Source organism: Simochromis diagramma, unplaced genomic scaffold (assembly GCF_900408965.1).
Source record: "Simochromis diagramma unplaced genomic scaffold, fSimDia1.1 OVJJ01000361.1, whole genome shotgun sequence".
NCBI lineage: Eukaryota > Metazoa > Chordata > Actinopteri > Cichliformes > Cichlidae > Simochromis > Simochromis diagramma.
This window is the reverse complement of record NW_024386860.1, coordinates 9,080,609-9,146,038: the sequence shown is the minus strand read 5'-3', so window position 1 is coordinate 9,146,038 and position 65,430 is coordinate 9,080,609. Positions and strand designations below refer to the sequence as shown.

Genomic DNA, 65,430 nt, shown 5'->3' with positions numbered 1-65,430 from the left:
TGTGTAATCATGCACTGTTGTTCATCTGAAGTTGTATTTGCCTCATTTTAGAACCTTGTATCACCCAGACATTTTTTAATATGATACATATAACCTTATAAATTGAAAAACTTCTTCACAGCCCAGTGAGTGTTGCTGTAGAAGAGAGACCCCAAGGAGTATCAAATAACTGATTACTTGGGAAAAGAAACTGAGGATACCAGTGAAGCTCTGTTAAGGAACTAAAATATCAGCTTGTGTAACAAAAAAAAAAAAAAAAAAAACCCAAAACACGCTACCCAAATCTTTAAATGAATGTTTTGGGAAAGTGAGCAGGAATATTGCCATAATATAATTGTTGTTTATATAAGTATTGATTTGCATTTCTAGAATCAAGCTGTTATTTGACTGTCAGCATTGATACAATTTCCACTGAATAATAATACCTTCAATGGAATCTGGTTTTGGTTTTAACAGCTGTTTGCAGACTGAACTGTGCAACATACTTTGCAAACACAACAGTGGACACATTTTTGAAAGGGATTCATCTTTATCAAAGAGGGTTTCAAAACGAAATATTCCAGGAACAATCAAAAAAGAAAAATTAAAACAAAATTAAAAAATAAAAAGAGATCTGAATAATAGATGAAGTACATCTAAATACAGAGCTCCCACATGTATGTGAACTCACATCTCCTGGTTAAAAGTCTTGGGCCTACACCTCCAATTATGGACCGTAGCTGTGAAATGTGGAAAGTTTTTGAGGAAGTGCCTCTTTTTATGTGTACTCAACATTTGGACTTTGAACTCAAAATCAAAATAATCAGAATCCCTCTTTTTTAGCTTCTACTTTAACAAAAGTAGTCACAAGATCAACCTTTGAATGGCATGGCTTTATAGTCTAGATCAGGAATGTCAAAGTCATTTTACATTGTGGGTCATCTACAACTCACCCATACTACGAGACGAACCGGACCAACGCAAATGAGCCAATGCAACACAAAAATAATATGATGTTGACTGGATATCAAAAGCAGACCATACAGCTTTTCAGCTTTTTAATGAAGCTGAAAGAGGATTACAAGAAAATTAAAGACAGCAGCCAAAATAAATCTGAACTGATATGGGTTACTAGATGTGATCCTCTGCCACAGAGCAGCATGTCAATGAATAACTGATTCAACTTGAAGGAGTTTGAGGAGCTGGCATAAAAAAAGATTAATTTTCACACAGAGGACACCATGGAAATGGACAACCAGCTGAGTTTCTACAGATAAGTCAATACTTCTGTGCATTACATGTATAGTTGAATTGCTTCCAGAAATTGTAAAATCTCAAAAGAAGTTTTCAGCCTTGATCACTTATGCAAGGGATCCTTAAGTTAAGACTAATGCTAGACCTGCAAGCATTAATCATGCCAACTCCAGCCAGCCCGACTATTGTCATCTCTAGTTCCTCCAACATGCAGCCTGGAAGCCAGCCAGCTGTAGTTCTTGTGTCTCAGTGAGCTCAATGCCTAAAAAAGATTTTAAGCCAAACAGCTGCCAAATGGAAGACTAGGTAGTTAGGCTGAATGCTAGATGTTTATAGCATTCAGGCATTAGCCTTTGCTTTCTTGGCTCCAACCTGTTAGACTCAACCAATCACCTACACACCACTTCCTCACACCAACTTTTCATACAGTCTTTGGTCTGTTAGCATTTTACATTGCAGAAGTCTCTTTTCTGGGATACTTTTTACCTACAAATAAACCCTAACAAGAAAGTGTGGTTTCAGAAGATATTGTGGTTTCCTGTTCACAAGCTGCTTGTCTATCTTTCCCAGGAGCACTGAGTTTCTGTTGCTCAGAGCCATAATACTACTCAGTGCCCAAGCCAACATCCTGCCCGGGGTCAGCTAAAGACTCCTCAGGTCCACACTCTGTTCCGTAGTCTGCACCGACTGACATCTTCTGAGTTCTCTTTTATCTGAGAGTGACAGCTGTCCACTTCCTGATGAAGCTCTTTTCTTGAGCTTGCTGTCTCTTCTAGTCCTTCGTTAGTTGGATGAGTTAGATGAGTTAGCTGTCATCATATACTCAAATGTAAATGCGCCAACCTCACAACACATTGGCCTGTTTCCAAGTCAACTCTTCTAGCTAACCTCCTGCCAGATCACGAGTCACCCAAGCATCTTAGCAGTCCTATTTCCTGACACTTACTAAGTATGCAGCCGCCCTGGTTTCCAGTCTCTTGCCACTCACATCCTGCTCTGGTATCAGAGTAGTGTGAGGGGCTGAGACCTTAACACACCTACTTTTTAAACTGCTACTTTTAAAGAGGGATTGTAAGAGTTTTCTGTCTCTATTGATGGTTTATTTTACTGCTGGTTCTACCTGTAAGGCCTGCACTGAAGCCAGCCTTTTGTTTTTCCCAGTATTTAGGCCATCCTCCTGAGCTGTACCCTTATCTGTTCAGGCTTTAGGCCATCCACCCACCTAGGTGGTTCAGTAAGTCTAGTCAGTGTTTGGGATGGCTGCACCACCTGTCTGTTCTGCAACTGAGCTGACATATTGAATGATTACACATATCTGCCTTCCGTTTAGGCTACTTTTGCAAAGTTTCTTGTCCCCCAATTCTAAATCTGTGTAGTTATCTACCTGATTTTCATTAGTTCTCCTACTCCCAAGCCAATCAAGCCATTTGGCAGAGATGTCCTAGTTATGTTTTCTGTTCACTGACTGCAGTAATATAAATTGTAAGCCAACCAGGGACTTGGAAAGCCTTAAAATAATGTATGCATTAGAAAAGAACATTAAGAAGGACAAGCAGGGCAGAGAAAGGAGGCAAGGGATGACTTTTCCATGGGTTCTCCAGTTCCACATTCCTGTAGTGCGAGGAGGGTAGTTCACATATTTTGCCTGCTCAGTCTAAATTTGTTTCTGTTTTAAATAGTTCTTAATTTTTCACAGTTTCCAATCCATTTAGCTGATCTATTCCAGATGGTTTAAGCATAAGGTGAGTGAGCAAGCAAGGCATATACATACTTATATGCGCACAAACAAAAATGTGCTTTTCTATACTCATACTACATAAAAATATCTTTCTTCCACCCTGTCTCCTGATTTTCATTCAAAAAGATTTGCAGTGAATTCAAAGGGTCGCACACAAACAAGGGCAAAGATATGAGCTTCATGTCTAGTGTTTTTCTAAAATTCTGTGGGAATCATGGATTAACTTGTTAAGAAAAAAAAACAATACAATAAAAATCACAAAATTGAAAAATGATCCTCTCTGAAAATGACTAAATTCTACTGCTGGCCCAATCACTGTCAAGACAAATGCAGACATGCCACATCTTGATCAATCACAGAAAACTTCTTGGCCTTGTTGCTGCATGGTTCAAAAACATTTTGTTTCAATATGACCTGGAACCACTGACTATTGGCGTGATCAACTCCAAAGTACATAGAAGAGAGGAGCTCATGAGTACTTAGTAACAAACACAAATCGTAATGTTCTGACACACATGCAAAAGTTTTTGATGATTTTCACTACTAATAAGGTCTACTATAATATTTTTCAAAATGAATACCACATAATGGACTAGCGTGTTAAGTGTACACCATTATTCTTAAACTTGCCAGTCACATTTTGGAATTATGCCAAATATTTGAGACCGACTTCCCTGCTTCAAAGTTTTTGCGACTGCACAAATTAAAACCAGAGTTTGTTTAGAGGGTTGGAATGAATCAAATAATATTATTTATTGGCTAATTAGTTTAAACAAAAAATACAATGGAGTCTTGTTAATCTCCTTAGGGATATTTTCTAAATTCCAAGTTTGTACTCAGACATTTATTTAACCAGCAATCACTATAATAATCTCCCTCCTTTCAATAGAGCTCTCTCTCTCTGGCTTTCTCCCACAGTTCAAAAGGCATTCGTGTATGGGCAGAAATCTGTGCCATCAGAAACTGAATTTGAATAAGTTAAATTTGAATTTGAATTGCTCGGATTGAATCGGAATTGTAACTTGAATAAATGCTTTTAAAAACTGAATATGAATTAGCCTAGGGCTGTGCGATATGACCAAAATCTCATATCCCGATATAAGACATCTATCGTCCGATAACGATATAAATCACAAAAATTTTACATTTTCTGTAGTCGGGTGTTTTAACCGAAGCATGAAACTATACATTTTTATATATAAGTTGTAACGGCCGCCGTTTTCTTTGTAAGTATCTATTACACGGCGTGCTGCGGGGAAAAGCCTGTTCTAACGTTTGAGTCTAAGGTTTATTTTTTTAGCACCTGGCGGCTCTTTTTTGCTTCTCATCCGTAAGTACTCTGCATACTCTTTTACGTGATTAAGTTTATTTTGGAAAGTCTCAACAGGATCTTGAGCTTTATTGTGAAAGGTTTATGTGGAAGATAAACAAGAGGACACGCGATGGTTTTACCATCATTGTTGCTAACGACAATGCATAAAAACTGTGGCTTGTCCGTCCATAGTGTGGTTAAATTAAATATAAGAGAAAGAGAGAACTTTAAGAAATTAATATAGCCACTACAGTGACCATCAAAACGATGAAAAAAATATTGCCGTAAACAGTTTATTTTGCGACACCACGAAACAAACGATAGCGTAAAATGAAACGATAGACATTTTTATATCGTTATCCGATATATATCGTTATATCGAACAGCCCTAAATTAGCCTAATTTGAAATTCAATTTATTGGTTTGAAAATGATCATCACTAAATTGAAATTGAATTTCATAGTTTGAAAATGAATCCATTTGCTTTGAAACCGTATTTTATCCTTTAAAAATTTAGCTCTCGAATAATTGTAGATTCACTTCTCACCATTCAGTTTCAGTTCTACAATTCAATATCAGTTCCAAAATTCAGTTTTTTGGGACTTACATCCGGTTCAAGAGTAATCGAGCGCAGATTAATAGAACTACGTTTTAGTAGTGGACCGAAAGTGTTACTGACGGGAATCTACAGCGTCTTGAGCTGATTTAAGACTTCAGAAGTCATTCGTCATGCCGAATGACCAGCGGATAAACTCTCAGGTTGGTTATAAATGTATTACATGTATAAGAACAAGCGTCATGTTAACAAATGATAGCCGTACAGTAGTTTTTATGCTTATTGTAGCTGTTAGCTAAAAACGCTAATTTAGCGTAGTTTGTGTTGGATTCAGCTTTGACAAACAAATATGATCGACTGTTTCTAGTAGAATTCCAAAGTTGTCATCTTGTACCCTCTCAGTGCCCTGTATGCTTGCAGAGACCCCTACAGTAGGGAAACATGCAAAACAGTGTCCAAACCTTTGTATTTTAGCTTTATTTATGTCTTACACAGCATCCAAACTCTTTAGCTAACTTAATAACTTTAGCTAAAGTGAATACTTAGTGTAATTCATTAGTGCATTACTGGATCACCTCTGTTTGAAGTGATATGTGACTATCACTGTGTTTAACTACCATAATAATTCTTAGGGTACTGAGTGCATGCTTAATTAGTTTTTTTTTTTTTTTAACATACTGCTCAATTGCTATGTTTGACAGGCTGAAGTTGTCGGGTCACCTCCTAAATCAACCATCTTTTACAGGTGTTTTGCGCCAGAAATGGAGTGTCCACTGAAGACTGAAGATACTGAATCTCTACGCCTTGCTATTGATCGTTCTTGAGCCTTCATCTAGACAAGAGACATTAACTTAACCACTCTCACATGCTACTGTAGGGGTCTGTGATAGACTGGTGGGCTGCGCACGGTATACCTTGTTTTTTTCCCCTCCTGTAACTGCTGGGATAGACCTTGAATTGGATAAGCAGAAGAAAATGAATGGATAGAGAAGAATTTGTCTCATAAATGGCACATATAGGCCTGAGATATGCCAAGTGTCAAAATTGCATCCAAGATTAGAAGACCTGGAAGAGTCATCCAAGGAATCTCACATCCATTTACACCAGATTTAATGGTGCACAAATGAAGGAATGTTTTTGAAAGTAGCTGAGGCATGAAAGGGCCCATAAATAGGCTACCAGGCTCAGGACTTTGGAAGGGTTCAATGCAACACTATTCCAGTGCAAAACAACATAGCAGCAAGCAATGTCTTCATCTCCCCTCATCCTCCAGATGTACTGAGTGAGCGGAAAGGCAAATTGACCTGAGTTACACCAAAATACGCCACAATATTTATGGGACCCTGCACAGTGAGACAGTCTGGATGATGCCAAATCTTCTGTTTTTCTTTGCCAGGATAAAAACACCATTTGCATCTGTCAATTCATCAAAAAACGGGAGTCTGAGTCATGTAATAAATGGACATGAATCTTCAAACAGCAAAAACTAATTTTCCCAGTTCAGTGGACCCAGGGAGTAAAGTCAAATACAAAGACGAGTGTGGAGAAGGAAGAGGGTGGGCTACAGGGCATAAGGACTACATAGGAACAAATAATCCCTTTACAATGGTCTACGAGACTGGTTTCTGATCTGCACCAGAGAATCTCTCTGTGGTCTGGAACATTCCTACAGACTCAGGTTTAGTTCCTCCTGGAGACTTTTATTCTAACTCCCCTTTCAAAGCCAGTATTTCAGGTCTCATATAGTACATGGCAGGGGGCCGACTTATCATTTCAGAGCAATTTTTGACCGCTGTTATAAGGACTTCTGCATGAAAAGGTCAATTAAAATTCAAGAAAAGCTTTATCCCCATGTATGAGTTAAAATAAATCTACACACAAGGGTATAAAAAGTTATGTTTGGCCTCGTGTCAGAGGGCATTGGCTGTATGTCATTGTTTTTGAATATTTATGGACAGCACTCTGAGCTCCAGCCATGAATGTCAAGATGTTGTTTATGAGCTTTTAGATTGCATGTCAGCCATGGTTTATTCTCTTAAAAAACAGATGAGTTGTGGCATCTGACAATTATACCAAATAAAAAAGTTCAAAGAAGCCTGCAAATCTGATGCCACTTAACACTTATACACAAAATATCAAGGTTAGCAACATGTTACTAAAAACCTCCACCAATCTTTCTTTGGACTGTGTTCGTTCCTGGATATAGCCTTCAGTTTTCACACCCCTTTTCTATAGAACCAGCTCCCAGTTTGGATTTAGGAGACAGGCACCCTCTCTACTTTTAAGATTAGGCTTAAAACTTCCCTTTTTGATAAAGCTGTTAGGGCTGGATCAGGTGACCCTGAACCTCCCTTAGTTATGCTGAAATAGGTCTAGGCTGCTGGGGCATTCCCACTGAGTGTTTCTTTTTCACAGACCTTATTCACTCACCATGTATTTATACTCAATTGCTGAGTATAAATGCATTTAATACCTACTACCTTGAGTACATGCACAATGTATACAGCTTAGAGAATGACACAGCATCTTTGTATCTTTTTGAATTTTTGTCTTGTTGAAATGTAGTCTTGGCTTGTAGTCAAGCTTGCCAGAAAGTGTATTTTATGAGAATACCTTTGCCAATGCTGGAGTGAAGATATATCCTTCTTAAATGAATCTTAATTATTTGATCAGCTGGAAGAAAAGAAGGGTCACTAGAGTGACATTTATGGAGAAAAGGAATTATGTTTGTAGAAAAATTGTTCCAGGCTTGAAAAATGACCCTGTTTCAACAACAAAAAGCTACACAAGACCATGATACAGCTTTCCTAAACATGGTTTAGAGCTTTATAACATGATCGAAACCTTCCTGTTTTATTTGTTCTGTTTTGTTGATGCATTTGTGTTGGAGATGTGGAACGAAAACTTAACCTAGTTCTGTCTAGGCTGATTTATTTTTTAAAGGTAGGATTTGAACCACAGAAACACTGCAAAGGTCATATTTTTTGTGAAACAATTCCATCTCACAAAAACAGACAACGCAGATTTAAAAAATGCATGGTATGGTAGAAACTTTCATTCACTTTATTTTTTCCAATGGTAACTCATGAGGATATTAAGCATTTACTTACCACTGCTGTTCCGCGATACAAACCTAGTTCAATATCTCGCGATACAAACCTAGTTCAATATCTACTACAGCATAAATTGATGAACTTGCCACAAGTATTTTAGAGAATGTTTAGCACGAATGTCAAGCCACAATACAATGTAGCCCACATATTATTGTCAGTCATATGACCTTAATAGACAACACAAAATGTTGTGAACATGTAAAGACTCTGTATACCATTTTCATATGAACAAATACTGCTAGTATGAATGTAGTATTAGTATATTACGTGCTGAAGTTACATTTACTTTTGTGTGTTATAATTGCAATTTTTTTGAATGAATATGATTTTATATGCTCTTATTATGTTTTCCATTAATGTTAAATCTCATAAAATTCAAGTCATAAAATTCTTATTTTTTTTAACTTTTTATTTTAAATGTGTATTCAGTTGCCATATGTTATGTAGTTATTTTATTTTATCTTAATAATTATATTATATATTTGCTAACCCACTGTTTGATATGCATTAGTTACCATGTACTTGTTTAACTAACACAATCTAATAGAATATCAATTCTAAGCATGTTAAAACCAGTTAGGCCATAAACAAAAGCATACTTCTATCTGTAATTTGTCAATAGTTAGAAAACTGAACTTTAATTTAACACAAAAACCAGGTGAGACAAAGAACTTACTTCTTTGAAATGTTATATAACACAGCACTGAAGTACATACTGCTGGACTTCTAATGCCAACCAAAATCCTTGAGGTATCTTTATGTCAAAAATCAGCTTAGGATTTTGTGATTTTAATATCCATTGTGAAGATACTATGCTGTGGCAAAAGGATTTGAAATTAGTAAAATATCTCATAGTGAAGTAGTAAAGCATGACTTGGCCTGCTCAGTCTTTAATGTTTTCTTTGAAAGTTTGTTGCCTTTGAAAGTTTGTTGCAGCTCAAAGACCAGCTGGACAACAGCTGTAGTCCCTCAAAGGTATCCTTGAACTTGGAAGAGTACTCTAAGGGACAAAGTAAGTGTGCAGCAGTCTAAATAACACAGCAGTAGCTACTACAGAGTTATCTGACTCTTGTAAGACCAAAGGACAATCCTAATGTCCTCTGGTTTGTAACAGGCATTTGTTTGTGGGATGTACAATATTCTGTGAGTTCTTTGTGTGTGAAAGGATCTCACAGTGGATCCTTGAATGTGAAAAAAGTGGATCCTTGAATGTGAAGATAGTAAAATGTCATAACTATGTATTAGAGGTTTCAGCTGTGCACCAAATGAAAACTATGATGGCATCAAGACTCTAGCTAGAGTCAACTAGCAAGTGAATGGTAGAGTAAGGTGTTCTATAAACTATATATCAGGCTTAGAATATTATTCATAATTAAACCAATTTTTGTTAAAATAGCTTTTAACTCTCTAGAAATTCACAGAAAAATATAAAACATGTAATATTCAAGAGCCCAGTATAGAACCACTACATAGAACCACTATATAGCACCTAAAGCAAACTAGAAGCCTTTCTAGATGGACTTCAAGACCTGTCACCAGGGTAAATATGAAATCTTATATAAGAAAGAAACACAAGAAATAACAAGTTATACTAAATACCAACGGTAAAACTGACTATAAGTAAAGTCACTGTATTTTTATTTTAATGAACTTGTTTTTGTTTTAAACTGTTATTACAGATCCGCCAGTGTTACTGTGTGTAACTTCTGGAAGATGTAGGTTCGGTCGTGTAATAAGTAAACAATTTCCTTTGGTGAGAATGTGAGAAATAATGTTACCAACACATAGCCTCTAATACTATTTACTATTCAACAAAATGAAAGGAAAGCCAGGTCTTTAAGATGTCTCACTAGCTCCATATCATGGCATTTTTGGCTAGCATGGCGCTAATGCAGCCCTTTTCCCTCCAAAACACCTTTCCAGAGGGCGGAGCTTCTGGAGAAAGCATAATGACTTTCTTTCAGTTCGACATGATTAACTCTAAAAGACTTAACATGCTTCAAGAATATGTGAAAAGCACAAGACTAAATTGTATTTAGATGAGTAATTTAAATGTTGCAACTGCCTGATTGCCTTTTTCTTTCTTTTAGTGTGGGATAAATATTTTATTTTTTCTTCTTTTCTTTTTAACTGGTTTGTAAAGAGTTTGTGCCATTTAGACCCACCCTACAACTCAGCACCAAATGTGTCTTGCAGGACACATGCATATGTTTGTCATGGGTAGAAAGAGGGGTAATGTGTTGGCCAAACCACATTACTGGCCCACAGATAGGAATTTAGGAGTTAATTGTTCCAGCATTTTACTTACTCTTGTTACATCCCTCTGTGATGTTCCATATTTCTTATTTTACAGAGAATTAAATGAACTTTAGGGAAACTGCAATATACAACAGTTAATGAAGACAGATTAAGAAACCACCATATATGTAATAGGTACAGAATTATTGCTGCATAACATATACATTTTTTTTAATTCAGTGAGTGCAGAGCATGGATATAACATATAACATTTAGGTATGCATTTTCTTTGAATTCCCAGTGGCCTTTCTATGCCTTTCTAATAGTTTCATTCAGCTTTCATGGTGAAGGAAGACTTACCACAATGCCAAGGCCAAAGAGATCAACTGCTTAATTGTGGTGGCCCACCTAATTTATTACTAGTCTACTTAGGTTGTGCAAGAGTAAGGCAGTGAATTAGTGAAGCAAGGATTTACATGCTGAGTTCTCCGATTTATCTTTGAACTGAGGCTTCTTTTCCCCAATCACTCATCTTCATAGATTTAAATGTGACACTGAAAGCTTAGAGAAAACACATTGGAAGTAAGGGAGGATCCTTACTCAAAGAGCCAGTGTTCTCACGAAGATCAGGATGGGAATGAGAGGCACAGTGCTTCTGCTCCTTTTCCCAGAGCGTCTCCTTCCCCTACAAACCAGGTCTACTGCCAAAAGAAGTTCAAGGTGGTCTGCAGCCTGCCTTTGATCTTCACCATCCAGGGTCCTTTGGACAGATCAGTCAGCGTAATCACTTGTGTTTCAAAGTGCTTAGGGGAAACAGTAGTGCTCCATTTTCCTTTCATAGCATGACCTCAGCAGTGGCAACCATATCCATGTGGTGACATAGACCTCAGTCCAAATAGCCTCCTCTGTTGTCCCTATCTAACTGAAAAGGCAGCAGATAAACGCAAGAGACAAGCTGCTGGGTAAACCACACACAAACAATCAGTGAAAAGAGAGAGGCTTGGTGGTGCCCACCTCCAGTGAACACTATTTCAATTCAAGTGGGGAAGACTGTTGGCAAGTAGCATTATGGCATAGGACCCATGCAAACCTTGCCAAGCAACATGTATTTTGAACTGACCCTTCAAGTTTATATCATAGAAAACCCCTGGTTTCACTGCTGAAACTGTGTAGTAAACGTAAAACCCGCGTTTGCATGAATGGTCAAGTTTCTGCTAATCGGACGTAAAGTCTTAGTGCTTCATGACGGCTCTTCTTTGCTCTTTGGAGTGAGAAATTCATGTTTGACTTGGAAAAACTTGTGATGGATTTATAGCCAGCTTCTATGAACAAGTGCTGAGGCAACAACCAGAGAGATTTGGTTCATCAGGATTGCAGGACGGGAAGCATTCTTGCCTTTTACTTAAGATTAGCATTACATTTCTGAGAAACTCTCGACACATTTTTTTCTTATCACAAGGTAACAATTTTATTGTTCCGTTAAACAGCATGGGATAACTTGCATTCTTAGCTTTTTTGGCACACTTTATGTGTCATGCAAGACTGTATTTAGCCACCAGGGAAGACAGATAGGCTTGATTTATCTTTTCTTTCTTAAGACTGTTTCAAGAGCTCCTCTCTAATCCTCAGTTTCCATGTAATATGTTAAGACACAATCCTGTCTCTGTTAGATCAGTCATGTGATATGGTTTACCCTTAGTTTTGTTCCATTAAAATCCTTTAAAATTGTGGTTATTTAGACCTCTTAGGCCATTTTCCCTGTAATAGTTGCCACATGTGTTGCAAGAGATATCAATCTCATAGGGCAAAATGCTAACCAAAAGTGATTAAGAAGCAGTTTTAAATAACAAAATTACTTCTTGTAAAACTTCATTTTTCCATAAACCACATTCAGTTAGTAACTTCACCTGGAGGCCTGGCAGTAAAGTAGTCAAGGTCTTTTTCCTTTTTCACAGGCATCAGAAATGATTCAGGGTTGAGTGTCAATGATGAAGTGATTATGTATGAACTGCCAGTTAAAACCTGTAAATGTTTTCTAATTATGTGGATTTTCTTCAACATAAAAAAAAACCTAAACTTGTAACAAACAAAAAAAGAAAATTTTCCTTGTATTTATACTATAACTCAAACTGAAGGTCAGACTGACAGCGTACAGCCTGCGTGGAATACACTGAAAAAAATGTATTCATCTTATTGTGGCTTATCTCTAGCAAAAATGGTAGTTTACATGCCACAGATTAGCACTCATAAACACTATTCATTAGAGGGCTCCGCAAGAGACTCCCAAAGACTTTTGCCAACAGATTATGCGATGATTTATTTGGTGTGAAACAACTGTGAAAATGTGGCCATGACAAGCTGTTAACAAAATAAGTGGAAGATTTAGATTTGGTGCAAATAAACAGAGAGAGATTATTATGCATTAGTGAAGCATATTCTTTTATAAAGCAGCATATTCCATCACTTCATCACCAGCTGGGATTTTCCAACACTAGCTTTTCATTTGTCTTTTAATTCATGGTTCTCACGTTTCGTTTCTGATTGAAATCTTTTTAAACTGGCGACTTTGTAAGTCTTCAGTAGTATTATCTAAAAACAAAAGTAAATTGCTGATAAGAGTCAGAAATGAATACCTGAATCTCAAAATTTCAAAATGTCTTATCTACCCTATTTTGATAGAGATGATTAATATTCGGGAAATTATTCTGGAATAACATCAACTAAATGATCCTGTGTTCAATACACAAGCAAACTTTAGTAATAGATATGGTAGCTTTCTATACCAAACACTCTCAACGTCAAAACTATAAGAAGAAGTGCCCTTTAGGCCTTCCCTTTTCACGTTTTTGCTTAGTTAGGCCCACTAAAGTCTGTACTCTGTCATCTAACTGCTGTTCCAAATTTTGACTCAGAGCAGGGACTCAGAAAGTGAGCCAGGCTGAAATATTATCCACAAATGCACGCATTCACATGAACAGTTATGGAGCGCTTCAGTGCACTGCTGCTGATTTGTGAAACAGCATCTGTCACACTAACACTATTTTACTGATTCCTGTCTTACTGTGTAGATTTTTACATTACAAAAAGAGTAACCTGAGTGACTTTCTCCACTATGAATCTTGTACATCTGGTGTTTCTCAGCAAGTGGTGTGGGGATGCAAAGGGATTTAAAGGAAATTACAGCACATTACAGCCTCAGTGAGAAACACTGAAGAAATAATAGCTTAATTGTACTGTTTATGATAAAACAACCTGGTAGTTTTTGGGTGGCACTGATTTACAAGTACCTGTAAATTTGTTACTGTTGTGAGCTTGTTAGTTTTTCACAGTTTTCCAACAAAAACATCGCTTTAAAACAAAGTTTACTGCTTTCTGAGGGGTGTTTTTTGCATTTTATTCTCTGCTCTGCTTTTTTTACTAGTATGCTTTTATTTAAACTGCACATGATCAAAGCAACATATTTTTAGGAGTAATGTGTGTGCCCTCTTAATATGTGTGCCCTCTTAAGGAAGATCATTTAATAAATCCAAAAAGATTCAGGCAGCTGTTACTCATGTCTATTCTCTGTTTTGGACTTAAATCATCTCCTCTTCTTTTGATGCTTTTTGCACAATTAATCACTTTGAAAGGATAGGTCATTTTTTTCAGTGGACATCTCATCATTTACTTTTTAGCTGAAAATATCAAATCTGTAAAACACATGCTGGGACTGAGATATCATTCTGTGCAAAGTTCGGTCCTAACCTTATTAAACACAGGTGCTCTAATGCTATCCGCTGATGCCCATCTCCCCACGACTCTATTGTTCTTGGTTATAAACTACAGAGATGGATGAGCTGATTAAATATCTGCCTTAAAGACAAATGCTGTTACTTTAACAGTTGGCTCTCAATATCTTTACAATGTAATAGGCAAACCGTCTCTGCCACGAAACACAGCAAGAAGATCAACATGTTGCGTCACATAAGAGAAATTTTCAAATCATGTGTCAAGTGTTCTCACTCCAGATACTCACGCCATAATTTCAACATTTCTTATTTTTTATGGGTCTATAAAAATGTGTGTGTGCTGTAATATAAACATCTCTCTGAATCAGAATCCCTTAAGTAAAATGTTTAGAGCTACTTTTATGTATTTTGTGCCTGCATGAGAAAAGAACAAAGGAAGTAACTGTTAATGTAATAAACATAGGTGGTAAAGAAGTAATAAGTGGTTGATATAACGTTAATAAAATTACTGGATGTTCTACTTTCTGGTAAGCAATTTTTTTCTGTTTTAAGCTGCACATGTATCCTGTCAGGGGGTTTTATTGGTTTAAAATTGCTTGTAAGCCTTCCAAGCCTGTGGATTTTCCTGCTGCTCATAAATTGTGGTCCATCTATCATATATGGTAAATGGATGGTCGGTGCTTTTCTGGTTGAATGCAAAGTCTGAATAATGTTTTTCCAATCAATTCTTTGTGCTGGTTGTGTCTAACCGAAACTTTTCATGCAAATAACACAAAGAAGTTAGCAAGTTCAGCCAACTTAGTTTAGCAGCAATCAAATGTAGCAATAAAGTTTTCAGCCACTGTAGACAAATGTGAGGACATACTGAATATATCCTACAGTCATTCTGAGGACAGAAAGACAGAATATATCCCACAATCATTGAAAAGGAGCACAAGGTGCAGAGAAAGGCAAAGAGACTGTTACCATACATGCAGAAATGGTCTTATATTTTAACACAGTGCCTTTCAAGGCACAGCAAATGTTAATACCACTTTAATGCTTTGAAAGGTTTGCAAAATAAAAAGGTTATATTTAGTCAAAAGACCAAAATGTTTAAGACATCTGTAGTTACAGACAAAATATCTGTCTGTAACTGCAACAGCTGGAATTTAAATTAAATGAAGAGTTTAGCTATATCTGTTCTTCCCAGTTTGAAGAAACTATGTAAGACGGAGAAGATTATTTTTTCCTTCGATTTTTGGCTTAGATTTTAAACTTAAAGAAGAAAGAAAATTCCAATTTCCAAAAATCATTTATAGCATTCAGTCAGTTCCAATTTCATGTGTATGAAAATGAACAGAGAACATTCCTCAGTCTCCCGGCTGTATAAACTGAATACTGAATGGCGCCTCTCCAGACCAAAGTCTCTATGAAATACCCTACCTTGGAACTGAGCCACACTTGTGTAATGTACCATAAACACTGTGAAGGCACCATCATCACAACCACGTAAAACTTGCCCTTCATACATGCTAGTATCAAATAGTTCTTGCGAAAGCTGGCATCAGTTCTGTTTGCTGCTGGTAAAAAAAAGTCCAGCGTTCTGGTATTTATTTATTTTTCTTATGCACATTGCTTCCAGATCTATTTGAAATTGATATAGAACATTATTAAAATTTGTGTGGTGTGTGAGTGTGCATGTGTGTGTATTTGAAATCTGACTATATTTGCACTTAACAAGTAGGTCCACAGCCACCACTGAGATAAGTTTCTCTGGTCACAAAGTATGAAAACTTTAACCTACTAGAATCGAATTTCTTGAAGTGTAAAGAAAGCTTTGAATCAACATTTTGATCTTTATGAAAAAAAAATCCAGAAAATACCTGATTTCACGTTTAATTGAACTAATAAGATATGGATGTAATAAAAATTAAAAACAAAAAGACTTATGTAAAGTTGGACCTTGGTACGTTTAAACGCCTGACTACTGATACATGGTTTGAGCTTTATTAGTCATTTTACGTTGCAGACAGTAGTCACTTAAAGGGCTAGTTGGCATGTGGCCATAGATAGGGCACGTGACAATGTCCTAATGCAAATTGCATTGCACCCTCTTCTGGATTAAATCGGGTATAGCAACATAGCATTAACACGAATAGACATGAGGCATATAGTTTTCACTTCTTCATTACTATCCATGAATAATTTTAACAACAAATTTTATTTTTATTGTAATAGGTTCAGCACTTTCAAGCCACAAAAACTGCTAATGAAGTGTTTACATAACACCTCAGTAGGGATGCGAATTGATAAGGATTTAGCGATTCGGATGATATTATCAATGTGATTCCTTATCGATCATCTTATCGATTCTTATTTGGTTCTCATTGGTTCCATTTTGAGAGTCTTCACCAATGCTAACCAGCATATAAAAGACATCACATTCGTGCAAATTAATTATGTGTTGTGTGATCAAATGTTTGCACACATTGGAGGTATTTCCCCTTTTTGTTGTGATTGGTGTTGGGGCCATTACTCAAAAAAGTAATTGTTACACATAGTACACTACTTGTTACATCACTTTCTCCATAAAATGACCTGGAACTCATTGTCTCATAATTACCATTGAACAATATTAACCTATAGGCTAAAGTCCCACACACCAATGAAAATCCCGATTCCAATGAGGACCCACATACGGTGCTTCTCTTAGTATTAAGGTATGAACCCAATGCTGAAAGCACAAAGCAAAGATGAAAACCAGCACAAAGAGATCTTAAAAACCTTAAAGTGATTCTACTTTAGAAACATGAACAGGTGGATGGATGAACAGAGGCCGCAGCCTGACTGTTTATCCATCTGTTACCTGTTGAAGTTCAGGGTCTGGCTGCTGGGCTGAGGTCGGCATTCACTCAAGCTTTATTACCACTCTGGGTTTTTGGCTAGCTTAACATCAATAGTCAGTACTTGTATTATCATGAACAAGGCGAATGGACATCTGTAAAGAGTGGACCTTAGCAAGCACGCGGACACTGAAATGCTTAGTTAATCATCTCAGGAGTATGCCCATTTGCATGTCCTGCCCTACAGAAAACCTACGTTACCTGTTGGAAGTTAAAGGTCTGGCTACTGTGGTCTCCATTAATCAGCTTTGTCATTACTCTGGGATCCGTGGTAGCTTTTTGTAGCATCCTGTCTGTGCAGATGCTTGCAAAGAGCTGAAGTTTTTCTAGCAATATAAAGCAGAATTTATGGTAGAGCAGAGAGAGTGCATTCGTTGTCCGCTCTCCGTATGCATGCAGTGAGCTCTGTTGTCAGATGGAGACAGTGTACAAAGTATGTGACCAGTCTTTGGGCCAATCTTGCTGGTGTTACTACTGGTCCATGAGCATTGAAAACACTGAAAAGTGTCCCTGCAACCACTGTCTGTGTTTTTCATTATTTAATTTTTGATCTTTGAAGATTTTTTTCTTTTGAGTGTGTGTGTGTGTGTGTGTGTGTGTGTGTGTGTGTGTGTGTGTGTGGTTCTCAACCAATCAACATTGGGCAGTCGAACACCTGCCCTCTCCCAACAAACTACGATAAATCCCGCTTAATGCGGCTGCTTCTGCCCTGGATGCAGTTTGCGCTTTACCATTGCTAACCATTGCTACCATTGCTAATTACTGATTACTTCCCCAAAAAAGTAATCCCGTTACTTTACTGATTACTTATTTTCAAAAGTAATTAATTACTTAGTTACTTAGTTACTTTTTAAAAACACGATTTACAACCTGAATAGGTGATAAAGCGATAGATCTTTCAGCCCAATTCTACTTTTTCTACATAATCCATCATACAAAATGTAATCAAATGGAAAAGTCTCTTTTTTTAACTTGTTTTATCAGTTTTAATCTTTTAACTTTATGCATCAAGCAAAAATTTAATTATATGCAACATTCTCTGACTTGAATAAATTAGTTTAACATTTAAACCTATTTTCTACACATTCCAGCACATAAAATAAAATATTTTTTGTGTTTACACTCACTCTTTCAAATAGATGCAAGTAAAACACAGCAGAAAATAAATAAAGTCAAAGACTCAGCGGTCCTGGTGCTCTATTTTCACCTGTAAAGCAGGAGTTGGGTAGGCGGAGGTTTACCCTGGTGCAGGTGTGCCGCGGTCAGTTGAAGAATCCGCGAGTTTCTCTGTGAATTTCCCATTATGTCGTTGCACACTCGGTGCTTGCTTGGAAGTTTAGGGGTTTTTTTCTCTGTAAAAAGAAGTTTTCTTCCCACGCACGATGGACACTAATGTTTTTGTCACTTTTTATGGAATCAAACTCAAAGTAAGGTCAGTACTTCCATGCTTTAAACGCTGCACGCTCATACTCTCTCCCACAATCCATATATTATCCATTGTTGATCTGCAGACAGCTGTTGTCACTAACAGCGCACTTGCTTATGTCACTGTCCTGAGACATTCTCGCAAAAAAAATTACGGTTTTAGTAACACAGTAACGCAGCGTTCCTACGGGAAAGTAATCTAATTACCGTTTTTGCAATAGTAATCCCTTACTTTACTCGTTACTTGAAAAAAGTAATCAGAAAACGCGTTACTGCCCATCTCTGCTCGAGGCTTTACTTACAGCCAATGGCTGTGTCCCAATTCAGGGTCTGCACGCTTGAAGTACGCATTTTAAGTGTGATTACGTCACCGCCACGCGACGACGGCTGTCCCAATTCGAAGTGTACTTCAAATGCATACTCCAAATGCGCTGTCGATTTCCCCAAATATCAAGCGTGGTCCGGTGCACGCTTCGTGGTCCCATATATCCCACAATTCATAGCGCGGCGGTGGGTGAGGATAATTTTGCAAAATACGGCAGAAGGGAGCGGCCGAAGAGTGAACTGTCAATAGTAAGTACTCAATATGACATCACTTATTTATGTGCGAATGTTTAATAACGAAGAACATTAAAACACTGCTGTTGGCCACATGTAGGCAAAGTTGTGTGACATTAGTGATGTTTGTACTTTCAGCCTCTATATATATATATATATCATAATAATCTGACAATACTATAATATTGGCCATATTATATTTACATTACCACAGTGAGATGACTTTAGTCTCATGAACAACAAGAGCTAATTGTTATTTACTAACTACTCTTGAACTGACTGTTCAGTACAGAAATGAAGCCCAACAATCATGTTTTACAGTCCCGTGGTCTCAGCCTCAGATACTCAACTAATCAAAGTTATGTCATGACAAAAATGAATGACCAACAAAACATTTTTTCTCCTTCATTTATGTCATACTATCTCGCGTTTCTTGCGGTTAGTATCATGGTTGCTAGGCAACCTGAATAGCGCGACGAAGGCCAGACCGTCCCATTTCACAAGCCTCTCACTTCCGCACTTCTCGTACTTATAGTACGCACCGTACGTAGTACGCGTAGTGCGCGTACTTCAAGCGTGCAGACCCTGAATTGGGACACAGCCTAAGTACGCACGCAGGAGCTTTCTGATTGGTTCTCACCTCCGTCGCTCTATTGATGATGTCCTTCCTGTTCACCCTAAGAACACGTGTAGGGTGTACATTTTCGAGCTGAGGGGAATAACGGCAACAAAACATCGCCGTTCAGACACCTTCGTATTTTTTTCTGTGGAAGGCTTTACCGAGTAAGAGGGCAACATGGTGAAGACACGGTACAAGGGGAAAAGCTCAATAAACCCCTCAACATCCAGCAGCAACCCCGGTGAGCTAACTCTCCCATTAGCCAAACTGCTTGTTTACAGCTAATGCTAATTGTTGCTAGTCATTGTCAGAGAAAGTCATTTTTGCGTTATTTTAGATAATAATAGCGTTGCGTATCAAAATAAGACTTCACAGCGGTGTGATGAATCTAAAACTTAAACTTGCACTGTTACGTACACTGTAGGAAGATATAGCCTTTTAAGTTTTGTCGTGTCAAACACCTGTTTTATGAAAGTTAAACATATTTACGGTAAAATCTGAGCTACAATCTTGGGGTGGAAAATGATGCTCCTTTAAAAATGAACGTGTACGGTGTGTCTGGTTAGTAGTCATAACTAGCAATGCAGTATATCTTGATAGGAATTATAAAGTTACGTGTTTGTATAAGCTGTTAACAGCACTATACCGGCACCTTACACTGAAACCCAGTCATTTGTTCAGCACATTTAAAACTGTTTAAGGTAATAAAACATGAATGTTGTTGCACGGTCCTTAAAAAAAAAAAATCAGAGGCATTAGTTGATTATAAATATGGTATTTCCCTTGTAATAAATTGACTAACAAGTAAGTGCATTGTAATAACATGTGGGTTTCGTTAATGAGCCATTAAAGTAAACATAAATTTATTCGACAGATCGAGCCAAAGGTGCTGGTGGAAACAACATGAGGGACCGAGCCACTATCAAGCGCCTGAATATGTACAGACAAAAACAAAGATGGTAAGCAAATATTTTTCTTTTTCTTTTCTTTTTTCTTTTTCTTTTCTTTTTTATTGATATAGTTTACTGTTACAATGTAACATAAGTGATATGTCAAGAATTAAAGAGATCTTTTGTCCACAGTGATAGCCGTGGAAAAGTCGTCAAACCTTTACAGTACCAGTCCACAGTAGCTCCGGGAACTGTTGCCAGAGTTGAACCTAACATCAAATGGTTTGGTGAGAAATGTCTTTACTGTTGTGTATGTTATAGTGTATACTGTAAATTAATTAAATTGGAGGCAATACCATTTGCTCATATGTTGCTCTTGTTTGAAATATTGTCAGTTGAATTTGTAAAAATAAAATGTTCACTACAATAATACCATATCATTTTTATTCTTATTATATGACTATCCCATATTTCTATACTCTGTATTTAAGCAAATACCCGTGTGATCAAGCAGTCATCCCTCCAGAAATTCCAGGAGGAGATGGAGGCAGTAAAGAAGGATCCATATCGTGTGGTGATGAGACAAAGCAAATTGCCTATGTCCCTTTTGCACGATAGAGTCAAAGCCCATGTGAGTATAAAGGCTTTAAAGCTTATTCTTGTAAGATTTTTATTATATATGTATTGTTATGAACAGTCACCACCAACACACTGAAATTAAAATGAAGCAGTTGAGATGTGTTTGAAGTGCAGAGGTGACATCTTAATTCAAGGAGTTTAACAAAAAAATATTGAATTTGTTGTTTAGGAATTACATGTATTTTTATCCATAGTCTTCCATTTTCAGAGGCTCAGAAAAAATAAATAATAATAACTGGATGTGAAACGCTGTCAGGTATAGACCTAACTGTATAATTAAAATGCAAACCTTGGGATCTAAACATGATAACAAAATAATAGCAAAACAACAAATTGTGTCAACAAGGGTAAAAAACAAAAACAAGAGATTTAAAAGAGGACACACAGTTTGCTTGCCTGAGATGTCTAACCATGGCATTACTGGGCATAGGGATCCAGACAACTAAGGCCAACTACTGCAGTAAGAAAACACAAGTAAGCCTTCCATGATCTCTAACAGCAGCACATGGGGAGTTAGCTGGTTCCAGCTATGGTGTGGAGGCGAGTCTTTATCGGCTACCTCAGAATTTTAATAAAGGTCAGCAAGGATTGATGTAATATATCACTTTTCCAAGTATGTGTTAATAGCCTGGCAAAATAAAGTGCATTGCATTGATAACAGTATAATGGCAGCATTTATTAAGCTTGCTTTCTCAGAGTTTTACAGGCAACTTCTTAATTGCCTCTTTGGGATCAATAAAGTCTTCTGATTCTGATTCTGAAACTGCAGATGCCAGGGAGTGTACTTCATCTGACACTGCTTTCTATTTCCGTGTGGATGGAGTGTACCTGAAAGTCGGCACAGAGCCTGTGACAAAATTAATGTTTAAAGAACAAGGCCGCAGAAGAAAGGAATAACTTAATATTAGATAGCTGTCTCTGCAAGTAAAGCTGTTTGGTCAGCTGAGAATGTAAGGAGTCTAAAAATAACTTAGACATTGCATTATTTCAAACATTAATAAGCAACGCACCCTCAATAAAAGAGAAACTAATAATGTGGTTCGTGCTGAGGCTAAAAGGATAAGTTTCCATGGATTTGAAGTAAATCAGCTGCAGGGTATTTTGGGGTATCCTATTTTTATTTCAGCGAAGCAGGCAGACATCAAAGGTAAAGGGCTACATGTGGGGGGGAAAAAATCAACCGAAACAGTTCTAGCAAACACACTTCTTCACGTTACTTTATAAGATGTTGTGGTCTGGTGTATCGTCTGATACAGTAGCTGAGCTCAGTTCAAGGAAAACTGAAATTGCAGCCAACCCAAGTCTGAGATTCGTGACTGGGGCAGTCGTAGTGATGCATAGTAAAAACGGGATTTAACAACCCCCCCCCCCCCCCCAAAAAAAATAAAAAATAAAATAAAATCAAAGATTATGTTATTAATAAATAAAGTATTTGATTTAAAGTGTTCTGTAAGCTTAAATATAAATAGCTCTTTGCACATGGGTCTAAACTTGCTTACGACAGTGGGATTAAGAGAGTGATTCTTTTAAAGGGGTTACCAAGTGGCATGTTTAAAATTTGAGTAGGAAATAACCAGTAAGTGGAATGCGTTTAATAATGACTAAAGTAAGTAATGCAGATAAAGATCATAGCTATTTTCGTCTGTGTGAGTAAACTCTTTCTTGAGGCTTCATGAGGTGAGACGAATATGAGGACTCACTTTAATCCTCATACAATTTTTCCTCTGCCCTACTGTGAACCTGAATGTACTGGCTTACGCTAGGCATGAGAGAGCTGCCTTCATCCAGACTTGGATGTTTTTTTTCCCTTCAACATAACCAACACAGTTCTAAATAAAATCCAGTTCTTGTTCTTGTTCTTGTGCCATGTGCTATAGTCCCTCATGAAGTTGAGGCATTTCTTAGAGTGTGAAAGAGTTCAAAATAATCTCTTAATTCATCACCGGGTTACCAGAAGATGACCTTTTATTATTTTTATTAATATTACAATTATGTAACTAAATGGCACAGAAGTGCTAGTAAAGTATGAAAGTGCTCTGTAATCTTAATGTATGATCACTGAATGACCGGTGGAATGATATTGCTCCAAAAGGCAGACAAATTAAGCAAGAGCCAGTGGTTCAGTCAGAAAAATGTGTTTTCAAACAACCAGAGTGCTTTGTAGGACCTCTTGGCAGATAGTTGAGGTGACCTGAGGCTGTAAACAGTGTTGTTTCTGACTAACCTGCTCCTCCACCCCTCGTGGCAGTTTTGCAATAGAGGTATGGCGTGTGTTTTAAGATCGCTGGAACACTTAATCAGCACTGGCATAGTCTTTGCTGTTTCACTGGCTTTGTCGCATATTTGGGGTTTCTGTTTAATATATTCATTTATTGTGTGTTTCTGACTGAAACTGTTGGAGAGCTGTTTGTGACTGTATCACAAACTGTGTTTTAACATTGAAAAAAAAGAGCTTTATGTTTCCTCTCTGCTTAAATACAGCATGATAATGTTAAATTTAAATGGATTTTGCAGTCCAGCTTCAACATCTGGATCCTTTAAGTGTGTTGTTCATGCTGGAAAGAACAAAGTCCAAACTTAATAAAACCACAGTCATAATTCTATCTGATTTTGTAAATAAATAATATAAGGTCCTGCTGTAAGTATATTGCTGGCAGAGCTATTCACTGTTAATATAAAAACTTTTTTTTTTAATCACAAAATGTTCTATCTTTCTATAATTGCAGAACTCTAAGGTTCACATTTTAGACACGGAGGGTTTTGAGAACACTTTTGGACCTAAGGCTCAAAGGAAGAGGCCCAGTCTTGTTGTGGGCGATGTCAAGGACCTTGTAGAGCAAGCTGAGGCCTCAGCCCTAAGTTATAATGCAGAAAATGACAAAGACCTGGTTACCGAGGACACAGGGGTCCGGTAAGAATTTTCTTTTTGTTTCTTTGTTTCTTTGTTTTTTTAAATGCATTTTTTTCACATTTAAAGTGTCGTTAAATCCCTGCTACTTTTTTATTCACTAAAGGGCGGAAGCACGTGAGGAGATTTTCAAAAAGGGTCAGTCCAAGAGAATCTGGGGAGAACTTTACAAGGTATCGTCTCCACCTTGTGTAGTATGTTAGTGCAGTAAAGTGTTGTGTGGTCATTCTCCAGTCCTCTTTTATTTTTACAGGTGATTGACTCATCTGATGTCATCATCCAAGTGCTGGATGCCCGAGATCCTATGGGAACACGGTCTAAGAGCATTGAAACGTATCTAAAGAAAGAGAAATCCTGGAAACATCTGATCTTTGTTCTAAACAAGTGTGACCTTGTGCCCACCTGGGTCACGGTAAGATATTTACAGCACACCCCCCTGGTTTCCTGTATGACTGGTTGTAGTTGCCTTTTCTTAGTATTAAACTTGGTCTCTGCTCATTGTTAAACCAGAAACGTTGGGTGGCTGTTCTGTCTCAAGAATATCCCACTTTGGCTTTCCATGCCAGCCTCACAAACTCATTTGGTAAGGGCTCTCTCATCCAGCTGCTCAGGCAGTTTGGCAAGGTAAGCAAATGCTTTTTGTTCGAAATGCAAAAACTTTCACAAATAAAATATTTGAGTTGTTTTATTATATAGAGTTTTTAAAAAAATACATTTATCATCATGTTGTTGTGCAAGATAATAGATTTGTCAACTGGTAGTAATTTGTAACAACTTAATGTGTATATAGCTGTGAACACAATATCTGATGCTTAATTAGGTTAGCTGGGACACTGTAGGCATTTAATGAGCAGTATTTAATGTGTTAATGTTAGAATCACAAACATTGGAATAAACATATCTGTTTGATGACAAGCTACATTGGTTTGTCAATTGTGCATTATTATTGTTTTGCATCATATTTCCTTTAGATTTTTAAACACTTTACTAAACTGTAAAATATGCTTTTAGGTCTTTAAGTAGTTTACATTGACACAATATATTAATTTAGCTGCAGTAAACCACCACAGTGGAGTTTCAATCAAGCTGTAACTGAAGATTGACAGGCTGTCTGCTTTAAATCAAGGGGTTTACCAAAAGTATTGCATTAACTTTTTAGAAATCCCATCCATATACAGTCCCCCATTTTCAGAGGCTCAAATGTAATTGTCTAATTGACTGAAAGGTAGTTTCATGGTTAGGTGAGTCCCGTTCCTTTGTTATTCCATGACAAATTAAACAGATAACTTATTCGGATCGTTTACAACAAGGTACAAACCACTGGTTGCAAACATTAAAAGGGCAGGTTAGACCATATCAGAGGACATGTGAAAGAGTCTCCGCAGTTCTGGAAAACAAATCACTGAAAACCGAGATGAACTTTTATCAGAGTAATGGATAGAGAAAAGTATAGAGAAGGAGAGAAACAGCTCATGAGCTGATTAATCCCACATTATATTTCAAACATAGTAGAAGCAATGTCATAACATAGACATGTATGGCTGCCAGTGGACATGGACCACTTGTGTTTACTGATGATGTGACTGCTGATATAAGTAGCAAAATGAATTTGCACTTCACTGCGCAAATGGATAATGATCCAAAACATACTGCAAAAGAAACCCAAGAGATTCTCAAGGCAAATAAATGGAATATTCTTCACTGGCCAAGACAGTCACCTGATCTCAACCCAACATGAACATGCTTTTGAGTTACAGAAGACAAAACTGAAGCTGTTTTTCAAAAGGGCAGCAGCTGAAGACAGCTGCAGTAAAGGCCTGGTACACCATGTGAAAGAAGGACATGCAGCATCTGGTGATGTCCATTAGTTCTAGACTTCAGGCTGTCTTTCTGAGGTTACTTTTCAGCTTCTGAAAATGGGGAACTGTGTACAAAAATGGCAGTAATTCCTGAACATTTAACTGGGTGCATTTTTGTTAAACCACTTGAATTAAAGCTGAAATGAAGCACATTTTTTTTATCCACTGTGGTGGTCTACAGAGGCTAAAAGAATGCTTCGTTGTCCCAAAACTGTGCTGTGTTCCACACAGTTACAACCATAACATTAGATTATGTATTGCCCTGACTGCCCTGGCAGCATACTTGAGAAAAGCTTGAAAGAGACAACAGAGGAATTACATCCCTTCAAAGAGGACAGACAAAGACTTCCTGACTTTATTTTTCCCTCACGCAGCTCCACACAGACAAAAAACAAATAAGTGTGGGTTTCATCGGATATCCAAATGTTGGAAAAAGCTCGATCATCAACACTCTGAGGTCAAAGAAGGTTTGCAATGTTGCACCCCTCGCTGGAGAAACGAAGGTAAAATCAATGTATCGTATTAACTATACAGTAGTTAGGTTCACATGATTATATTTTGGATTTAGTCAAAGTCCCGTTGCTGCTTAATGTTGATGGCTTCAGTAACAGAAGCAGTCTACCCTCTGTTTTTAAAAATATAACTGAAAAACTAAGTGGAGAGTAAAAGAGTAAAAACAACCATTTTTTTATCCTTCATTTCCTCTCTCTTCATCTGTTTATCCTTTTTGGAAACAAATGAAGGGTTGAAACCTTGGCGTACAAAGACCGGTCAAGGGGAAAGTCAGGGAAAAATAGCTTTACCTTTAGAGCCAAAATTGTAAGCTTGGACTATAACCGAGCAGAGTTTTTCTGCACACCTATCCAGTGACTCTCGTAGGCCTGTGGCCAGCAGTGCTTTATTTCCCACCTTGTGTTTTATTCTCAGCACATACTCAGCAATTACGAAAGCCAAACGAGGTTATGATCCGTAGCACTTTCATAGATCACATACATTTTGCCTTCCCACTTATAATTCTTTCAGCAGTTTTTCCTTGTTTTAAGATTTTATATCAAATGATACCAACAAGGTAAAATGTGTTTCTCATCGTTTGTGAAACGGAATTTCATGGACCACACATACAGCGTTAACCTTTCTCTCTCTTTTGTTTAAGGTGTGGCAGTACATCACTTTGATGAGGCGCATCTTCCTCATTGACTGTCCTGGTGTTGTCTACCCCTCAGAAGACAGTGAATCTGATATTGTTTTGAAAGGAGTAGTAAGTCTGTTTTTTTAAAGTTTATTCCAATTTTTTTTTTTTTTTTTAATCAATTAATTTGAGTTTTTTTAATGTCTGCCACTGCAGTATAATAAGAAGGGTGAATTTATTTGGACTTCCCATAAAACTGGGAAAAACAATAACATCTGAAAATCTAAGCACAGATCCGAGAAATGGTGTCCTGGTAACTTAGTATAATCCACCGAACTGTTAATGTTGTATTTTTAACAGTCCCGAGGATTCGGGGAATAACCAACTGAGACTTTAAAGTGGTTTGGGCTTCATAATGCTAATACCCAACTGTTTTTAAAAATGTCTTTATCTGCTCTATTTCTGATCCTCGGGATCCTTGTGGGGCATCCGAGGTTCAGCATTTCACCCTTAAAGTCAGCGTAACTGAAAGGTTGCACGTTCACGTCTTAAAGTACTCATCTTTTTCTTTCCCCTTTTTGCAAAGGTTCAAGTGGAAAAGATCAAGAACCCAGAGGAGCACATCGGTGCAGTACTGGAGCGGGCCAAACCAGAATACATTCAGAAGACCTACCGCATCCCTACTTGGAACTGTGCTGATGACTTTCTTGAGAAACTGGCGTTTCGCACAGGGAAACTTTTGAAGGTTCATTTTCTTATTTAGAGGCTATACTTGAAAACTGCTTTGTATATTTTTCCAAACATTTGCTTTATAAGTTCTGATGATATAAAAAATATATAATTTTATAGCTACAATGGAGCATTTTAACTCATTGTATGTGTAAGAGGTAATGGTTAAGGTTTATTTTTCAGCTTGGGTATTTATTGTGCTGTTTGTCTAGAAACAAGTGTTTTAATACCTCTGTGTAGTTTTGTGGGGAAGTTAATGACTGCTGACTTTGCTGCAAAAGCAGGTTTTACAAACATTTTTCCCCTTAAAGTTGTGTTCCTACCAACTTCATTGTTGCACATTTCTCCCATGTATTTGAATTTAGGACTCTCCTTGAGCCTTATTTCTCTCTAAAAATGCTGTACTGTCTTGACATTTTCTCTGAAATATGGCATAGGCAGAAATCTAGAGAAGGCAGGACTGAAACATAAACAGCCCCCCCCCCCAGAAGAGCTTGGGTCTTATGTATGTGCTGTGTATGCATTTAAAAAAGTTACATTCACTTCATTCTCCACATAGAATGAAGGACGATGAATGAACGATGAGCTCTTATTTACCAGATGGAAACTCTCTGCTTAACTGATTGTACCGCCAAACTTTCTTTCTGCTTGGACTCTCTCCTTTCACTGCCAAATGTTTAAGTCTGAAAATAGAGTCCAGAAGAGCTGCAGGGCTACAGCTGCCTCTGAAACACTAGATATATATATATATTTTTTAAATGTATTTATTTATTGCTGCCTACTTCAGCTTTAAATCACTAAGTCTTAAGATGTCTTAGCAATCTCTTCTTGTTTTTGTACAGGGCGGTGAGCCAGATCTCGCCACAGTCTCTAAAATGGTATTGAATGACTGGCAGAGAGGACGTATCCCCTTCTTTGTGAAACCCCCTGGACCTGAAGGAGATCAAGAGGTAAGATTACACTGAATTTCTCTCTAGGGCTTTTTAAGCGCACCAAACTGTGCCCTCAGTGTAAACCTGTTTTTATTGCTGTGTTTTCGCTAGGATGAGAAGCCACTGCCAGTTGCAGGACCGTCGGAGGTAGTAGAGCATGTGCAGAAGGAACAACCAGACAATCCGGACGCCATCTCAGAGGGACGTGAGGAAGAACAGCAGAGACAGAAGGAACAGGTCCAGAAGATTCTGGCTAATGTCAGACAAAACTTTGGCAAAATCAGTGTGGCTCCAGAGTTCAGCAAGGAAGACTTAGTTCCCATGGACATGCCTGATCTGGACATGTCAGATTTTTCTGGCTCTGATGGTGAGGAAGATGAGGGCACAGAGGAAAATGAAGGCAAAGAGGAAGATGCGACAAGCGTTGAACCAGCTGATGAAGTGACTGACATCTCTGAGCCCACAACCTCTCAGACTGAAAAGACAAACGGCAGCAAGAGTTCACGGGAGGTCATACGTGAGCTGGATGTGAAAATCGCCAAGTACAAGCAGTTTCTGGACCGAGCCAAATCCAATCGCTTCTCTGCAATCCGGTCAGTCTGCTCAAGCCCAAACCTCACTCGCATATTTTCTTTGTCTTGTGTACTGCCACCATTGTGTTTCGTCCAGTAACGTAATGTGAAGTTGTCAGACATAGAGATGCCACGCATTTTAGGTGGTCCATGTTAACCAGCCTTGAAGCTGCTGATGACTAGCAGTGATCATTTTGATGCCATAACGTTTGTGTCTTTTGTGTTCTTTAATGCTTGTGTTGAATTTCAACACACACTGAAGAACAAAGTCAAGTAACCGCTGTATAGTTAATCTGAGCCTAATTTAATTACTGTTCATTTCAGCTGACCCCAACAGGGATAAACTGTTTGCCTTGTTTTGTAATGATTTACTTTTTTCCATTTCTTTGGACAGGATACCTAAGGCGCTTTCTGACAAAGTGTTCACAGACATCAAGACTAAACAGTCAGCAGCGACTAAGCAAGCACAGAAGAAAGGTAGTCAGTCAGCTTGTTTGTTATGACTTTGTATGGTTCTGGATGTAAAAATAATTTGGGAAAGGCTTTATCAGATGTGGTTAAGGTCCAATAAACCTTCTGCAGTTCCAACAGAATAATCAATTACTGATATTTATCAACTTGATATTTTACACAAACTTTAGATTTGAATGGGTACGTCAAGTTAACATTCAGGCAGTGACATCAGATCTGTTCATCTTTCTTTGAATTCAGCTCCAAACCAGAGGGGTAAAAAGAGGAAAGCTGAGGAGGGTGAGGACCTGGCCCAGCCGAACAGACTCACGTCTAAACAGGTATGCGGTGTTTGTTCTCTCTGATGTCAAACAGGCCAGATTTCTCTGGTGAATGTTCTTCTTACTGATGTAACATTGGAAATGAAAAGCTCTGGTCTTTTTTAGAAGAAGATTTCACTTTTTTTCCTCTTCTGTTTCTCTTTTATCCTTCTCTACAGAGAAGAGCAATGGATCGTGCTCAGAGGACGAAGAAAGTTGGCGTACGTTATTATGAAACTCACAATGTGAAGAACAAGAACAAGAACAAAAAAATCCCAGCATCAGGCACAGAAGGTCAAAATACCAAGAAATCGAAGCACTAGACTGAAGTTGAATAAAATAAAATAAAACACACATGTAAGAAATCTGTATCTAAATTAGCCTGAAGCTATTTTTATTGGGATAAAAAAGGTTGGCAGAAGGTGGAACACTAAGGTGGTCTTAATCAACTTGATGCCTTATCTTCATGACTGTTGTAACTTTGTCCCCTCAGTGCAGAACTGTATTTGAATGACATTTCATTCATCATTTACAAGTGTACTGCTCTCTTGACGTTCAAGAGCAATGTGCAGTAGTTGTTTGAAGTGTACTTGTTATGCCAGAACAATAAAACATTTGTAAATTACACTAAGTTTTTACTTTAATGTATCATTAAGCAATAAGATGAATTGCAAATGAACACAATCTTGTACAGAGAAATGCCAGCTAAGTGTTTGTTTGTTTGTTTTTTTACTTCTTTGGTGCAATTATCTCTTCCAGTTGAGCCTGAAAAGAAAAAAGGGGTGGTTAAGAAATCTTTAGACAACACAATCTACAAGAATTATTCTCTGATATGTAATTGAAAAAGTCACCTTAAGCTGTTGGTTGGTTCTCTTTAGGAACTGGATCTCGTCATCGTGCCTCTTTTCCTCTAGCTGTCGCTTTTCAGCTTCTATCTTCTCAACTGTTTCACATTTAGCCTTCTCTTCATTCAGCGCCTTCTTCAGTTCTTGTTTCTCGTTCTCTAGCTCCAAAATCTGCCCGTATAACAACGCATACGTGTGAGTTTGTTATTGATGCAGGGTCAATCCTGTAAAAAGCACTGCAGCCACTGTCATTGTACAGGAACTGTAAAATAGAGAAATTGTGCTCTCTGCTGGACTCCTAGCTAAATGACAGCTGAACTAAGTCGAGTGGCGAAGTAAATTTCCCAGCATCTATAAATTGCTTAGTATTAAAAATATATATTGTGACCCTGTATTTGTAACTCATAAGGAACCTGATATCCTTACTCTGTTTTTCATATCAGCTTCGCCCTTCTTAGCCTGCAGTGCCTTTCTCATGCCGTAAGCTATGCTGCTTTCATACACGGTCTGGTAGGCAGCAATGGTCATCTGAATCTCATCTCTGACCAGCCACAATAGCATACCCCTCTCAGCGCAGTTGATGGTTACCTGTCTGAGTAATTCATCTCAAAAGAAAAAGAATGACAAAAAAACTTATGTGATTTATTGTATTTATGTGTATTGATTCTACCTTCTATAATCAGCAACATCTCAGCTTCTTCCTTACCAAAACACTGGGAATAGAGCTCCCTGCGGACAGGGCAGATTCCTGTTTCTTTGGCCTGTCTTTGCTGCAGTTTTGTGTTTAGGAGTTCTTCTAGGTGCAACACATCTGCTCTCGTACAAGGTGTACTGGATACTTTCTGCACCCACAGTTGGTTTCCCTCCATCCACTCCCTGTAAGAGGAAAATTTGAAAAGTTCTGAACTTGCTGAAGAACACGCTATGGATAGGTAAAACTGTACCTGGGTGGGAGGATTGAATTGAGGAGCTCCTCATTTTCCTGCTTAGTAACCTCAGTAGATGCTGATTTTGGTTTAGGAGGTGGTGGAACAGGTGTAGAGTCAATGGGCTGCTGAGGGCTTACTTTCAAAGGGCGTCCCTGTAGTGACAGATGTTTCATAAACTATCAGACAAACATATTATTACCCTGATTTGATTTTTTAAATGACTGATACATTTTCGTAAATCTATTATAAAATACACCTTACAGAACCACCTTGTAACTGTATGCATGCAAATATATTTGTGGATGTAAGTATAATTGCATTAAGCTTTAATCAGACTCTCGGGACCTTGGATGGCATAACTTTTACATTAATCTCAAATCTATCCCTGAGACTTGTGCCATAAATACGGCTGGCTCGATAAACTCACCTTTGGTGATTTTCTGTCTGTGCTTTTGTTGACCAGAACTGGATTGTCGTATTTCAGCAGCGTGTCAGCTGGAGGAATCATTGTCGTTTACAATAGAGGAATAGAATAAACTTATACAGTAAAACCTGAAACTTCTTGGTCTAGCGTTTAGTTACAGAAAGTTCACGCTCATTGTTTGGGTTGTCCTGGCAACAATGTCCGTTACGTTTTAATGTGTGCGAGCGGAATCAGCGCTTAGCTCCAGCGAGTACAGGCTAGTGACACTTTTTTTTAAAAAAAAATCCTTTTGAGATAAATGCATTTTTATCAGTATTTTAAAAAAATCTATTTAAAAGAGCCAAGTGGGATGTTTGTTTGTTTTTCTACTTTTACCACCTTGTGTAACTTTTACTTTTACTATGCCTTTTTTGTTTGTTTTGTGTTTACAGGCTGCATCAAGTAAAAGTAATGTGTGTTAAACGAATATGTAAATAATGAAAGAATCTTCCAGCTTTTTCAATACACTAAATATTTAGGCTGTACAGGAAATAAACTGGCCGGCATCTCATGTCGGAACCAACGTGAGACATGAACACATGCGGAGCTTAATTCTCGGTGAACCTCGGGAAGCGGAAGTGCGTGATCTCGGCGTAACGGGCGAAGTTTGTTACATGCCGAGGCTTTTGTTTTTTTGTACATACAGTGGTGTGGTTGAAAATGTATGCTTTTTAGGTTATACAACGGTCGATTTGAGAGAATTATTTTAAGCATGGCCAAAGAGAAGCGACACAGGAGAAGAGAAAGTCCGGAGCGTGAAGCCGAAGTAAAGATAAAGCAGGAGAAACTGAGCCCTGCTAGGCCACAGAGATCACGCCGCTCCAGGTCGAGATCCCCCGGCAACTCCAGTCCACAGAGAGGAGGAACGAGTCGGTGTGTGCACTAAAGTTATCATACCACCTTAATTTTGCCACATGTGTCATATTGATCAACTTGACAACCGTGACAGAGTCAGTTTTTTTGAGTATATCGCTGTAGTACTTGGGCTAGCTACAGCCACTAGTTGCATCTCAACGGTGGGAAATGTCGTGTGAACGGCCGCTTAATACTCTCTTGTGTTCTTCATTTAGGTCACCTGCAAGGACGAGGGACCGTTCACCAGGTAGAAGGGGAACCTCTCCCGCCAGAAGAAGCAGCAGATCTCCGAGAAAAAAGAGAAGCCGTAGTCCTCACCATGGGGATGTCAGAGTAAAGCGGGTGATTAGCTTCAAATTATTGGGAAACATTTTGCAATTCAGCAGCACCACTGGAGTGTAAAGTGATCTAGGTGGTATAAAGTACTCATCTGGAATTTACCACACAGAAGCTTGTGTAACCCAAGTGCTAGTCAGATAGTACTAACAGTCTGAGGCAGTCTGTTTTCTGTGTAGAGACCCAACATTGGTCTGCAGTTGTCCCATTTTTAATGTTTTTCAGAGGCATATGGCAGTAATGACAGTATATGTCAAACAAACTAGAGCCCACTATTCCATACTGAAGGGTAATGCAGTACAATATAATTAACTACTCAAAAATGTAACTGTGTAAGTATTCTCTAAATATATGTCACAGGAACGGGATGAGCATAGAGCTAGCGGCGACGAGAGAAGAAGAAGAAATGAGCAACCAGAGGACAGACGGAGTAGGTGGGAATCTGATAGGCCACGGGAGAGAGAGCGCGGTGGGGAGAGGCATAGGGAGCGAAATGCTCTTGCCTCTCAACAAGCTGAACGACAGCAGCAAGATGAGAGACGCAGGGAAAATCGCCAGCGACGTGAAGAAAACCAAGAGCGAGACTTGGGGAGGTCAGAAGAAGAGGGTGATGAGGCAAGCGCTGCTCCTGCTGTGAAAGAGAAGCCAAACTTCGAACTTTCAGGGGCACTCACAGAAGACACAAACACATTTCGGGGAGTGGTGATCAAGTACAACGAGCCGCCTGAGGCTCGGATTCCGAAGCGCCGATGGCGACTGTACCCTTTCAAGAATGATGAGGCTCTTCCAGTCATGTACATTCACAGACAGAGTGCCTATTTGTTGGGGCGACAGAGAAGAATTGCTGATATCCCGATTGATCACCCATCCTGCTCCAAGCAACATGCAGTATTCCAGTACAGGTAGGAAGAACAGTCATCAGCACATTTTTATTTATTTTTTTACTCTAGTTTTCGTTTTGTTTGAAAAGCATGCTCGATCTGTGGTGATTACTATTTACTATTGTTGTTGTCCAATATGTTGAATGACTCTTTAGTCGTGAACCCCATTTGCAAATAGATCATGTCCACCATTCTGTCTTCATTTCTGCAGACTGGTGGAGTTTACGCGGGCAGATGGCACCACGGGCCGGAGGGTAAAGCCTTACATTATTGACCTTGGCTCTGGCAATGGCACTTACCTGAACAACCAGCGTATCGAGCCCCAGCGGTACTATGAACTCAAAGAAAAAGATGTCATAAAATTTGGCTTCAGCAGCCGTGAATACGTGCTGCTTCATGAGTTCTCAGACACAACCGAGGTGGACGCCAAGCAGGAAGAGGAAGACGAGGGCCTTGATGAGTAAATCGTTCCAAAGTACCTGATTGCCGAAGTTCATTCAGGTTAGATAATATCATCATCAAAAACAACAACAGAAAAAGAACTGTTTCTGCAGGGAATGGAGCAATAAGTTTGAACTGGTAAAAGCAGGAACTGATTTAAATAATGGAACAGGATTTGTTGGTGTATATTGTGTAATTACTGATCTCTTGCTTGAACCTGCCACAGCTGTCTCAAAGAAGACTTTTTCTCAGGTTGTATAATGTCTATGTGATACGTGACGGATCTTACATCTCACATTGCTCGCATTACATTAAGATGTGCTCAGTGACAGATAAAGATATCTCACCAATCTATAGTTATATATTCTATATTTTTTTGCACCACAGCACTTAGTGCAAAGCATAGCTAATCATCTATGTCCATGCTATATGTGTCAGTGTACATTACATTATTGGAATGTGAACTCTAGATTCATGTTTAAAAAGCATTTTTATTGTCAGAGTAAACATTGCAGTATAAGATGTAAGGATATTTCCTTTTCCTTTTTTTGTCTTTGCTTGTAGTGCAGGAAAAATTATTAACGCTGTTGTGTTCCCTTGCACTACTGGAATCTGTATGCACCATTCTTATTTTTGCCCATTCATAGAAGTTCATAGTAAATTTTCATTTTTGTACTGTAAATAAATTTTTGAAGAGTTTTATTGGAGCAAACTGGTGTCCGTTTGTTTCATAAAATGTCCCGTTTTAAGGAGGACAATAGGCACCATAATTATTTAACAAGTGGGTAATACAATTTGTTTATTATAATTTAAGCCTTTTAATTACAGTACTCTCTAATAGTCATCATCATTTATTTATATAGCACTTTTAAAACACACCTGGTAGACCAAAGTGTTGTACAATACAAATATAAATATAGTAATAGCAAAAACCAGAAATAGCAATAAAATTAATTTAAAAAAATGTCAGTCACCCACAGACTTAAAAGCCAGGGAATAAAAATAGGCTTTTAATCTGGACTTAAAAACTGGCACTGATGTAGCTTGTCTAATATGGAGGGGAAGGCTATTCCAAAGCATTGGAGCCGCAACAGAGAACGCTCGGTCTCCTCTAAGTTTTAGCCGTGACTTTGGGACTGAAAGCAACAGTTGCTCAGCTGACCGAAGCAAACGAATGGGGACATGAGGCCTCAACAAATCAGACAAATAAACCTGTCCCTGTCCAACCCCTATTAAAAGAGAATTGCAATAATCCAAATGTGAAGTATCCCTTCATTTCTTTATATTGTGCTAGGAAAATGGGTGCAACAATTTACTGAAAGACATGCAAAAAAAAGTACAGTAAGGCAAAAACAGTTTGTACAGTTCTGTACTATTAAAAGTCGATACTTGATAGAACCGCCTTTATTCCTCAGCACAGCAAAATCTCTTGACACTTTAAGCAGTTTTCTAGGCTTCTTGAAAGACTTCCCTAATTTTTTCTTTGTATGTTGTCTGCTTTTTGTTTGACAACACTGAGGATCTGGCTCTGGGGAGGCCGATCCATGAGTTTGGGGGGGTCACAAGTATACTTGTGACATGTGCAATGACAATAAAGTTGAGTTCTATTCAATTCTATTCATTTTTTTTTTTTAAAAGTACAGCGTACTTACAATGTAAGATGTCGAAATGTTGTTTATTTTTCCGCTAAATAACCAGGAAATTACACTGTACTGCTTGTGCTTGTGCACTACATAGATTACAGTATATTTTTTCCTTGTTTCCAAGAAAAATTACTTGTTGCTCCCTTATTCTGCTATACCTATCTTTAAATATTTATTTATAATTACTTTCTAATTTCAAATAAAACACGCTGAAATTCCATTTAATCACGGGGAAATTACGCCCTTGGTAGTGTGCCGTATTATAAAGTGCTACCAAAATGACTGTAGATTTCAGAAATCCTTCTAAAATAAATAAAAGAATCTCATGAATCACTTTGTTCTGTTCTGTGTTTTTGTGCTAATAATACATAATATCTGTATTAAAAAAGAAGAAAAAAAGTACCACCTAAACTCACGTGTGCCATACAAATTGAAAGCTGCACACTCCGTCATCTGAAAAGTAAGTCCATGTGGTCTGTTGGTCAAACACCCACAACTGCGCCATCACCGAAGCGCCAAGGGTGCTCTGTTGACACTACATTGGGACTGCGAGAATTTTGTTTTACTTAGATGTCTCAGACTCGTGCTCCTCATAGAGGACAAGAAGGACTTGCTGGGTCCTACTGCAGAGGTCATGCGAGAGTATAGGTGAATATCCTCATAACACCAGCGGGCGGAGCAGGGCAGAGCCGACGTGGGCGGGTCAAATGGAGACGAGCTCTGGGAATGTATGTGGTAAGAGATCGGATCTACCTTGATCAGCGGCGCTGTTATGTTGCTATTGGAAGTCGTCCCTACTAAATGGCATGCTTTGAGCTTTAGCTGCGGAACAAACGCGAAGTAAATAATGTACACGACAGAGCGCAGGCGAATGAGCCTGCGAGACTCAAAGAGGAAGGATCCAGTACGGGTGTCCGCTGGAAGTTTGTGGCAGGACTCTTTGGCGTTAGAGCTGAGCGCCAGCAACGGCTCGGGTAAACAGATCGTTTCTCCGCGGAGTCGAACCAGAGCGGTGTCAGTGGCATACATTGTCAACGAGGACGCGTCAGTGCCGCACACCGAAGAAAACTTATCACTAAAGTGTCTGAAAGAAGCCTGCGCGGACGCACACGCTCTTCTCAAAACGATTTCATTTGACAGAATTTCCCAAGGCACGACAGACATTCTGGATAGTTTCTACAATGCAGGCAAGTGACGGCATGCAGACTGTAGGGTAATGTAGCGGATATATGAGCACAGAATTATACCAAATTACGCAAGTTTACTTTTATAATCCCCCCTTACAGACGTTGCAGTGGTGGAAATAAGCGACTCCTTTTGCCAGCCTTCCCTTTTCTACCATCTTGGAGTGAGGGAAAGTTTCAGCATGACTAATAACATCATTCTGTATTGTTCTAAGCAAGATAGTGATCTGCAAGCTCATAAGGTAACACATGCTCCCATTTATTGTTACATATTGTTTATTGTATACAGTCTCATGTGCTGGAAATGGAAAATAGTTCAACAGGCTTTGCTTTATTACTGCAACTACGGTGGGATATTTTCCTGAAGGGCTAAAATATTGTTGTATCTACATTTGATTTAGAGATGGAGCTTATTTAACAGCAAAACACCAGTTAGGGTTAAAACTTTAATTTGTGCATTGCACTTAATGTGAGTGAGAGAGATGGACCCAAAAATAAAAAGCTATAGCAATTGTTATGCAATGTAAAGCAAGCTATGGCTGCCATTAATTCATATTTTCATTACTGAATAAGTGTACATATTACCTTGTTAAAATAATTTCAGTGCATTCATAACAAAGCTTTAGCCTTGAAGTCATTTGTGCAACACGCCTGTGACTGCTTTGCCTAGTGTCAAATGATGCTGCGGTTCCATTGTGGTCATGCAAGCTGTCCCCAGCATGATATTTGATGCATCTATTGTTGTCCTGCAGGAGCAGTGTGGAAGTGACACCTTCATCCCATATGTAGTGTCACCTCAGGGCAAAGTGTTTGCCTGTGACGTTGCCATGATGACTTGTATCAAAGACCTGATGCAACCTAGTTTCCAGCTGGAGCCGCTGCTCATCCCCCTGGTTGAGAAACTGGTGCACCTGCTGAACAATGTGCACATTCAGTCCAGGTCAGACATAAACTTTAGCAGGGTGTGGTTAAACATTATTACTTATTTAAACATTATTATACAGTGAATGCATGTTCTTGAGCTTCCCACGTATGCAATGTCACTTAGCGTGTTTACAAAGAATTGTGGAATGTAACACCAACACTGGACTATCTGCTGACAGTGAGTACTTCCGGGAGTCAATTAGGCATGAGATTCGCATGGCACGGGAGCGGTTCAGCGGCAGAGCCTTGAGCGAGGAGTTAAACCACATCCAGCAACGCCTGGATAGTGTAGATCTGCTTTCTCCGGATATTGTAATGAACCTATTGTTGTCCTACAGGGACGTTCAGGTATGCATTTCTAAATCTGTGTGTCTAAACTAGTGATTATTTATAACATATTATTTTATGTTATTGAATTAAACAAAACAGTTGTCAGAACTCAAACAGTTTTAACATTATTATTATCATATGATTGCATATCTGTTTAGCCATATTTCATTATAAAAGAGCTACTGTTCAATCTGGGAGCCTTCACAAGTATTTGTATCAACAAAGAAGATCAGATTGTGTGTTTAGTGAGCATATGAGCATTAACAAAAATAGCTATGGGGGGTGAAATTATTCACAATTGTTTGTAAATAGTAATATTTTTTATATAATAAACTTCAATGTGAATTATTAAAATTGTCAGGTGTGATTCAAGCATGATAATCATTATATTTCACTCTCTTCCACTTTTTCTCAGGATTACGATGCCATGATAAAACTGGTGGAGACTCTGGACAACCTGCCTATGTGTCAGGTGGCGAAGCATCAGAATATCAAGTTTCACTATATATTTGCTCTAAACAGGTACCAACATGACTGCTATTGTATCTTGAGCTTGTCAGTATAGTTCTGTTGACATCTTTGGTTCACGCTAGGTGATTTTGTGTCATTGTCAGTTTGCAGAGATCTTTTAGAAAATTCATATTCACCCAAGATATGAAGTTCTTTATCATCACAGTGGTCTGTTATGACATATACCCATCCTAGGAGGAATCAGCCCGGAGATCGTGAAAAGGCTTTGAAAGAAATCCTGCCAATTGTGGAGTCAGGGAACAAGGTGGCATCAGACGTCTACTGCCTGTGTGGACGCATCTACAAGGACATGTTTATGAGCTCAGCGTTCACTGATGAGTCCAGCAGAGACCAGGCCTGCTATTGGTACGCCAAGTTTGGCCATACAAAGTTTTCCACATTTGAGAAAAGTGGCATTTATGTCATGTTTTCCAGACTGTTTCTTTTATATAAACTTGCCAGGTATGGGAAAGCCTTTGAGACAGAGCCAACTCTTCACTCGGGCATCAACAATGTGGTCCTCCTAATAGCAGCTGGCCATGAATTTGAGACATCTATAGAGTTGCGCAAACTAGGTGCTTTCTATTTTTTACCTTTCCATCAGAGAAAACTTAATGTCTGTGGATTTATTGTGTCATGCATTGAATTTGATCCTTGAAATTCATTTTTTTGATGTTTTGAATGTCTGAGATGATGTGCAGTGCCAGAAAATAAATTATTAGGATTCATCATAAGCTCAGTCAAAATTTGATTAATACTAAACAGTTATTAGTTGTGTTTTAAAATGTATTTCCTGTTACAAAAACTTTGAAAAATAGGCCATGTCATTAGTGCAATAAATATTCAACTGAGCTACAGGATATGAGTCACGTAATTGTAATACTCATTAATCCCAGTCAGTGAACACTGCACCTTTATGAATGGGGAGATTGTCATCCTGGAAGAGAGCACATCCTGGAAGAGAGGATAGAAATGTTTGCTTTTATTCTTGTCTCCAACTTGTCAAATATACCCCAAACTGTCCCAGTAAAATGCCACAGCTCACAGAGCCACCAGAGCCTATCACTGAAGGGAGTAAAACTTAAGTTGTTTTTTCCCTGTAATTTCTCACTCATTATGCTGTACACATCATATCATGTTGTTTTCAGTTGTTGGCCAATCATGTTTTGACAGTGCATAGTATTATAAAGGCATATTACATTGTATTCAATTATTTATTTTGTTCTTAGTCCATAAATGAGGTTGTAACTGTGGTCAGGGTCATCCTCTGTTGATTTGTTAGTAACCTCTTTTGTTTTGTTTTATGATGTCAATGTCTAGGTGTGACTTTAAGCACCCTGCTGGGTAGAAAGGGTAGTCTGGAGAAGATGAAGGACTACTGGGATGTAGGTTTCTACCTTGGAGCAAACATTCTTGCAGGTGAATACAGGAAAGTCATTGAGGCCTCTGAGAAGCTCTACAGACTCAAGGCCCCTGTTTGGTGAGACTTAATCATCCATTGTTGATGAGCAGTATCAAGGTGTTTAATCAGTTACTAAGCCACATGTATTTTTATATGATTGTTTTTATTAAAAGTGTGAAAAGCAAATAACAAATAACTGCCGAGTTCAATTTCTGTTAGGTATGTGGCATCTATTATGGAGACATACATCCTGTACCGCCGGTTTGCCAAGTTACCTGAAGTGAGATCTCCTAAACAAGATACAGTGGACTTCTGGATGGAGCTGCTTTTGCAGACCTGTAAACCCACTGCCTCATCAAACTGTTGTCCAGTAAGACCAAACACCTTACTGTAGCTGTAAATAATAAACAGGACACTCATCTTCTCATGGAGTAACTATCAATCAGGATTCAGTTCTGCTCATTTGGATTGTAAAGTTAACATGTAACAAAGCAGGAGATTCCCTGCCATTAGAAATGCATTAAACAGCCATGTAGATATTTAAAACAGATAGTACTGGAACTGGTGTTTTTCAGGTGCTCATTCTGGAGCCCAGTAAACTCTTCCAACCAGCTATTGTGTCTGTGAACGAGGAGGACCAAAGTCGCACTGTCCAGCTAAAACACGCCACACGCTTAAAGGTATGTAAACTGTCTGGGCCCCCACTCTTTGAGCCACTCTCTGATTGGAATACATTTGACTCTTTGCATGTTCTTTTAGAGCCACTGTGCATTTAAAACATCAATATTTGTTCCTTTTATTCTTGCATATGTATTTATTAGTATGTAAAAATGGTTTACTGTGTGTGACAAACTCTGTATTAGCTGTAAAACACTCGTTTAACCTGTGTCTAAATTTGTATTTAATTCTCCAGAAGGGCTTAAACCAGTGGACTTTCCAAGCATCTGAAATTCGGGGAGTGAGGTAAAATAGTGCAGAGCATGTGACCTTTTTGTTGATTCCTCTGTGTCTGCAGGTCAGTGTTACTGTGTACTTCAGCTGTGTCCCGTCTACCAGACAAATATTCCAGAAAAAGTCATCTGCTGGGTGACTTAACAATAAATCGTTTTATCAGGTTGTGGTATCATAGGGGGGATGATGAAAAACACATTTTCTATTAGAGCCTAGTGGGGCCTTGCTCTTTATCACTAATACTTAGTACATTTGATTTACTTTTATTTACCTATAGCTCCCACTGAATTAGAAACAATAGCTATCTCCTTCAATAGAACAAATAAGGATTAAGAGATACAGCCATGATGTCGTCTGTGCCAGTTTTATGTTCAACATATTCAAACATAAAGGTTTGCCTGTTTGAATGATTAAAACCTGTTTACGTCTTTCTCATTGCAGTGCTTCAAAGATTGATGAGCGGAGCTGCTTTCTGTATGTCCACTACAACTCGGATGATTTCCAGCTCTGCTTCCCATCTGAGATTCACTGTAAGGGGTGAGTGATTAACACTTGTGTGAGATCATGTGAATGACATCCTCGCAGATCAACTGATTTGCTAGATAAGATCTAACAGGTTGTGTGTACAGGGTGCAGAAAAACAGTCGGCATGCAAATGAAAGTAGTCAATGACTGGATGTTATTACTTGGTATGAGTCATATTTCCTGTACTGTCCTTACTTGCTTTTCAGAAACCTCTTGACATAATTTAGAAAAAAAAAAACATCCCAGCTGAAGTAATATTCTGTAATTCACACAAGGTGAGAAATATACATATAGGCTCATATACACATTCACGCACTTAAATCTTTTATCAAGTTGCGCCGAAGGTCTTTTAAATTGACAAGAACAAGGTCTTAACTTCTTGTTAGTGATCATGATTGACTATAACTAGTAGTTTCTCTTTGGTAGTAAGAATTTATTTGACAGCATTCACTGGATTGACCAATACTCAGAACAACAGGAAAATCTTAGGAGCTCAGTGACGACCTAATAAGGAGAGTTTTAGATTTAACCAATTTGAGGAGGTCTTCTGGAGCCATTTCAAAAAAACTGCAGATTCAGACAATTGTATCTAAGTAAAGCTTATTTGCATAGGCTTATTTAGATGGTCCCGAAGCAGACTCAAGCTGTCACCCTCAAATGAGAGGAAATTATTTAGGCTGTTTAGGAACAGATAAGGAACTACTAAACACTTTCCAAAATAAATGCAGTTTTACTTCACCATGAACTCAGTGGGTTCCAACCAAGAAAAAGTCCCTTCCCCAGACTAAATACCTTCAAGATTTGCTGAAATTTGCAGCTGCAAACATGGACAAGCCAAATGCCTTCTGCAGAAGGATTTTTACACTTAGATGGCCACAATGACAAGAGGTATGTTTGTAGGAGTATAGGTGAGGGACACTGTACCAGCTCTCATGGTACAGTGTCACGGTAGTGGTAGCATCATGCTCTAAGGCTGTTTTGCTACCAGTGGTACCAGTACATTGAAAAAAGTGGATGGAATCCTTCCTTAACTTCACCATATTTGGGTGTCCCAGCAAGACAATTATCCCAAACACACAAAGCTGGTTTTAGAAGGGATAAAGCAGGCTGACAAAACTTTTGAATGGCCTTCCCAAAGTACTGGCTTTAACCGTAATGAAAAGTTATGGCTTAAAAACCAGGTTCATACCAGGAAACCAACCAATTCAAATGAACTCTAGCACTCCTGCCAGGAAGAGTGGTCATATATCCAGCCAGAATTATGCCAGAAGCTTGTGCCAAAAGTGTCTGGTAAACAAAATATCAGTGGGGGGTGTACAGTATGTGTAGCCTGTATGTTTAATTTTCACTCTGTTTGGATGAGAAAAACCCCCAAATGAATTCAAAACTTCTGCACCCACTTATTGCTTTTTAAAGTTATGCATGCTGTGCAATCATTCCACCCTGGAAAACAGAATAGTTTAATGAAATCGATAAAAGCCCAATATGATCAAACATCCATGCCCATTATGAGTGTAAATGAATTTCTGACCACAGCTGCATATAATAGAGTTTGTTTGTTTTTTTCCTATTAACACACTGCCAAATATAACATCCTGCTTTTCCTGTTTTCACTGGTATGTTTTCTTTCAAACAAATTAAGTTAAAATGAAACAAACTGTGATAAATAGAACTAATGAGGGATTACTTGTAAGCAAAATATCCACATTTTCTAATTTCAGTCTCACATCAACCTTTTCTATCACTTGTTTTTTTTAATTACCAGAGACAATATCAGGCTTCTCATTCACATCTATTCAAATTTGATCAGCCATTGAAAATAAATATGAATTTTATTGTAGCTACTTGCAGTTGTGTATTTTGGTGTGTGTGAACCAGTGTGGCTAACAGCCAAAAACCTATCAATCTGTTTATAAGCAAATCCCTCAGCAGAAATCTACAGGGACCTCTTCACTTGAGCTGATGTTTACTGAAAGTATATTTAAATTTATGCTGCAGTGAGAAATATTTTATGTATGTCTCTTCTCTACCTAGTTTCTGTGAGTTGGTAAACTCCCTTCTCCAGGAGGCTGAAAACCATGTTCAAGATATAGAACATACACTCGGAGAAATACTAGAGGTCAGTTACAGTTCCTTCTATATCCGGATGCAATATGTGTTCTATTTTAGGCCTGTGTTAAAAAAAGTGAATGCCATTTTATTTAGAACTGAGCTACTCTTGCAGACGTGGTTTTACATGTGTTTCACTCTCATAAAACCATGTTTAAAGTTAAAATTTGAAAAGCCAGTGTTATTTATAAAGAATATATCAAATGACAAAGCAAAGTGCTGGAAACATTTCTCTGATATTTTGCTCCATATTGACATGATAGTGTCACATGGCTGCTGGAGATTTGTCGATTGCACATCCACAATGCAAACATCCTATTTCACAACATCCCAAAGGTGCTCTAGTGCATTGAGATATGTTAAAACAATATTAAATCACTTCCACCAGCTTGAATCACTGGTGCAAGGCGAGATGCATCCTTGCCTTTTGCATTCAAAAGAAACTCATATGTTTCTTGTAGTAAGTAGTACTAGTGAGAGAGTAACTGGGTAAACTAGAAAAACATTGGTGGGAAGAAATGCTCAAAATGCTGTTTTGATTCATTTAAGGTGGGGACCCCATGCAAAGTGTAGCCCAACTTTCCGGTTCTTAGTTTCCTGTTTTAGTGAGTTTTTATTTGAGTTACTGTTGCCTTAGTATCAGCTCAGAGCAGTGTAGACAGTCTCCTCTGACAACTGGCGTTAACAAGCCATTTCTGTCCAGAGAACTACTGCTCACTCGATATTTTCTCTTTTTTGGACCATTCTGTGCAAACTAGACATGGTTGTTCAGGAAAATCCCCATAGATCAGCAGTTTCTGAAATACTCAGACAAGGCTGGTCTAAATATGAATCATACTGACTTCAAAATCATTTATATGACATATATTCCCCAGTCCGATGCTTGGTTTGAATTTCAGCAGGTAGTCATTTCCATCTCTGCAAATCCCGCCATCCTCTGCTGAACTCTGGCATCAACAAGGCGTTTTATCCAGAGAACAGACACTCACTGGATATTTTCTTTTTTCAGATCCTTCTTTGTAAGCCTTAAAGAGGAAAATCTTAGTGCGTCACCAGTTTGTGGAAAACTCAGACCAGCCTTTCTGGCACCAACGCCCATGCTCTTTTTAAAGTCACTTAAATTTCTCCACATTCTGGTGTTCATTTCCTACTACATCATGTCGTTTTCACCATGCTTGCGTAATAAAATGCAATGAGCTGCTGCCATGTTATTGACAGATGACATATTTGCATTAAATATTGATCAGGTATTTGTGAGTTCATGAGTATAGTAAAACCTTTAGCAGATGTCGCATTTTGCCTTATTTAAACCTCTGAATGAAGGTCTCCTTAAGTTCCTAAAATTCTGTTTCCATTCACTCTATACTGATTCTTACTGATTCTCATTCTACAGTATATCTATGAGACCAATGAGAATGGTGACAAGGTAATACTTGGTAAAGGAACTTATGGTGTAGTGTATGCTGGAAGGGACCTGAGCAACCAAGTACGCATCGCCATCAAAGAGATCCCCGAGAAGGACAGCACGTAAGAAAACACATATGTTACCCTTCTGATGTTGTCACTTTCAGATTACGCTGTAGTCAACAAAATCTGCTCAGTTACAGTAATAATATGATAGCGTTTAGGTAGTGTTAACCACATGAAAAGAAAAATACACTGTTGACTCTAGACAGACGTGAAAAAAAACCTTCTATATGTAGCAAAATACTTATTGCTTTTGCAAACTTTTAAGGCAAAGGTTTAAGCGATTAAGTCCCCTTAAATAGTTTGTTTATACATCCAAAATCCAAACCTAGTTGTGGTATATTGTTTATAACTCCTTTTTAATGATGGAAATGAAAAGAGGCCTAAATTAGACAATGCAAATCACTTGTACAAACACAACAATCTCACAGCAGCACCTTTATTCTTTTGTGTTGATTAGGTATTCTCAGCCCCTGCATGAGGAGATTGCTCTGCACAAGAGGCTTAAACACAGGAATATTGTCCAGTACCTGGGCTCTGTCAGTCAGGATGGTTTCATCAAGATCTTCATGGAAGAAGTACCTGGGGGTAAAAAGATGACATTTGATCTTTTAACACTCCTAGCAATAAGAGTGCCTGTCATTACTAAATCGTTACTGTAATATAAATCAAAGCTTCAAAAAAGTTTTTCTTTGATTTTTTTTTAATTTCACATCTGTTTGTGGAAAGAGCTGTTATCACAAATGTAAATGTGTAATTAATCAGTTTGCTCATATGTAATCAACAAGCAAATAATTATCCTCTGACGTAATGAAATTAGGTCACGGGGTGGAGCGATGTGGTTTGGGAAATCGGAGACATGGCGTCAAGCACAGGTTCCTGAGAAATTCTTAAACACACACAAGCCTTGATGTTCCCAATAAGTCTGTTTCCTTGCTTTCTGTGTGCTATTTGTCATGGGCTTCAGGGAAATCATGTGACCAGAATTGTAATGCATGTGTGATTATGTAACATCTACTGGAAGCCAGTTTTAAAGAAGTGGGTGGTTCTGAAGACATCCTGTTCAGTGGAGGAAAATGTTTGCAGAAAATGGTGTGATTGTGTGAAAAACATCTTGAACCTCTGATTAGAAACGTGCACAGTCCTAATCCATTGCTTTGTTTGATTGTGCCAAATGTAATGGAGAAACAGTTTTTTTTTAGTTGTGCATGTGATATCATTATTGCATCTTTTTTAAAACTAATAACCTTGTCAGGCGCTGGTTTAGTTTAGTGCGTGAGCGGGTGACCGTATGGGACGTAGCTCGAAATCAGTGGCGTGGGTCACCTCGTGAAATTATACATTTCCTCTTACAGGTAGCTTGTCTTCTCTTTTGCGCTCGAAATGGGGTCCTCTGAAAGACAACGAGCCCACCATCATTTTCTACACCAAGCAGATACTTGAGGGTCTAAAGTACCTTCATGAGAATCAGATAGTCCACAGAGACATCAAGGTGAGCAGATCACCTTTGGCTTCGTGGCAAATAGTTTTCTGGTCTACTGTGTCTTAAAGTTTAGCTTTGTGGTATTCATTGGTTTTGTTCCTTATGCAGGGTGACAATGTACTGATCAACACTTATAGTGGAGTTTTGAAGATATCTGATTTTGGAACCTCCAAACAGTTAGCAGGGATTAACCCCTGTGCTGAAACATTTACTGGTAAGTTGACATTTATGACATTATTAAAAGATTGTTATTATTAAAACATTTTTACACGTGAACTCCTCACAGTAGTCGAACTTTCACTTTTCTGGTGGATTTTCAATAGGAACTCTGCAGTACATGGCCCCTGAGATTATAGACCAAGGACCTCGGGGTTATGGGAAGCCGGCAGATATCTGGTCTTTAGGGTGCACTATCATAGAAATGGCAACAGGCAAAACACCCTTTCATGAGCTGGGAAGTCCACAGGCAGCCATGTTCAAGGTAAAAAAAAAGGAGTTGTGTTTTCTACGTAAGTTAAAAATGCTCACAGTGGACTTTACACATAAGGAAATTTGGCAGATTGCGGCATTGTGGAATGCCTGGAATTATATTTCATGGAACATTCGGGAGACTTTTCCTTTGGAGACTTTTACATTTCATGATCATTGTTTATTTAGTTTTTACAAGTACCAGGTGGATATTAGATTGATTAGATATACAAAGTTTTAAATTCAGTTACACTTTAGGTGCATAATTATTTGCACAACACAATTCTGTGTAGTTTTGCCTCTGTACAGCCTGACAGTGGTGCACATTTTTATATAGTCCCCCCACTATCAGACCAAGTGATTACACAAAATAACATAACTTAAGTATACAAACTCCTTTTTAACACTTGGATGAAAATCATTTGCAGTCACTGACACACAATAACATCTTACACAATAACATGGTCCAGAAGCAGAATGACAAAAATTGTGTAATTTTCTCAAAACTCATCCTCCTAATACGTATGAACCCAGACAAAGAGAGCTATCAGCACAGCGTAAGAGCTAGCACAGCACAAGAATCTCAAAGCAGAATGTTTCAATGAACCTTTAAAAATTCCCAACTAGGTTGGCATGTTTAAGATCCACCCCAAGGTCCCAGAGTGCATGTCAGATGAGGCCAAAGGTTTCATCATGAACTGTTTCGTGCCAAATCCAGATGAAAGAGCCACAGCAGCAGAACTGCTTAAGGACCATTTCCTAAAGTCGTCTACGAAGAAAAAAGCTAAAGCTGTTCAGGAATCCCTGTCTATAAGTGAGAAATACACTTAAAATACACACATTTCACCTCTTACCCATTTTTGCTTTCTATAGCAATGATGCAGAGTATCTAAACCCTATTTCTTACAGCTGACTATCAGCGCAGTATGTCTGTGCCTATCTCCATCCTTGTGGAGGATACTGATTCTTACTCTGACTTGATTGACCTGTCTTGTTCTCTGGACCTGACGAGGTCGCAGTCCTCTCTCAGAGCAGAAGAAATCTCAGAGAGCCCACCGAGCACCAACAGCTTCCTGTTGTGAGTAAGATTATTCCTCAAAAGAAACTCAAAACCTTTTCATTTGTGCGCAAACTATGATTGTATTGGATCTTACTTTACTGGTAAACCACACTGAGGTTCGTTCTTCACAGTCCTATAACTTGTGAAAAAAGGCTGTAATGCAAAATTCCCCATGCCATTATTAAATAATACATCTGATGTGTTACTGATAGCCATATCTACATTTTTCTATCATACAATGGTTATTGCAGCATGTTCGTGGCTTATTTGTGCCATTTATGTTTGTTTGCATTCAATTTTTCCAGAATACCAGATGACTCCACATCAGACATGAGCAGTCCATCCTCAACAGAGGAGAGTACTGGCCTTTTTATGCTGAGAAAGGACAGTGAGAGGAGAGCCACGCTGCACAAAGTTCTCACTGACTACATAAGCCATGTTGTGTCTAGTATACAACAGTCTGTGCCTCAGGTGGGTAAAGAAAAGTTACCGCACTGTCAAATTCTGTTATAGAATTGCTCTTCAATTCTGAGACTGAGATGGATTTTAGTTCTCTAATAATGAATAGCTCTTTATAATAGAGTATTTGAAAGCTTATCAATATCTGCATGTTTAAACTATTAGGTACACGTTGACAGTACGGGGTTGTGGGACTCTGTGATACTAGTCCCCTCCGAAGGTGCTCTATTTGATTAATATCTGGCCGACACTGACACATTCTTTCATGTTGTTTCCATCAAATTCTGACCTTAAAATCCAAATATCAAAGCAGAAAAATTACTGTGAACTGCAGCCTCAGTTTCCTGTTCTTAGCCGACAGAAGTGGTACCTGTCTTTTGCTGTTGTGGCTATCTGGTCAATCTCTAATTTCTGGCATCACCAAAAAATTTCTGCCCAATTTCTGTCTCGTGTTACACATATTTTCTTTTTATCTGACCATTCTCTGGAAACCCTAGAAATGGTAGTGTAATGGTAGATCCCAGTAGATCAGCAGTTTCTGAAATACTCACACCAGCGTGTCTGGCACCAACATTTAAAAACATTCAAAGTCAATGAAATCACCTTTCTTCTCCATTCTGGTGCACGGTTTGAACTTCAGCAGGTCATCTTGATTATTTCTGTGTGCCTTAGTTCATTGAATTGGTGACATGTGTTTGGCTGATTAGATAGTTGAGTAAATGAGCAGTAGCAAACATACTTAGTAAAGTACCTGGTGAGTGTATAGGCCATACCAAATGAACCGATTCCTTTGTAATCTACTATTAACATATTGGCTTACACGTATTGCGCCACCGACATTGCAAACTAGAGAAATAGGAATGTAAAGCCAAAGAATGTACAAGCTAAGGTTACCTGTTTAGCTAAAACCTGTGGGAGTTTCCCTCATGAGGGTTTTGGTCCTTAAATGCTCTTAGATTATTATCTTATGTTTGATAAGATGTTTCTTGAGGATAAATAAAGTTTCTATGTTTCTTTTTCCTTTCTTTCCATCTACTTCGTTCCAGTTATGTACTGTTCCTCTATAAAAAGCTTCAGATTTTTCTTTGCATCACAATTTTTAACCATACTTTTACAATAAGAGTTAATAAAAGATGTTAGTGTATCTCGTTTTATGCATTTAGGTTAGAATTTGTTTTAAGCAGAGCATTTTTTTTCTTATAATCCTGAAATTTTTGTCATTACTAAAGGAGAAATGACCATTAATAGGAACATTGTTATCAATAACAGATCACAGTGAAAAAGACCATTACTCTCCAGCTGAAAAGAACTACAGAGAGATGAAGTAGATGGGTTTATATACTTTGAAAACGAGAACTGCAGAATGTATCCTGATTTTAAAGTCTCCCTTTCTCTGTTAAAAGTATGGTGATGGCTCCTCGATCACTCCAGACCACATCACCAAACTCGTTATTTGTTTGCGTGACAACATCCATTCCCCGGACAGGAAGCAGCTTACCAGCGGCTTGCTGGAGCTTCGAGCTATGCTCGTAGCTGCCTCAGTACCTCTGAACAGCCTACAGGTGGTGCTATTTAACTTCCAAGATGCAGTAAGTTACTTCGGAGCCCAAAGCCAGATTTTGCTGGTGATTGCACTTCACTTTCAAAATGTCAAGATTTTTTTATTTAGCAATTACATCACAATTGAGAATAAGCCTCCTTATATTCATACAAAACCTTCTGACCATAGGTGAAAAAAGTGTTGAAGCAACAAAAGGTGAAACCTCATTGGATGTTTGCTCTGGACAATCTGCTGAGACAGGCAGTACAGGATGCCATAACTGTATTACTGCCAGGTAAAGTAGGCATGTGCTTCATTCCATGATCTGTTTAACATTTTTTGTTGAGTAGAAAGAAACAACAACAAAGTGGTAAGAGTGTTTGCCAGAGGAACATTGTCAAGCAGATCTTCAGTTGATATTTCATAGTTTATTTACATTTAAATGTATTTATTTTCTTGCCTGTTGATTTTTTTTAATTTATTCATTTATATTTCTTACTTATCTGTTTTTCTGATACTAATTTACCCTTTTGCCTTTCAGAACTCAAACTCCATCTGCAGTCCTCATTCGAGAGTGAGGACAACACCTCTGAGGAGCTGTTTGCCGATCCAGACACTCCTGTAGCTCTAGTCCCTGACCAGCTGGTGGCACCAGCATACACACAGCAGCCAGATCCAGCAAATGACGTGCTGCCTAGAGCCAATCCCTAAACCTGCAGACTTCAACCTTAACACCAACTGGCCACTCAGCGAGAACCTGAGAGATCTGCGACTGGAGACCAGAAGGTTTATTTCGCCTGTCACCTTTATCGTTCAGAGAATCTACAGGTTTATTAGATTCTCTGAACAAACTACATACATACATAAAATACATTTTTATTTTTTGTTTTCTCAGCTTTCTTTTCATATCCCCCTCATATTTCCTGTAAAATAGAATAATCGTGACTAACATTCCTATTAGGTGTACACAGTGATTCATTTAATTTTGGGTTGCAGGGCTTTCTGCTGCGTGTTAAGGCTATTTGTGTTGTGTTTCAGACTGCTGAATCATCTAAGCGAGAAGGAGACAGAGTATCAGGAGCTACTGAGGAACTCTCTCTGGAGAAAACAACAGCAAATAGATGCACTGAGGAAAGAATCAGTCAATGAGGGTAATGTTGTTTTAATGCCAAAACTTGTTACATCTTACGAAATACTAGCACAGTAACTGCTGTGTTACAGTAAACACTTCTTTCCCCACTCACCTCTTTTCACTCCCCACTCCCGCGTGTCATTTTTTTGTCATCTCTCTCTCATAATGTGTATTTTTTCCTGTCTATCCCTGCTCCCTTCTCTTTCTCCTCACCCTCCAGCTGGTCATGGCAGATGGGTGCCCCTCCCTGAGCCTGGTTCTGCTGAAGGTTTTTTCCTGTTAAAAGGCAGTTTTTCCTTCCCACTGTTGTAAAGGGCCCACTCATGGGGGACTGCTTGATTGTTGGGGTTTTCGCCAATACTATGGGTTTTACCTTACAGTACACAGGGAATTGAGGTGACTGTTATTGTGGATTTGTGGTTTATAAAGAAGCTTGAACTGAACTGAATTGTGTCTGTGATCGTGCGTTTTTCTGCAAGCTGAGTTGTGCCAAATAAAGGCAGCCTGCTTTATTTTCCTGATTTGAAATATTTACAAAAGGCTATATCACTGAAGTGTATTCTCCTGATTTGCTATATCCTGAACTAAATTAGACTTGAATCTGAACCATTCCTTTAGATGATGCAATTTTCTTGAATATTTGAATATTCTGTTTGTACACCACAATCAAACCTCTAACCCTAGAAAATTAATTCAAGTTTTGCAATTTTTTTTTCTACTAGATATGAGACAGTAAACAAAGATGTTTAATAGTTATTTGAGGAGCACTGAAGTTATTCTCTCGCCTTTTATCAGACAAACATCAACACAAGCTGCGACATGAGCAGTATCATAGGAAGGGACCAAGCCTTCTTTGGATTATCAGTACACTCAGTGATTCTAATTACTATTTCTTAACATCTGCGCCAAGCAATCCCTACCACACCTTAGCTACAGGCTGATGGCGGATTTCTGCCTGGCTAGTTGCTGTCAGAGGCGTTGGCTGCCAGATCAGCTGCTAATGTGCTCAAACTTGACTTGTTAGTTTGTATAATGATTATACGGGCTGGCTGCCGAAGACGCTTTTGTTGTGTGTAACATTAACACCATTAAATACACCATGTGTTTATGAGTGTCTGAGAAAACCTAATGGTTGTAACTCTGTGCGTTATAGATGTGGAGTTGGCTTCACAGAAAAGCTCCAGACCAGAGAAGAAAGCCTTAGCGCGCTGGCTAAAGACTGTCCCCGTAGATCGAGACACTATCAACAAGGTAAATTCAGCAAAAGCTCAACTTTGCCTTTTTTTTTTTTTTACACCCCTAAGGCTACTTCGTGTTACTCATCCACCTGGTATTAATCCACACCTCTGTGATCCTGTTTTCCAGTTGCTCTCTCATGAGTTCACCTTGGACTGTCTCCTCCGTATGTCCGCCAAGGATGACTTGATGTACTGTGGAATAAGGTGAGCTGCCTTCACGCATCACCCCCTCAAAGCACGAAGTCTACACCGTTATTTTAAGTTTCATCATAAGTTTAAGCAAAGTGACATTGCACATGAATGTGAGTCCACTGTTGCTGTTGCAGAGGCGGCATGCTGTGTCGAATCTGGGCAGCTGTAACAGCTTACCGGAAGACCCAGCTCAGCACGCACAATGAGGACAGCGAGGACACCCTTCTTTAATGGCTGCTGATGTTACACATCAAAGGGCAGGTTCATAGACAGGCTGGCCCTGTGTGTGGTCTGGAGGAACAGAGGCATTTCAGGTTGCTGATGTAAAGCAGATAAAATTTTGAAGACATTTTTAGACTGTGAATGTACTATAAAGGAGCATCAGAAGCTTTTTACTGAAAAGCTAAGTCATGTCAAAGTTTTATTTTGTTATATTATGTTTTTACATTTTATCAGGGTGTCAGAAGGTAGAGCTTTAATTGTATCTTTAGAAGATATTTCATCTAGTGACGCTGTTTTCCTGTTTCACAGAAAGCTAAGCAGGATTTGAAGTTATTAGAGACAATATATAAGACTAACCTGCATTCCTTGTTTGGAAAACAAATGTTATTTGTACTATAAGCCCTTATAAATTAATTCAAATAATAAACAGGAAGCATTTTTTAACAGTCATTCAGACTGGCTTGTTATCTCCACACAGTCCTTTGTTTCTAACAGGGAGAAGGTTTTTTTCGGGGTGTGATGTACCATGGAAGAAGTGATGTAGTGGTGAACAGTCTTTAAATTCCACACGCGTTTCCTCATCTGTTTTCACTGTGTTGACGTCTCCTTAGAAACAGTGATGTGAACTTTGTGTGTGTTGGTTGATATGTGTGCTGCATGTGTCTGAGAAGGTCTATTGTATGACTTTTTGCTGTTCTGGGTGGTTTCATGCTGTCTAGTACTTAGTTCTTCAGTTTATGAAAAAGAGTTAAATTTTAAGTCTAGACATGAGAAACTGGGCTCGAGTAAAATGACGAGACTTAAAAAATGAAGAAAAAGATCAGGAGTGTAACATTTCAGAATAAGTTAGGCAAACAATCTTTAGAGAAGAATGAGGAGATTATGAGGATGTTCTTTATTTTAATAGGAGTGACAGAAAGGCAGTTTAATGTCATATGCTTGTTAACTCCATTCTCTTTCAGTAGGGATGTGACTTCAGTGGAAGCATTGGGCTGGCTCCTGCTAGCCATAGTACTCACTATTGTGAGTACTATTCGAATGATATGCAAAAATACATGTTGCCAAATAATAGCTAGTATTTGCTTTTAAGTCCAACCCTCTATAGCAAACATAAAAGCATTTTCCACAGAGTGATGTACATTAATATGCAATACACAACAAATGTGGCATTTGACCTACAACCCTGAATTGAAAAAGTAGAAGATGGGTGAATGGATTGGTGGATAAATCCGCAAGTGCCAAAATTTAACAGCCGTTCTACTCGTAAAGGCTGAGAACTTTTAACTTTTCTGATGCTAATAATTGACTCATCTCTGTCAAAGCGAAAACCTGGCTAATTGGTGCCTACACAGAAAATTCTAAAAATATATCTGAGTGCTGCAAGCTTGCATTTTTCCCCACCTGAAACGTTACAAAATTGCATTTAGGAGGAGATGAATTTAAGACAGTCTGAAAGACTAAGAATGCTAACATAAAAGTACCGCTACTGAATATGAAAGCAAAGCAAAACCGAAGTAAGCAAAAGTTGTCAACCAGTAGGGGCCATTGCTGACACGATGCTGGAGACAAAATGGGACAAAATTGATCTCTTTGGACTGTGTGGCAAAGGAAACCTTGCACAGGGAAGAATCTGCAAAGTCAGCATGGAAAGGCAGTCCTCTCTGGAGATCTGTGGATACCTCCTGCATAGAGTTTAAGAGAAAATCCCTTAATGAAGAATAAAAAGAAAATGCAAAAAATGTGATTTGTGTCTGTGAGGTGTGCCCACAGATTTCCACATATATCAGTTAGTGCTTTTTACAGATTTAAGTCTGAAGAAACGTAAAGTTGGATTGCTCTAGGCTATCTTTTAACTTTTATTAACCTGTACTAGTATTTAAAAAATGGATGAATCCACTATCAGAACATCTAACTATAATTACAATTTTCTATGGTATACTTGCAATATTAAACACTACCGAGATACTAATTAAAATCCACTGTAGCTCATATATCACTCGTACTATAATTCAAAACTGGCATTTCCCATGTGTTCACAGATTTATGATATGCTTCATTCATTCGTTGTCATAAGGTCTGAAAAGCTCTTCACAGACTTGGCCAAAATACTGATTATGTCTGTCTGGCAGTAAAGATCAAAAGCTCTGATTTACCTTTGCATTAATTTAATGGGCTCAGCAAATCGGAAGGTGTATCAGTAAATCAAGTAAGGCATCTTTCTCTTGTGTCCTTGGATGCTGTCTCAGAGAAAAGTAATCGCCCTGCTCGAGTATTATCAACCAGTTTTAACAAATTTGACCATCTCCTATCTCCAGATCCTTGCTACCTAATATTTGTTTATCAAAACATGCAAGATACACAAAGAAGGATTCTCTTTATAGTTGATATTTAAAACATGTATTTATAACTTCTGTATTCACCTCGACTTTTAAATAAATCTGTTTTTGAGATTTGAGTGTTCAAATGTATTTCTTTTAGGTAAAATGACAAAAGGTGGTTGCTGTTATGTCTGGCACACTAACACTCACATGAATTCTTAACAGTGAGTCACATTGCCTTAAAGAAACAACACAGGCAGCAGTGGCCATATTAGATTCATTTCCTGATACACATAATTGAATGTAATGTGAATGTATCCCCCTGAGTCTCGCTTGTTTGAATAAGCTTTAAATCAAAGTAGCATTAGGATTGTACAGCTAATAGCATGCAAACTGTTGGCTTTGATCAGCCAGTACGCCGTGTGTCAACTTACTAATGTGGAGAGAGAGTAAAGTCAAGGTTACATTATGTTTTTCATTATTCACATTGACAGTCCAATTCTCTTTTTTATTGAACATGTAAATCTGAAAAATGCTATTTGTGTTATTTCTGCACTGTCTGTTTATCTATTCTGTTAAGTATATTAAGAGCAATGAATAAAGCTCAGTTCCTTGTATGTGTACACTTATTTGGCAAATAAATCTAATTCTGTTTTTCACAATCTCAAATGAGTCTTATAAATTGCTGCATATCCTTTAGTCTGTGCGTCCTGCATTTCTAAAGGAATCATGTTTGTGTTGCCTTATCACTGTTCATTCTTCTCTTTCCTTAATCCCTTCATTTCTGTTCTGTCAGGAGGTGGAGCTAAGCTACTGATATGCAAATAACAGGGACTGTTAGGGGGATTTTGGCAGGCTCTTGGGGGTAGGGTGGGGGGGATTGAGGACGACACACTGGGAGGCCCAGAAGCTCCAGGGATTACTGAGCTCACCCTGTGTGCCATCCCCCAAAGGACAGGTAAACACCCCCCTCCCCCCCTCCTGAACAGCAGCATGCATGCGTGGTAGAGAGCTAAATTTGACCATTTCTTGTGAGATATGATTAAAAATGCAGCGTGAGTCAGAAATTTTGCACTTGCACTGAAGAATAAATAATGTTTCTAAATGTAGCACCACTTCAAGCGGAGGTTAGTTAAAAATTCATCACTTTTTTTTATGACATATTAACAACAGAGCTCGCTAACAAGCTGACTACTGTTATTTTCCCTGAAGTCTGTTTAAAGTGCGCACTCAACTGCTTACATGCCTGCAGGTGCGCGCACACTTATGTATACAGTACTAAATGCATGAAAGGATCACGTCTCCTCAACACACGTTCCCTTCAAAGAGCAGTAGATGTGTGCAATGTGATCACATGGACAGGTTATGAGCACATTCTTTGCATTTCTGTTACACTCATGATGACACTTTACTGTGTATTTTTTACCTGCACAAAAATAGCATGATTTACTTCATATTATCCTAGGGAGGTTTGATAATTGTCGATAATTTATTTGTTTATATAGAGTAAATGTGATTCATAGATATATATTTGTCATGTAAACATGCAACTGTTGATTAGTACTTGTATTTCTCTGGATTTTTTTTCTTGAACCTCAGGAAGAGGAAATAATATTAGAAGCAATTTTACTGGAAGACAAAGTGTTGTTGCTTCAGGGGCCAGCCTGTAAGGCATTTAAAGCTATTATAGTATTTACAGAAAAGACATAACATGGACACAAAAGACAGACAGCTGTGATAGTTACAGCTGGACAGAAATGTTCTCTCATCAATATAGATTAATCCTGTATAATCTAGAGACTTGCATTAAAAAACTAATCCTGTGAGCATCAGCATGAGTAAGAACATGTGTGTAAATGTATGTGTCACAGAGCTCAGTTGGAGCTTGACCTGAAGAGCATATCACCCTTTGTTTGTGTCTGTTGTTTGGGGAGGGGGTCAGTGTGAAGGCAAATCATTCATGTGACTCTTAATATCATTTATTATTATGATCATTGGGTATAATATGCAGTGGGAAAGAATGAAACTTTCAGTGTTATAAGAGCAACGTCATGACTGTACAATGCTGTATTACAAATACCCTTTTATGGTGCAGTTTTAGCCATAGCTTGCAAAACAACATTCCCATAGCCATCAGCCTCAGCTGTACTGCTGTTGGCACGCTAACCTAAGAGTTGCATGTTTTTGCTCTTATTATGAACTTTAACATTGAACACCTTGTGGCATATTCCCAGTTGTTCCCTTTGACTGAAGGGTCAGATAAATGCAAATGAATACAAAATTGTTGATTTTATAACCACCTTTAACCTATAAAGAAACATTTATACTTACTGAGCAGACTGCTAGTACACACCTGTAAATTCTCCGTAAACCCTTGAGATGGTTGTGTGAAAAAATCCCAGTAGATCAGCTGTTTCTGAAATTCTCACACCAGTCCATCTGGCACCAAAAACCACACCATGTTCAGGGTGACATAAATCCACCCCCCACCCCCCACCACCATTCCAATGCTCATTTCAAACTTTAGCAGGTCCTCTGGCTCATGTCTACAAGCCAAAGTGCTTAGTTTAAGTTAACAGGCATGCCTAATGTGGTGGCTGATGAGTATATATCAGAGGTATCTTCAAATTACATAATTCTGTGATGAATATAAAAATGATTTTAATTATGTGCTTTGGACAGTGCAGCATAATTTTAGAATGTTCTATACTTTTGTTGACCTTTTCTCCCCTTTTGTTTATTCTGTTTTTTAAAAAAAGTTTAATTAGCTTTCCTTTCCTTCCCTTCCTGATTACTTTGCGGTGATGTTTCTGGTGTTCTCTTGGCTGGTCAGTTTAACCTCACTGAAACTCAGGCTGTTGTAGTGATGGTCTCCCTCCCTTTAAATGGAACTAGAGGTCAAGGGAAGGCACTCCCACCCCTATAATTCAAGTTTTTCTTTTTCCTGCCTCTGTTATTTTCCTCTCTCTCCCTGTCCTCGGTGGGTTGTCATGGAAATGAAAGCTGGGGGGGGGGCTTCTATTATTGAAGCAGTTGTGGGTTTGGTAGTGGGCTGGGAGTTGGGTATAGTGAAATGAAGCGATTCATGCACTCATAAACAGAGAGTGCGCTGGAGCAGAAGGGCGGTGGGGTGAGGGAGAGAGAGGCGAGGAAAAGGAGAATAGAGAGGGGCCCTGGGGGTGAGCGGAGAGACGAGCCAACTCCACGTGTTTTGGCCCTGTTTCTAACTGATTGCACGTTTTAGGCCATTACGTCATCGTCTGCGAGGCTCTGCTGTTTGAGACACACTGCTGCGGAATCTCATTCCTCATGGAAGATGGCAAAATGAACTCTTGGTAATGCCACCTGTTGTTGGGATAGTAGGAAAATACTGTTCAAAGAGTAGTGAACATTGCTGATTTTCTCATATGCCACATAACAGATGAAAGTAATGTGACTTAACAACAGACTCGTGTAAAAAGATCTAAAGACTGACTCTGTCATTTATTGGCTGATCTTAGAAACAATGAATTCCTTAGACCCGGGGAATTCCTGGGAATTTCCTTCAGTCTACAAATTTTAGTCTAAATACTTACTAACTATTCTCCTTACATGTTGTCTGGTTGTCTGTTTCTCTGTGTTAGCCCTCTACCTGACTAGCAACCTAGACTCAAACCAAGGACAATGTTTATATGTTATCAACTGGGACATTTTTTTTGTTTTAAACCCTGAAATTAGGTTTATTTTAATCTTATTTTAATATAGATGTCTGCACACACTGTATCTTAAACATACATATTCCAAGATTCTTGGATATGTAACTTAATAATATATCAAGATCTCCCAAGGCAATTAAAACTCCAGCCCACAATAAGAGGCAGACTACATTCAGATGATTCAGACCAAACAGTGATCTTTCTCCCAGCGCCCCAGAGACACACACAAAGACAGAAGCAACTCTCCCACACTCTGTCTCGCCCTGTAACTCTGCAAGGGCTCATGCACACATTTTTAATGTGACATGTAATGTAGGACATGATTAAATCACACTACATGAAACAAAAGACAACATAGTCGTAAATTATTTGAACCTACAGGCTCCCTGCAGGTGCCTTCGCCCTTTCACCCTGTTGAGTCTAGACAATGGTGCAGTAACAGAAAGCAACAGTGTTGCTTTCTGAAACCTGAAAGCAACCTGAAACAGCTACTCCAGCTTTAGTGACATCGCTACAGTGTTGTGCAAAAACAGTATATGTTCTTGCAAACAAACATTTTCCAGTAATAAATCATATCTACCCTTTCCTTATTCTACCTGCCCCTGCTGCTTAAAATGCATCCTTTGCTAAAAACAGAGATGGGTCAGTGCTCTCTGGGGACATTCTGAACATTCCTGCTATTGTTATTTCATTACTAGGATGAGGGTTGCCCTTGCCATTCATAGCAGCTGACCTCTAGACTTTGCGTCAGTCCCCATTTCTTAGAATCAAAAATATGAGATTGGAATTCTTCCATTTGCAAAGGTGATTGATGGACTGCTGTTTAGATGATTCAGTTCTCATGCATCTCTTTCACTTTCACATTTTACTTGCTTTTTACTCTATGTAAGAAACGGTTACTATTTATTGGTCAACTACGTGTAGCAATCTCAATATAAAAATGCTAGGATGCTTATTTTACAAAGAACTACTAGACCTTTGCATATATATAAATATATATACATATATATTAGGGGTGCAACGATACACAAAATTCACGGTTCGGTTCGGTTCGATACTTTGGTGTCACAGTTCGATATTTTTTCGATACAAAAAAAATGTTCATGCGTTTTTAATTTGTCATTTATTAAAATTATAAATATATATTTTAACTCAAAAGTACAGTTTTTAAATTTAATGTTGCTGAAACAAAAGTAATTAAAAAAATAAATATATCACTGTGATTGAGGAATCACTCATCTTTGGAAAAGAGAGTTTATTACAGAGAAATGGCTCTTTCCAAAATAAAAGTTATACTATACGCTTCTTCTGGGCTATATTCTCAGCAGCATATTGTAGCGGGCCAGGGCTGTTCGGGGTTCTGTTTGTATAGTTATGTTTTGTTTATGTTGCCATAGTGACGGGTGACGCCCTCTCGCTGCGACGGTGTGTCCTTCCGGGGTCAGAGGGCGCCCTGTGTGTTGTTGTTGTTGCTGTGCGGTTGCCACGTTGAGCAGTTAGCTAGCGGCAGTGTTCTTCTGCAGATGTCAATAAACGGCTGTGCTCCCTGGTTAGCTCACGGGAAGCAAGACCAAACGACACCTCCGTCTCCTCGTTGTCTGAGCTCGCCACACTGGTGTCAGAAGTGGGATGATGGTGGCACCCCATGTTCTGACCCGAGTGACTTTTCCCCCGCCGGTCGTGACCGGCAGGTGCGCCAAAAGAAGGCACCTGGACATTTGCAAAGTGAAAGCAAAAAACAAGCGCAAATTCAAACGCGATTTCAATATGTCACATATTGACAGTGGCTCACCGATGCCAATGACATAATTACCCAGCTACATTTCCGAAAGAATGCAAAAGCATTGACATATATTTTTCCTTCCTACAATAGCCCGATGGGCAGGGCAGAGATGGATTTTGGTAGCCCGACTGGAAAAATCGGGGCTAGCGATTTTGCAAGCCCTGTGTTACAGGCATGGCCCTTTAAGGATGAAGGCTGATGGGAAATGTATTCGGGATGTGTGTTAGCGGGACTGCCTGGTGTGTGTGTGTGTGTGTGAAGAGAGAGAGCGGAGAAGGGGGAAAAGTAACAGTTAGCTACAGAAGAGACGGAAAGAAAATAAATAAAAGGAATATAATAACTCCCTCGACAGCCAGAGTTGTGTCGGCGATGCTCGCTGTGAGTAAACTGTTTCAGCCCACTGTACGCGGTGTTCGTGCCTTAGAGAAGAAATAAAGTTCGGTGAAGCAGTTTCCTACGCCTCCTTCGATCTTTTTGCTAGCGGAGTTGACCTGTATAGTAAGCTGTTGCCGGCTACGAGTCAGTTACGGAACCTTCAAGTAACTGCCAGAGGTTTCCTTACTACGGTTCGGGGCCGCGGATCTGGCGCGGTAACACCTGTATCTGACTGAGGAATCACTCATCTTTGGAAAAGAGAGTTTATTACAGAGAAATGGCTCTTTCCAAAATAAAAGCTATACTATACGCTTCTTCTGGGCTATATTCTCAGCAGCATATTATAGCGGGACAGGGCTGTTCGGGGTTCTGTTTGTACAGTTATGTTTTGTTTATGTTGCCATAGTGACGGGTGACGCCCTCTCGCTGCGACGGTGTGTCCTTCCGGGGTCAGAGGGCGCCCTGTGTGTTGTTGTTGTTGCTGTGCGGTTGCCGCGCTGAGCAGTTAGCTAGCGGCAGTGTTCTTCTGCAGATGTCAATAAACGGCTGTGCTCCTGGCTAGCTCACGGGAAGCAAGACCAAACGACACCTCCGTCTCCTCGTTGTCTGAGCTCGCCACATTGGTGTCAGAAGTGGGATGATGGTGGCAGCCCATGTTCTGACCCGAGTGACTTTTCCCCCGCCGGTCGTGACCGGCCGGTGCGCCAAAAGAAGGCACCTGGACATTTGCAGGACTTTGTGTGGGGCAATGGGGTCGTTGGGGACGACTGACCCCTTAGGTGGGGGCTATGTAGCGGGTCAGGGCTGTTCGGGGTTCTGTTTGTACAGTTATGTTTTGCTTATGTTGCCATAGTGACAGGTGACGCCTTCTCGCTGCGACGGTGTGTCCTTCTGGGGTCAGAGTGTGTTGTTGTTGCTGTGCGGCTGCCGCGCTGAGCAGTTAGCTAGCGGCAGTGTTCTTCTGCAGATGTCAATAAACGGCTGTGCTCCCTGGCTAGGGAAGCAAGACCAAACGATACCTCCGTCTCCTCCTTGTCTGAGCTCGCCACAATATTAAACATATCAGGTCCCCATAAGGAGAATCATGTGCTAACGGCTGTCTAAATGACCCGGGTAAAGTTTGTAGCATGCATGCTTGTTGTTTTTGTCTGCTTCCACTTGTCTTTGCACTAGGATGATGTCGGCGTAAATGTGCAGTCATATTCGTTGTGTTCCCACTAGTGCTGTCAGCGTTAATCTCGTTGAAATGACGTTAACGCCACAACACGGCAAATCTCTGTTAATGAGCTACCCCTGCATGGGGCTAGACGGCTAACATGTTAACGCGCTAACTGCGCGCTAACACACTAGTTCCCACCCATGTAATTGAGCATCGCATGGCACATCCAACATACTGTTTTACTTTAGTCCATGACCAAAATAATTCCAAACGCCAGATCTGAATGAGGGTGGGGGAGGTTCAATTTGCCATGTTGCAAGGAGAGCTTAACTTCTGTCTCGCTAGCTTGCCCTGCTCTCTTCCTTCTGATGATGCTGTCTGTGTTGAGCGCTCAGTGGATCTGCGCTGGACAGTGCAGCCTAGGCGGAGTAGTCGAACGCAGATTCACTGAGCGCTCAACATAGACAGCATCGTTAGAAGGAAAGTTGATAAAATAAATTGCAAATTTTGTATTGTTCGATACATATGCGTACCGAACCGAAAGCACTGTATCGAACGGTTCAATATCGATACGAGTATCGTTGCACCCCTAATATATATATATATATACACACATGTATAGCGTGCCTGAGAGGGATATAGCCATTATAAAAAGGAACAAAAAAAGCAAGCATTAGAGATCAGCTTCACCAGGATGTTGCAGTCATGCCTGAACAGTTTGGGTTTACATTAGTCTTTTGATCATCTTTTTGAACAACCTTGTCCCTTTCAAGAGCAGGGGTCCTGTTGGGTCATGTTCAAACAACCCAAATTCAAACTGGTACAAAGGGTTAGGGTTATTCTGCACATCTAAGTGCAGACTACTGTTTCCACAGAAACCCCTCAGCAGCCCTGTTTTCTCCAGCACTATCTGTTGTTCCTTGAATGTTAAGGCTCTCAACCATATCTTTAAATTACTTTGAGCTTTTGTTCTTCTGCTTTTCTGGAGTGTGTTTACTAATGCAATTATGCCCTTTAATCTCATATTCTCATCTGCCTATTCTCTTCTGCCTATTTTCAGTGCACAAACTGCTTACAGTGATCAGGGTTAGTTTTAATGAGATATGCATTTAGCTTATATACAGCTTCACGGGTTACTGAAACAGTGGTACGAATTCACAACAGAAACGGAATAAAGGATCTAAGAGCCATTAATTGCTGAACCTCCTGAATTTGTGCAACATTTCAGCACGTGTAATACAAATTTAACGGTGGCCAAATGTGATGTTTTTTAGTTTCTGATTTGCATCCATGTCACTTTGAATGGCTCATTACTTTGAATGCTTGATAAATGGACACATGGCTCCTGATACTGAGGTATGCTTTAATTTCCCTATCAGACTGCTGCCTTCAATACTAGGTCTTTTGTGCAGTGTGTTGTGTGTAGGGTTTAGCTCTACTGTACCTTGTTTTTGATGCGGTATAAAAGTAAAAAAAATATCATTCAGTATTTTTGTTTATTGCATAGATTGTATATAAAATACATTATTACACTCTTATTTCTTATGTCTTTCCTGCAGAAACAGGTAATGACCTCAATGACATTAGCATGAAATGAGTGATTAAGATATTTTATTCCCCAGGAAATCTACATTTTTTTAGTCTCCTTGCGTCAATATGTCATAGTCAAAACAAAATGTGGAGAGCACGTCAGTATCAGAGATTGTTCATGACTTCAGATATATGTTTAGTTAAAGGATGTTAATGTTTACACTAAGTACGGGAATTCTTCCTTGTCCTATGACATGAAAGAGTTTAATAAGGGCTTACACATTTCTAAGGTTCCTAGTACACACTTATGGCTTCTGTAAACAAACATGACATTTTTGAGCATTCTTGAGCTTTTGGCTGACAAATGGAGCCATTGATCTTTAATTAAAAGCAAAGAAATATGTTTTCTTCTTGCTTTCCATGTGTTCTTGACTTGAAGGAAATAAGAACTGAACTCTTAATTGCTCCTTTTGTCTTAAAATTAAAAAAGACACTAATCTGTGATTTAATTATAGATAGCTCTTGAATCAACATAATTCAATGACATTAGGGTTACTGGGAGAAATCCACTTATTTAAGTCATGATTAATTTATCAAGGACGATTAAGAATAATATGATTACAAGTACATGGAGACTTTAAGACACATGTGGTCACATTTTTTTGGCTTCAATTTGGCAAAACCAACACACTCCAGCAGCATACCCAACCCCCACTTTCTTGAGCACCCCCCACTTTCAAGTTGCAGTGACAGGTGGCTCTTGGGGGTTTGGGTGAATACAACTCAACAGCTGCACAAAAGAATCCCAATGGGGTCCTTTTGACAGGGTGTCCCCTCTCAAGCGTGCCGATGGGCGCCTGGCCCAGCCCCCACCTTGGCAGATGCTGTAGGAGATCCACAGGTGGTAGATGAGAAGACACAGTGGAGTTCTTAGAAATGCTGTGTAATCAAGATCCATTTTTAGGGACTTGTTTTTGCCACAATTAAAAAACACAAGCTGCACACAAAGTCTGCACAATTTTATTATCTCAATGCAGTAGGCTGAAGTAGATTCCAAAATAAAACCTTATGTATGTATTTTGACTGAGCTGTCTTATGGAAATTCATCTTCTACTATTGTTTCACCGCTGTAGTGTGTGCTTGGGAAT

At 38.8% G+C, this 65,430-nt stretch overlaps 4 protein-coding genes and 1 long non-coding RNA gene across 5 annotated transcripts; 4 read left to right on the top strand and 1 right to left on the bottom strand.

Moving 5' to 3' along the window:
* The first annotated feature begins 19,433 nt into the window (after positions 1 to 19,433).
* gnl2 (guanine nucleotide binding protein-like 2 (nucleolar)) lies at positions 19,434 to 30,458 on the top strand. The gene is made up of 16 exons (XM_040030376.1): positions 19,434 to 19,646; positions 20,280 to 20,364; positions 20,488 to 20,582; positions 20,787 to 20,926; positions 23,661 to 23,845; positions 23,949 to 24,015; positions 24,096 to 24,254; positions 24,353 to 24,466; positions 26,076 to 26,204; positions 26,855 to 26,959; positions 27,417 to 27,575; positions 28,402 to 28,509; positions 28,603 to 29,084; positions 29,458 to 29,540; positions 29,775 to 29,854; positions 30,013 to 30,458. The coding sequence occupies exons 1-16, from the start codon at positions 19,583 to 19,585 to the stop codon at positions 30,154 to 30,156; spliced, it is 2,199 nt and encodes a 732-aa protein (XP_039886310.1). The 5' UTR covers positions 19,434 to 19,582; the 3' UTR covers positions 30,157 to 30,458.
* Positions 30,459 to 30,557: 99 nt separating this feature from the next.
* On the bottom strand, positions 30,558 to 32,239 carry dnali1 (dynein, axonemal, light intermediate chain 1). The gene is made up of 6 exons (XM_040030378.1): positions 32,035 to 32,239; positions 31,623 to 31,759; positions 31,385 to 31,554; positions 31,105 to 31,283; positions 30,685 to 30,849; positions 30,558 to 30,598 (listed from the first exon to the last, which is right to left on the bottom strand). Exons 1-6 carry the CDS (start codon positions 32,113 to 32,115, stop codon positions 30,563 to 30,565), a joined length of 768 nt encoding a protein of 255 aa, XP_039886312.1. The 5' UTR covers positions 32,116 to 32,239; the 3' UTR covers positions 30,558 to 30,562.
* Positions 32,240 to 32,643: 404 nt separating this feature from the next.
* On the top strand, positions 32,644 to 35,295 carry snip1 (Smad nuclear interacting protein). Its single transcript, XM_040030377.1, has 4 exons — positions 32,644 to 32,943; positions 33,141 to 33,267; positions 33,622 to 34,163; positions 34,354 to 35,295. The coding sequence occupies exons 1-4, from the start codon at positions 32,735 to 32,737 to the stop codon at positions 34,604 to 34,606; spliced, it is 1,131 nt and encodes a 376-aa protein (XP_039886311.1). The 5' UTR covers positions 32,644 to 32,734; the 3' UTR covers positions 34,607 to 35,295.
* Positions 35,296 to 36,714: 1,419 nt separating this feature from the next.
* si:ch211-1i11.3 (mitogen-activated protein kinase kinase kinase 5) lies at positions 36,715 to 51,741 on the top strand. The gene is made up of 25 exons (XM_040030370.1): positions 36,715 to 37,413; positions 37,513 to 37,652; positions 38,163 to 38,350; positions 38,514 to 38,682; positions 39,080 to 39,186; positions 39,370 to 39,540; positions 39,637 to 39,749; positions 40,495 to 40,654; positions 40,796 to 40,946; positions 41,152 to 41,256; positions 41,490 to 41,539; positions 41,969 to 42,064; positions 44,087 to 44,171; positions 45,555 to 45,688; positions 46,089 to 46,216; positions 46,984 to 47,120; positions 47,220 to 47,325; positions 47,435 to 47,592; positions 48,207 to 48,393; positions 48,489 to 48,657; positions 48,945 to 49,110; positions 50,502 to 50,687; positions 50,828 to 50,933; positions 51,180 to 51,424; positions 51,677 to 51,741. The coding sequence occupies exons 1-24, from the start codon at positions 37,074 to 37,076 to the stop codon at positions 51,347 to 51,349; spliced, it is 3,522 nt and encodes a 1,173-aa protein (XP_039886304.1). The 5' UTR covers positions 36,715 to 37,073; the 3' UTR covers positions 51,350 to 51,424; positions 51,677 to 51,741.
* A 54-nt stretch (positions 51,742 to 51,795) lies between these two features.
* LOC120732636 lies at positions 51,796 to 53,150 on the top strand. Its single transcript, XR_005695618.1, has 3 exons — positions 51,796 to 52,166; positions 52,924 to 53,021; positions 53,136 to 53,150. It is a non-coding gene; the product is annotated as an uncharacterized LOC120732636 (long non-coding RNA).
* The last annotated feature ends 12,280 nt before the right edge of the window (positions 53,151 to 65,430 follow it).

Bases quoted from the DNA above. Each gene is read 5' to 3' on its own strand.
- gnl2 (XM_040030376.1), top strand. From the start codon at position 19,583: ATGGTGAAGACACGGTACAAGGGGAAAAGCTCAATAAACCCCTCAACA. The intron at 20,927-23,660 runs GTGAGTATAAAG...CTATAATTGCAG, and splicing joins ACGATAGAGTCAAAGCCCAT to AACTCTAAGGTTCACATTTT. The intron at 29,085-29,457 runs GTCAGTCTGCTC...TTCTTTGGACAG, and splicing joins AATCGCTTCTCTGCAATCCG to GATACCTAAGGCGCTTTCTG.
- dnali1 (XM_040030378.1), bottom strand. From the start codon at position 32,115: ATGATTCCTCCAGCTGACACGCTGCTGAAATACGACAATCCAGTTCTG. The intron at 31,555-31,622 runs GTACAGTTTTAC...TTCCTCTTACAG, and splicing joins AATTCAATCCTCCCACCCAG to GGAGTGGATGGAGGGAAACC. The intron at 31,284-31,384 runs GTAAGGAAGAAG...TTTTCTTTTGAG, and splicing joins GCTCTATTCCCAGTGTTTTG to ATGAATTACTCAGACAGGTA.
- snip1 (XM_040030377.1), top strand. From the start codon at position 32,735: ATGCTTTTTAGGTTATACAACGGTCGATTTGAGAGAATTATTTTAAGC. The intron at 32,944-33,140 runs GTGTGTGCACTA...TTCTTCATTTAG, and splicing joins CAGAGAGGAGGAACGAGTCG to GTCACCTGCAAGGACGAGGG. The intron at 33,268-33,621 runs GTGATTAGCTTC...TATATGTCACAG, and splicing joins GGGATGTCAGAGTAAAGCGG to GAACGGGATGAGCATAGAGC.
- si:ch211-1i11.3 (XM_040030370.1), top strand. From the start codon at position 37,074: ATGTACACGACAGAGCGCAGGCGAATGAGCCTGCGAGACTCAAAGAGG. The intron at 41,540-41,968 runs GTAAAATAGTGC...TTCTCATTGCAG, and splicing joins TCTGAAATTCGGGGAGTGAG to TGCTTCAAAGATTGATGAGC. The intron at 50,934-51,179 runs GTAAAGTAGGCA...TTTGCCTTTCAG, and splicing joins CATAACTGTATTACTGCCAG to AACTCAAACTCCATCTGCAG.